Raw genomic sequence first — 72,089 nt, forward strand, 5'->3', positions numbered from 1 at the left:
GTCCGCAAGCGACGAAAAACCCCTGGTTCAGATTTTGAACCTAACTACCTTAACCAGTACTTTCTCTGTGGAGACAGGCTATGGGGATCAGAATAGATGGTTGCAGTGGGTAATCTATTCAGCAAAACAGGTTAACCGTTCACATTGCTACGCTTGCGGCTTGCCTCATTTAGCTACCGTCCCTTTCCCACTATCTAACATTTCTGACCCCACTGGGTTACCTTGCCTTCTCTACTTATTTACTAACCCCAAAACCCCCACTAATTACAATTGTGCTACTCTATCTTTTCTTTTTCCCCCCATCCGTCATATGACTACCCCCATGTTTCAGTCCCACAAAGGCAATTTCACATGTTTTAAATCAAATGGAACTGCTCGGGTAGGAGAATTACCTTCTTCCTTCTGCTCCCAAACCTTCCTTGTCAACTCCTCCTCTTTTAATTCCACTCTTTCAAAATTTTTGCTTTCCCAAACTACCCCTAGATCTGATATTTGGTGGATGTGCCGCAGGTCAAAACTATTTGATATCTTGCCTTCCGATTGGTCTGGCACTTGTGTCCCTGTACAGCTAGTTATGCCCTTCCGATTACTGTCCTTACCCTCTTCACACCCTCCGTATCACCCCTCTTATTCTCAGCTCTCCACTTTTTCCCGCCAAACCCGTTCTCTCCCAGACTCTTCTTCCAGTTTCTCCCTACACGGCCCAGGAGTATATATTGATTCCATAGGAGTCCCCAGAGGAGTCCCAGATAAATTTAAAGCAAGGGATCAGGGAGCTTCTGGGTTCGAGTCCATAATACCTCAGATCACCATTAATAAAAATGTTGATTGGATCAATTATCTGTATTATAACCAACAACGATTCCTTAATTTCACAAAAGATGCCGTTGAAGGAATTCATGCGCAGTTGGATCGTACTCTAATGACCTGGCAGAACAGGTAAGCCTTAGATATGCTTTTAGCAGAGAAAGGTGGTGTCTGTGCAATGTTTGGAGACACTTGCTGCACCTACATTCCCAATAATACTGCTCTTGATGGCTCCATAACTCGTGCATTAGCCGGTCTTACTGCCCGTTCTAATGAACTTGCCACTAATTCTGGCATCTCTAACCCTTGGGATCAGTGGTTTACATCCACCTTCGGGTCCTGGGGCCAATGGCTAAAGTCAGTGTTTTAAGGTTACTACACAAAAAACCACAAGTGTGGACTCATCGAGCCCCAAACTAAGGAAACTAACAGATGTATTCCACCTTTAGATTTCTGGTAATGCTGATTCAGGCTAATATTTTGAAATACTTGTGTAACTAAAGTCATAAGACAAAAGCCCTATAAAAATTTGGGACACCGACCCCTCGGGGCACACGAAGGGCAGGTGTCCTAGGACTGTGCTTCTCTGTCATTTTACCTTTGCCTGGTGTGTATCAATAAAAGATTTTTACTAACTTTAATTATATCTCTCTGTCTTCAGTCACAAGAAACGACACTATGGAAAAAGTGTCCACAGTCTGTAACCACCACTGTAAATGTATGGTATTTGTAAAGGTTGGTGTTTTTTTAACTCAGTTTTATTCTATCAGTCGTGTTCACGCTCGCCCCAATCTTAAACTGCTGTTTTCAAATAAAGACGAGCTATAACATAGGTGAACTCAACACGCTATTGTTTAGATCTGGATGGTGTATGTGCCCAAAAAGATGTCTAACTGCATTCTCGTACCATTGCTCGCGTACTAAAGTGTCAGCAGGCATTTTTCGTGGCATTACACGTGTAATTTGTGAGCATGCCCTTGTCGATCAAACTGAGGAAGCTCTGCAGTCTACTTGTGACTTTACGCTGTAGGAAGACAAGTAAATAAATCAAGATAAGTAACATTCAATCTGGCTTTTATATAAGTCACATATTAATGCTTCTTATAAAGATCATCACAAAACATAATAACAAACAGGAGTTTGCACAATACGTTGGCGAGCTCTGTAAGCCGTGCTGTTTCTTTTAAGGACAGGTGATTGGCATGATGACGCCGGACTTTGCCCTGTATCCAAACGGTGCCATCTTTTGCCTTTATGCCTGGTGCAGCTGCGTTGTTCTTATATGTGAGTGGACGTTTCTTACGGGGAGGGCTTCTGTTCTCTTTCTCCGATCTGAGTTCACCTCTGTTATAGTGCATCTTTATTTGAAAACAGCAGTGTCAGATCGGGGTGAGCGTGAATGCGACTGAGAGCATAAAACTGAATTAAAAAAATGCTAACCTTTACAAGTACCATACATTTACAGCGATGGTTACAGACTCAAATCAAATGTATGTTTTTATTGTATAATTGTAACAATAAGAACAACTCACTACTCAAAATGTTTATTTTGGGACACGCTACCTTCTGAATAGGAGTCAGCAGCTCTAATCGCTGTACTACCCAAGAAGTTGGGATAATAAGCAACACTTACCGGATTTATTTTTCTTCATTTATAGTTTTGGGGGTGATAAAGCACATTTGCTCTGCTATACAGTCTCCCCTCAGCATATCACGGTTCACCTATTGCGGCTTCACTGTATCACAGGTTTTTTAAATATATAAAAAAGGGCCCTAGAAATTTCGCATCACAGATTTTTCTGTATATTGTATATTCTGCAATTGGCTGATGGATGGGAAGTGACCAACCAGAGCACTGTGTTCTGTATCCTGGGCACTGATTGGATACAGAACAGTGACCGTAGCATCAGTCTGTTTGCTCTCCCGCGCTGAGGCCATGCACTCAGCATCTCACTTTGTCCACTTCACATCGACATCTGATCGCTGCGCGTAGTGTTGCTCTGCGGTGTTGTGCTTTTGTGAAATTTCCGTAAAAGACTGAATTTATTTCAAGCCCTACGATGCCACCCAAACGTTCTGCGCCTTCTAAGGCTTCTGGCAGTGAACCCAAGTGCCAGAGGAAGATGCTTACCATCAAAGAAAAGGTGGAACGTCTCGACATGTTAAAGGACGGTAAAAGCTACGTGGCCGTAGGCCACCATTACGTGATCAACGAATTTTCGTTTTGATATATCAAGAAAGATGAGAAGAATATTAGGTCTATGGCAACAATGACTTTTAACAAGACTGCAAAGAGGGTGGTCACTTCCCGCAATAAGGTCATTGTGAGGATGGAGTCTGCATTGGCCCTGTGGATCAATGACTACAGGAAGAAGAATATCTTGCTGGATACCAACACCATCCGGACGAAGGCCAAGAAACTTTATGATAGTTTTGCAGAAAGCAGGGACGTTCACGACAGTGACGAGGATGAAGACGAGGACGACGACGCAGAAGCAGGGCCGTCGAGTGCTTCTCCCACCAGACCGACCCCATTTAGTGCCGGCAAGGGCTGGTTTGACAAATTTCAGAAAAGCTATGGACTCAAGAGCGTTTTTCTGCATGGAGAAGCTGCCTCTGTGGATAAAGCTGGAGCCGAGGAGTACGTGCACATATTCAGAGCCATCATCGAGGAAGGGGGCTATAAGCCTGAACAACTTTTCAGCATGGATGAGATGGGCTTATTTTGGAAACGGATGCTGTCTCGCACTTTTATTATGAAGGACGAACCCAAAGCCCCTGGTTTTAAGGTCCAAAAAGATAAACTAACATTGATTATTATGTATTATTATTGATTGATTATGTGTAGTAATGCTGCAGGGTTTATGATAAAGCCAGGGCTTATTTATAAGTCAAAAAACCCAAGGACCCTAAAAAACAAGAATAAGAATGTGTTGCCTATGTACTGGATGCACAACTCCAAGGCCTGGATCGCAAAACTCCTCACGACTGATTAGTTCCACCAGTGCTTTATTCCGGAGGTTAAGCTTTATGTGGCAGAGAAAGGCCTCGAATTCAAAGTGCTTCTGATCATGGACAATGCTGGAGGCCATGCTGTATGGTATGATGGCGCCCAGATAGATCATGGATCAAGGCGTTATTCACGCTTTTAAGGCGGTCTACACCTGAAACGCCCTGCAAAACCTCATTGAAGCTATAGATTTGGATGAAGACTTCTTGCTAAAGGCGTACTGGCGTGACTACACAATTGCATCGTGTCTCCTAAATATTCAAAAGGCCATAAAATAGATCAAGAGTGAAACTTTAAATGTCAGCTGGAAAAATTTGTGGCCAGAAGTGGTCCACGATTACAAGGGGTTCTCTCCTGACGAAGTCCACTTGTAACCGTTGACGGACGAAGACCTGACGGAGATGACGAAGTCAGCAAGCGAAGAATAGGATGTGGAACTAGAGGAACTACTGGGTGAAGAAGAGGAAGAGTTTGGCCTAACACTCGATTGTCTTGCAACCATGGTCAGAATGGCCAAAGAACTTCAGCAAGTGGCTGAAGAATGGGACCCCCAGATGCTTCGTTCGTTGCAGTTTGTAAATACAATCGAGAGTGGCATGCCAGTTTATAAAAAACCTTCTCGCTTAGAAAAAAAAGTAGCGCCAGCAACTCCCCATAACTATGTTCATCACTCGGACGAAGAGATCAGTTACGCAGTTACTTTAGCAAAAACAGGAGTTATGGACGAGGGCGAAGATACTGCATCACCTGATGAAGCGCCTGATGAGGTGGTGCCTTCAGAAGAGCTGTAATGCTGTTCTTGGCTGTGTAGTACATTCATTTCATCGTCATCACCTTCATTGTCATCAGTGCTGCACAGATAATTCATCATCTTCATTATTCAAGTTGTAGTATACTTCACTGGTCAGTACCCATATAGAATTTTATATGTTGTTAAAATTACGTAGGTTTAAGAGTGCAGAAAGTGTTAAGAGCATAGGAAGTGTTAAAAGAGTGTGGGAAATGTTAATAAGAGAGTGGGAAAGGTTTATAAGAGCATGGGAAGGGTTTATAAAGCCTTAAAATATATATAAACTAGCAGACCTTGTGTGCTTCGCTGCAGTCGCTGTAGTTGGAATAATTATGTATCTACATGCCACTTATAGAGCTTCTTTATATACAACATTTTTGGTTTGTCCTATTGGAGCCAAAATATATACATTTTCTCTATGACTAATTTTTGAGCATGCTACATAAAAAATAGAAACGGGAAAAACGGCAACACCGCCGGGAACAACGGTAAATGAGATAAAGTAAAAGTCTACCAAACACTAAATGAGATAAAGTAAAAAAGGGCAACAGCGCTGGGAACAACAGTAAAAAACAGCAGTAAATGAGATAAAGTAAAAGTCTACTAAACACTAAAGTACAAAAACGAAGTAGAAAGTAACAGTAAACCGCAACACCGCCGGGAACACCAGCACACTGCGTCTACTAAACAGTAAGAAACACTAAGTAGAAACACTAAAGGAAAAAATACTATTCAGTAGGTACTGCATCTAGTAAACAGTAAATCAGTAAAGGAGAGAGGACTAAACACTAAGGAAAAAGAACGGCAAGACCGTGTGAGCTGCGGAGCAAGTGGATGAAATGAGGTGAATGGGAGGGGAGATGATCACGTGACTCCCCCACCCGCCTTAACTCTCAATCCCTCCACAAACACACAAACACAGTCTCTCAGATCCCAACTCTCCTTTATATGTATAGATAATTAAATAAATATAATAAATATATTTAAAATAAATATAATCCACTTCGTGGATTTTCACCTATCGCGGGGGGCTCTGGAACGTAACCCCCGCAACAGGTGAGGGATGACTGTACTTGTGTGTTTTATGAAAGTGCTTATTTGATATTTGGACTTCAGTCTTCACACATTATACACTTCACGTCTACATTTTGTCGTTAGTACTAAAACATGGAAAAAGTTTGTCCTTTAGGTATGTGTTCAACATTTCCTGTCATCCTACACTTACACAGATCTTTGTGGACATGGAACACACGTGAAATGCATGTGTTCAGAATAACGATATATTTTTTTAGCCTAGGTACCTGACTCGCTGATAAACAAGGCATCAGTAGGGAAAGGTTTTTACAGTTTCTACGGTGGTGTGGGGGATGGTATACCAGGCTGCTTGCTGCTTGGGATTATCGACACATTTACAAGACAAAAAGACGCTGAATGGAGACGTGCGAGTGGATTTAAGGTGGGCCGGATTTACGAGTTTTCTCATAAGCTCTGGTAATTCTAGTGTTAATGTTGACCCCCAAGTACTTGTAAAAGTGTAACTGCATTCACTCCCTGAACAGTGACAGGACATAGAGGTTCTTTGGTGCGGCAAAAGTCAATAACCAGCTCCTTCATTTTGCGATGTTAAGTTGCAGACAATTCTCTTTGCACCAAGAAACAAAGTTCTCCACCAGAATCCTCTCCTCTGTTTCATCCCCCTTATCAATACACCCCATAAATCCACAATCATCTGAGAATTTTTGCAAGTGCCAATGCCTGGTGTTATATTCATAGTCTGAGGTGTACAGAGTGAAGAGTAAAGCAGGTAGGCCTGTTCCTTGTGCTGCTCCAGTGTTGCTCACACAGTCCTTGAGTTAAACAAACTGTGGTCTGCCTGACAGATAGTCCATTACCAGGACGCCATAGACTTACCCACCTTTATATCTCTAGGTTTACCCCTAGTTACAGAGATGGCTGGATGGTATTGAAGGCGGTGGAGAAATCAAAAACACCTAATCCTCACAGTACTGGCAGCTTTGTCCAGCTTTGTGGAGCAGATAGATAACTGCATCCTTAACCCCAGCCTTTGTCTGATAGGTAAACTGCAGTTGGTCCAGGTGGTCTATCATAAGATGACTCATATATTCCAGAATCAGTCTCTCAATCGTCTTCATGATATAAGACAAAAGAGCCACTGGTCTGTAGTCATTAGGTGGAACAGGCAATGCAGAATGTTTTCCATAGAAATTGGCTTTTCTGAAGCCTTTGGGATGGATGGAACAGGTGACAGAGGACACCACAAAGTTGGTCAGCACAAGCCTAGCTTTACTCCCACGCTGGCATGTCACCTTCTCAGTCTGTGGACAAACAGCTCTTGCAGTAAAGTCTAACCCTAACCCTAACCCTAATTGCAGTGCAAGTAGCTGATTATGGGAGTATTTAATGCACCCCATTTTTATTTTTTCTGTGTCTATTACTGAGAAAATTAAAAAAAAAAACTGGACTGGTCTGACAACACAACGGCACTGTGTATGGAGGGCCAGAGTAGACTCTATTTCCAAAGGAGACTCTGGTCTTTTGATGGGTGTAGCAAGCTGCTGGAAATGTTTTATTAGTCCAAAGTAGCCAGTATGGGGTACTACTCTGTGGTCTCCTGGAAAAGCAACTTGAGTTCAGGGGATGCAACTCACCAAAGCCTGCTCCATCACAGGACTGACTCTGGACATTCAGAAGGCTGTTGTGGAAAAGTAGATTAAAACTGGAAGCCATTATCCAATCATGAACAATTCTTCATACCCCATACAGGGGGCACTTTTTTGGAGTACATTTAGCCGCAGACTCCTCCACTGTGTAAAAAAGAAGCACCTCTAGGGATCTTTTCTGCCTACTTCCATTTAACACTTCCTCCTGATGTCCCTTTCTTCACTCTATTCAGTAGCCATAGGAAGATAATACAGACTTCAATTAACTACAAGTATTTTTGTCATAATATTTACTGTACTATCTTTTCTGAAATCTAAGTAATCAATGTAGACCTCAACATTAACGTTTGAAGTGCACCATGCAATGCATACGTCTCTGTTATATGCTGCTTCATATGGGATTTGTAAAAGCAGTGTTAATGTCTGTGATTCACCATCTGTTGGAATGACAAATGCAATGCATTTTGTTACTACACGTTTGTTGGAAAGACAGTGACATAACAACTGGACAGGCACACAAACAGACAAACAGGTATTTATCTTTTTATTATTGCAAATTATATGTTTTTATTTTGTTGTATTATGTTTTATCTTTATATATCTGTTGATATCTGTATACAGTAATCCCTCCTTGATCGCGGGGGTTGTGTTCCAGACCCCCCCGCGATAGGTGAAAATCCACGAAGTAGAAACCATATGTTTGTATGGTTATTTTTATATATTTTAAGCCCTTATAAACTCTCCCACACTGTTAACATTATTAGAGCCCTCTAGACATGAAATAACACCCTTTAGTCAAAAGTTTAAACTGTGCTCCATGACAAGACTGAGATGGCAGTTCTTTCTCACAATTAAAAGAATGCAAACATATCTTCTCTTCAAAGGAGCGGCGTCAGGAGCATAGAATGTCAGAGAGAGGGAGCGCTCACTAAGAAAAGCAAACAATCAAAAAATCAATACGTGTTTTTAAGTATACAGAAGCACCGTGATAAAGCAACATTTTGTAGAGGAGTGTCCGTATCTTCTAGGCAAACAGCCTCTGTGTAAACAGCCCCTCTGCTCACACCCCCTCCGTCAGGCGCAGAGAATGTCAGAGAGGGTGAGAGAGAGAGAAAAGCAAACATTCAAGCACCGCGCGGGAAGCATATCCTATATCATTGAGGAGTTTTAGTTAATATGTAATACGTGCTCTGATTGTGTAGCTTCTCAGCCATCCGTCAATAGCGTCCCTTGTATGAAATCAACTGGGCAAACAAACTGAGGAAGCGTGTACCATAAATTAAAAGACCCATTGTCCACAGAAAGCCGAGAAACAGCGAAAAATCCGTGATATATATTTAGATGTGCTTACATTTAAAATCCGCGATAGAGTGAAGCCGTGAAAGTCGAAGCGCGATATAGCGAGGGATCACTGTATTTTTATGTGCTTGCTGTGGTATGCATTTAAATTTTCCTCTTGGGGATTAATAAAGTACATCATGTCTAATCTAATCTAATAACAGTTTACGGACAAATCAATTTGGTGTACCTAATTCTCTGTATGAAATGTCCTGACACTCTATGTGGGAGAAACTGGACAAACACTCCGCCAGAGAATGAATTTCCACAGGTTCCACATTAAACGTGGCAACAGAGATGTTCCTGTAGCAGCTCATTTCAACAGCCATGGACACTCTAAGAGGGATTTTAAAGTCACAGTGCTTATGGGCAACTTCAGAACACAGCAAGAGAGAAAAGAATGCACAGCAAATGTTACAGTGTTAAATCAACTATGAGGGAGTAAAATTCAACACTATGCCGGTGTTTATTTTGTCCCAATCTTTACAGAGTCAATTTAACACTTTCAAAAGTGTAAGTTATTCAACTCTGAAAGAGAGTCAAGTACAACTCAATAAAGAGTTGAATGTATCTACATTCAAAACTAACACTGGTGTACAGAGTTACATTTGATCATAATAGAGAGTAAAATTAACTCATTCCTTTCTTACACTGTTGTAGAGTAGTAATGGCTCTTTGTGAAATCAACCACCAATAACTGTTGTTTAATACACTGCTAGCATTAAATGCCAACACTAACCATAGTTGTTTTATGGAGTATAAAATATTTTACAGCCATACAAGTGGCACAATTCAGTAAATAAGACAATTGATTTTTAAATATTTTATTAAAAATGCTTGCAGTATTACATGATAAGGCACAGTGGAGTTGATCAAATAAGGTGACAGTATGGCACAATATACATGTTTCCATCTGAATGATAAGAAAACTGTTTGTCAAAAGGCCTGTAGTGAAACAGTTTTTTAACATTGAGAACAGAAAATAGACTTGCTCTTTCCTCAACACAAAAAGCACTAAAATGATCATCAAAAGACACAGTGACCACTTCAGAAAGTAAAATATATGCCTGGGCATTTTATAATGACAGTGACTATTTTCTTAAACAACGGCATTTCAGACTCATTTCCACAGCATACAAACATGTCAACATGATACTCAGTACCAAACATTTTCACCCAATTTGTTGTACAAATATCACAGCAAGGAGTCAAATGAAGTTCTTCTATTATCATCTCACACCCTTCCAGATTACGTACCATGTCAGTTTTAATCGGCCCATGCTGAAATCTCTCAAATTTTACATTTTCCCAATGAAAGGCCATATGTGATTGATGTGTGTTGGCTAGATTTTTGGTGATATTTTTAAAGTTTTTACTTGATCTTTTAAAAACGCTGTGTTTTGCCTCAAATCTCATACACCACATGTGTAAGACAGGTCCTGTTTTTCTAATACAACGGGGATAATAAACTGAAAAGTGGTGTTTGGGTAGCAACCTTTTATGAGCAAAAATTGTTTTAAAAAGTCTATGATGATCTGAAATTAAGTGCTTAAGATAATATGTCATGCCTTCTGTTACTCGAGGAGAAAAAACAATATTCACTATTTGTACCAAAAGTAAAATCAAGTGCCATAAAGGATTGGTCCTTTCAAAAACATCCCCAAAAATAAGTGGGGTGTTACGCAACAGGCACCAAGCTTGACTTGCATTTAATCCAAGATCTTTGCTGTCATCCAATTTTTAGACACTTGGACTATTTTTTCTTTCAAGGTATCCATAATTGAAACACTGAATTCGTTCACAAAAATCAGTCAGAGAAATTACCTTCTCATTCACCAAATGTTGATAAACAAGTTTCAACTCGTACTGTGCCACACCTTCCAAAATGTCATGCATTATATCAACAGCAAAATGTTCACAAGTATTATAAAACTTCCCTAAAAGTGGAAGAACAACAACAACATTTATTTATATAGCACATTTTCATACAAACAGTAGCTCAAAGTGCTTTACATATTAAAGAATAGAAAAATGAAAGACACAATAAGAAAACAAAATAAATCAACATTAATTAACATCGAATAAGAGTAAGGTTCAATGGCCAGGGGGGACAGAAAAAACAAAAAAACTCCAGACGGCTGGAGAAAAAATAAAATCTGTAGGGTTTCCAGACCATTAGACTGCCCAGTCCCCTCTGGACATTCTACCTAACATAAATGAAACAGTCCTCTTTGGATTTAGGGTTCTCACGGAAGGGCTTGATGATGATGATGGTCACATAGACTTCTGCCTTTTAATCCGTCCATCATTGTTGGAGCATCATGAAGCTTTGAGTAGGTGGTGGTGGCACAGGCCACCACCACAAAGAAACCGGAAAAGAAACAGAAAAGAGAGTAGGGGTCAGTACCGATTTTAGAGCCACCATGAATAGTTATTTTGAGGAAATTGAACATATAGAGTATCAGGATTAAGATACATTTGAACTTTCTTCCTGAGCACTGCAGTGCACCAAATGTACTTCTTTAGTGCGAAAAAGAACATCAGGGTGGTCTTCAGTAAAGATCCACTGAAAGGCATCTTTTTCAGCCAAACAAAAACGCCAACAGTAGGTTGCACTGAACGATTCTATAAAACCAAATAAACTATGCAGAGCCAGGTTGTCTCCTGTGATTTGAACAACAGTTCCTTTCAATGGAGTATCAGACGAAGGAGTAAGGACTCCATGGGTTTCTAAAGTTTTCAAATCCTCCACAAAAGGCTTAAGAATTGCATCGAAGCCATATTTCTTCACATCATCAGAGTGAAAAAGTAAAACAAGGTGAATATTCATTAAAACTGAATTCAATTTTGGAGGAAGATTTCGCAAAATGAAATACATACAACCAAGTTCGTGGATTCCCTTTTTAGAACCCAAAGGGTTTGCTGTCTCAAAGTCATCATAATAAAGTTGAAGCTGCAATGAGTTTTTCTCATATCTAAAGAGACTATTGTTTTGGACATATTCCCCATCACAAATGTCATTATAAAGACCTTCAGTGTGGTGTTTTGGCTGTTGGAAGGCATCAAGTATTTCTTTGTTTCTAAACAATGATTGAATTGTTTTTAAAACAGGGACATAAACAAACTTTTCTGGTACAGGAATTTGGCAGTATATCCCCGATGTTCTATCCCGTCTCACATCAAATCTGACACCAAGAACATATTCTATTGGCTCGACAATTTCCCACTTGCTCTTATAATATTTATGACGCTTTGTTTCTGTGTTAAAATTTGTAAAAGGGTTTTCTATTGAACTTAAGCAGCCTTCAACTTTCTCCCAATGTACAGGTGGAATATTTTTAAGAACAGCCTCCTTTGTTCTAGTTTGTATTTCACTGACCAAATTCTCCATTGAAAGAACAACAGACTGTACTGTGCTATGAGCAACTCCCGAAGATTGTAAATGTGCAACTAGAGCACCACACACATCATTTAAATCTATTTCAGTCACAGGAGCCTGGGTTTTTGGTTCTGCACTTCCAGAAGGGCCTTCATCTCCTTCAGCAAAGGTCACATCTGTTTCACACATAGAAAGAACACTACAATTATATCCATGTGACTCAGAAATTTTTTTACCCTTTGGTACAAGTGTACTACTTTGGCAATTAAAAGGAACACTAGTGCCATGAACTTGAACTAAATGTTTTTTTTAAATCCAGAAAAAGTTCCAAACACAGATGAGCATCCAGTCTCAGCACAATGTAAACGTAAAGTCTTTCCTGGGTAAAGGCCATGGTGAAATTTCAAATGGCGGCAAATAAATGAAGTGTTCTCATGAAGAGATTTGCAAACGAAACACGTAAACATTTCTGGTAATTAGTCCATGTCAGTCCTTACATTTACTTATTTGCATTCAGAAATCTAGCTCTAAGTTCCTTCACTCTTGGTCTTTCCTTAGATGCACCCATATATCGATGTTGTACACTGCAGTTTGGATAAACACATAAAAACTGTCAAGTTCCTGGCTGTATGATGTGCTGAAAACAAAATGTACCTTGAACAGCTCATCAAATGCTGCTACAGATGTTTGTGCCTTACATGGTATTGCCTTATTGTCCACAATAATGTAGAAATTCTGGATCCTCTTTTTGTGTTCTCCAATGCAGAGCAAAAAAGGTTGAGATGTTTCAACATTTGACAGGAAAGTCTGGATACTTGTACCAACCTGTAAAAAAAAAAATCAATTTCAAAATAAACGTTGAGTCTTAAAAGCGGTTCATACCAATTTCTATATGTAAGAATTTCACAGGCTTGGGCATGGATCACTAACACCAAACAGCAACACATCACAGTTTACTTTCTCCTTGTATTAAACATTAAAAGGCAAACCTGCTGTGGTTCACAAATGGGTAAGTTGTTGCCGTCCAGCATTCTAAATGAGTAAAAGCAAACATTTACCCTTGTTCAATGTGTAATTTAAAGAAAAAATCACTAGACAGACCGGATATGTTAAACATACCTTCAGAAACTGCAGCAAGTAGTCCTCTGCCTGAAGAGCGCTGATTTTAGCCGTCTTCTTATGACGTCTTGATGTAGGAGGAAGAAGATGCAGCAGAAGACACAAGGAGGCAAGGTCACGGTCCCAAACTAAACATTTCAGAAGATGAAGCTATCTAAAGGCTCAGCAAAATTCAACTAAAGACCAATTCTATTCAACATCAGTGTACACTTACCGGCATCACTTTCTCCTTGTGCAGACTTGATTAGATCGTCCACATGTGCATTTAGAACCAGACCTTTACTATCTTCAATTACTCGTGGCCTGAAGAATGTTGGCCACTTAGCAAGAAATTTCCCAGCTGTCTCTTCTCCAAACAGCATGACAAAGTCTTGTTCAATCTGAAATTAGATAATAAACAAGTGCATCAACACAAAGTCCTCCTTCTTGTCAACTTCCTACAAATTTTAGACCTGATCTTATACTTAAACAAGACCTTAGGAAACTTTGGAATATATTTAGTAAAGAAAAAAGTGTATATAAAAAACGAACACTTACAAGGCCAACTGTATCAAGAAACCTAGGGAAGGTAACTAGGATGTCTGTGGACTTATCAGTATCATGAACTAGAGTTTGTCGGTATTCAAAAGTGGCCTTCATTTTCTCCCTCACAACAATCTCATCTGATGAATGGTTTAGGATAGATATTGCCTCACAACACTCATCACCAGTGAGTTGCAGTCCAGAAGTAACAGGTCTCCGCTCAACCTGTGGACCACCACTTGATTCTGGAGCTTGTTTGCCACTTTTTGAGTTTATGGTTGTGTTGCGTTGAGCAGTTTTCAAACGCCAAGCAAGATAGCCACCCACACTTGCTGGATCATAGAAATGTTCCTGCAAAAATAAATGACATATTGTATATATCATGATATAGCTTCATAGATTATAGTGCAAACTATAAATGACAGTTTAAGGTATTTGCACCAATGATATTCTGATCATATGTGCTGTCACAAGCATACTTCACTAACCACTATGTTTCCAGTATACCAGGTTGTAAAACTTACATATCCATTTTTTGAGAAAGGATCCTCTAGATATGGAAACAAAGCCACAATTCCTTGAGCATATTTGATGCACACTCTGAGGGTACTCGTCTAAAAAATAAGTAAATAAATAAATGAAACACATGAATGACATGAAAAGAGACAAGCACCATTTCCACTGTTAAGCTTTTGACACATACCCATGTACCTCAACCATGTCAGCAACAAGAATATTCACTAGCTGTCTCCTGGTGCTATCTGACAAGCTCTAAGTTTTCTCATATTCATGAAAAATCTTGTCACCACCTGGTTTACAATTCAGGGTAGCATAAACCATCTGTGTAACATACAGAACATCAGAATAAGGTCAACTAATTAGCTATATGCTATGTAATTCAACAATATTTTAATTTCAAAACAATATCCAAAAAATAACTGTTGTAACAAGGTTACCAAATTACTAACTATGGATTATACAAAAGTCAATATCAGTTAATTAGATTAGTTTGCATATCTTGAAAGATTTTCAACACCTCAATGAACTCTTACACTTTTTGCTTCTTCCTTATCATCACATCTCATTTTCTTGCTTGGGAAATCTTCCACACTCTGACAAGTACTTTCAGTAAGGATCACAGTTGAAGCAGAGGAGAATGATGCCTCTGAGCAACATAAATCTGAAGAATCTGAAAAAATTAGGAAGACAACAATAGGAACACATGTAAGGGCAATATCATTAAAGGCAGCATTTTATCTTATGGACTTACAATTGAAAGATCCTTTTCATTCAATTAAATGAAAAATTCAAGTAAATAAAAAATTAATGAAAAATGCCAAAACAGTTTGATGCAGATGACTAATTACCATCCTTCAAACAAGCTCTCAACAAAATCTCATCTCCTTTCTGCAGAAAATCACCAAAAATATCCTCTTCAACTTCTGTCCCTGATGAATCCTTGTAAACTATTTCAACATCAGGTGGCAAGCCAAATTTATCTATGACTGTAAAAAGAATGACATAGTAAAGATTGATGACAAAACTTAAATCTGTTAAAAGAAAGCATATAGTTGGTGTTTCATTTCTGTAAATATAAAAAATATTTTTGATGCACTTGTCATCAAGAACCATCTTAGCCACAGTTCCTTAAATATCTGGTTCCTTGTGACATATCTGAAAGCTGCACGTTAGCCTATTGATTTTCATTGTCCCAAAACTTTATTTTAAAAAAGAGAAATGTTGTTATTAATAACTATTAGATATTAGAATATTTAAAGACCCCATATTACATAATGTCTGAAAGTTTTTTTTACATTACATTTTTTTCACATTTAATTTTACTGTATCAAAGAACAAAAAGGAGGATGAACCTGCTTGATTGAACTGCTGATAATCGTAAGTCCCGTCAGTCTCAGTCACCTTCACATACTTCTGGCTTTCTTGGTATTGCACTTTCAAAAGCATTTCTGCTGAAACCAATATTAGTTTTGTTTATTACAATAAAATACCTCACTAGGACTTAATCTAAGACAAATATATCAAAAATAAATAGATAAAAACCTTACCGCCAATTTGCTGCAGTACCACCATACAAACGCAGCAATAACCAACACCACCAAGATCAGCAGAACGAGTCCTAGAATCTTCCAGTCACACTACATTCTAAAACACATAAGATTTGTAAGCGTTTATATAAAAATTAATAATCGTGTTACATTATGAGACAACCTTTCATATAAATAGAGAACACATCTGAGTTTCAAAACATTCAACAACATATGAGAAACGATTGTGAACCGATTTCATGTTGCAGCCTTGTACTAAAATTCTGGCAACCAACGCGATTGAACAAACACACAACAAAAATATATTAAACAGTAGCTGGTTTGATCGGTGTCTGGCAATTGATACCTTGTTAACTATACTGGATTTTTCAGTCGCTGATCAACAATCGCTATGTGTGAACACTATGAACACATGCCAACTCTGACCAGAGGGCCAGTTGCCGACGAGCTACAGATAATTATAGCGCAAGACAAGAGTGGAAGACTGGGGACCTCACAGAGACAAATAATCAAGAATTAAATTGATAATGACGGGGGGAATGGCTGTGTAGCGATGGACTCGGCAAACTGAGTTTTTACTAGAACTCTGGAGTTCACAAGTGCTCAGTACCACAACCACCTGGAGTTACCTAGGTTTTCATTACAAAGTAAATTTTACATTTCTTTCCCCCATATTCGTTTCTTTTTCTTTTCGAATGTTTTTTGGAACTAATCATAGCGCAAACGAGTTGTTGCGCTTTTTTTGTTTAAGGTACATTTCATACTTTCGTTCTCCTTCATAAAATGTCGGAGACAGAGGCGACCCAGCAAGACTTCAGTTAAGTTTTCTGATGCGTCTCACTCGCTATTTATAAATAGAAATAGTAGCATATCGTCCATTCCCACGTGTGCTACGAACACTAATTATTAAGTACATTTTATGGGCGATGAATACATACGTCCCTAATGGTTAGATAACTTACATGTGTTTCGCTTTCAAGCCACCAAACTGTAAGACGCTAAAAAAGAAAAATCGTATTCATTTAAAACATGTAAAATCAATGTTATTTAATATTCTGTTGCATTGCTACAGCTCTTTTAAAAGCCAAATCATTAAAATAATTCGTGAAGCTAATTCGTTCAACTAACAAACAATAGCTTGCTAAATAAGTGTACTGTTTGGGAAAATTACAAAACCTTAGGCCTACATTGTCTCTTGTACTCGCCATGTGTTCTCAAAATTAAGTTTAAAATGGCGCCGGTGCAAGTTTTTTCTGTCCTTAACGAACCGACAAAAATGGGGGCGTTTCTAATTTAGCTCTTGTGTAGAGTTTATATCTTAACACTACAAAAATGCACCAGGTCTTTCATGAACCTGACACTGACAGTGTAAAATCAAGTATACTTAGTATTGATTAAACACTAAATATCAACACTTTCATCTAACTCTGAAAAATTAACACTGCTGATTTTGCTGTGTGGGAAGTCAAACTCATGCTAAAATTTAATACATTACCACATGGTTTTAATAAAGACAATAGTTTTATGACGAGATATGAGGATTGTGTGCATCTCTCAGATTGACACAGACAACCTGTCTGTAGACCCACATTGTATGTATTAAAAAACCCATCATAAAGTTCAAAAGACTTTGTTAGACAATTATCTTATCAACAGATCTTGACCATACATTGTTCTCCTCTCTTTCTTAATGAATTTTAGCCTAGAGAGGTCTATTAATTTTTTACATTTAAGATTTCTCACTTAAAGATTTACCAATGTTGTTTCTTGTCCTAGTGTGTATATAAACACAGGGACCTCCAAATTCAGTATTACATCTTGCTTGAAGAAGGGGCCTGAGTTGCCTCAAAAGCTTAAATATTGTAATCTTTGTAGTTAGCCAATACAAGGGGTAATTTTGCTTCACTTGTCACTACTGACAAATCAAAGAAAATCTGGTGACAGTCAGTTATTTTGTGTGCCACTGCAAATATATAATTTTAGAACCTTGCAATTCCTTGCCAAGTAGCTGTCAGTAAAAACTTAATTTAGCCTACAAAGTACAATATATAATGTGTAGTTCAAAAACAGCATATCATTTTGTGGTTTTTAATAGCATACAGTATGTAAATGAACTCCAGGTGCCTCTTAATAATTACACTGTGTTTTGTGTTACTATCTGATAACCCCAGAGAATAAAACATTGGAACTTCTTTGCAGCCATTAAACTTCTTGCTATTTCTTAATGATTGTAATCACCTCGCTGGTGCAGCAGTTCCCAGAAGACACAGCCCTAAAATATATAACTACACCAGCAGTGGACTTGCATCTATGTTGGATTAGTTGTTGGTGAGCAACTGGTAAGTACATGCTCTTTAGTTTTATTGGGTCAGTTCAATATCAATGTTTTCGGTTTCATGGTATACTTGTGATTAGGTAATTCATTAGTCATTGGATGTTATCTACAGTATATTTAAAAAAACTGGGTATTACAATTTCATGTTAAAATTGTAAAGCATTTGTAATTTAAGTATAAAGGAACTTAATGAGCAAAGTGTTAACTATAATGGTAACTGTAAGCAAAAGAAAATATTCATCAACAAATTAGACATTTCATGAGTTAAACTATTGATGAAAGACAGTGAATCAAATCAAAGATAAAAAGCAAAAAACATTTTAATGATTAGCGTTCTAGAGCTGATATAGCAATTCTTATCAATCCTTCACCACTTTATAATTTCCTCTGCTTTTGCTTACAAGAAATACTTTATTATAAAGGGTTATCAAAAATCTTTAGGACTTAAAAATATGACACTTCTTCAAATACAACACTAAAATCAGTAAGATTTTTACAAAATGTGTGAAAGAGCTCAAAATGTTAAATCACCCCCTTAACACATGTTTGAAAATTTATAAGGAGTGATATTGTCCCACTGCTAACCTATTTGTTCTGTGACATGACGTTTAGATAAGAAGAGGAGCAGACACTGAATTAAAAGATGAATTTCATTTATTAAGAATGGTGTTTGGTTTCTATGACTCCTGCTGTCCCTGGTATACAAATATTTAAAAAAAAATATTTGTAAGATGTTATTTTTTGCCTCGCAGTTAGGAGACCTGGATTCATATCCCGGGTCCTCTGTGCGTGGAGTTTGCATGTTCTCCCCATGTCTGTGTGGGTTTCCTACAGGTACTCCGGTTTCATCCCACAGTCCAAAGACAGGCAGGTTAGGTGCATTGGCGATTCTAAATTGCCCCTAGTGTGTTTTTGGTGTGTGTGTGTGCCCTGTGGTGGGCTGGTGCCCTGCCCAGGGTTTATCTCCTGCCTTGCGCCCCGTGCTGGCTGGGATTGGCTCCAGCAGACCCCCGTGACCCTGTAGTTAGGATATACAGTAATCCCTCCTCGATCACGGGGGTTGCATTCCAGACCCCCTCCCGTGATAGGTGAAAATCCGCAAAGTAGAAACCATATGTTTGTATGGTTAATTTTTATATATTTTAAGCCCTTATAAACTCTCCCACACTGTTTATAAATATCCCCCGCACAGTTATACAGCATAATATCTTTGTATTCTCTTAGTTATTAGGTAAGATTCATTGAAATTATGTATGTAAACATACAGTTTACATACAGTAAAACCTTAATATTATTTTAAAGATATCGAGTGTCTCCGATATCATATATGTTACAGCCATTACAATAGACAGGCCACCAGCAATAAATACGTACAATGCAAGAAAAATAGTATACAGTAAATGTTTGTACAGTGACACTAAACGTACATACATGTACTAAGCACTGTAAGTAGAAAATTAATTATGATTACTCACCAACAATGACACAATGACTTGTTCGATAACAATGAGTTTAATTTTACTGCACAACAAAGGAGAGCGTTACAGCCCTTCTAAAGGAGCCTCTCCAGGCAACTGTATATCACCGCCGTTGTTCTTCTTCCAGCAGACTTCAATCCAAATCCCTAAAGCAGATTCCATCCAGACTACTACCTTATTACATCCACTTACAACTCATTTTGCACCCTGGTTAAAAGGACACTGCAGGTGTAGATCTTATATTTCTTTCCTACTTTTTAAATAAAAAGAATCATAGCCTCATTGATAGCGTCCTACAGCGGTGTAGCTTTTCCCTTCCTTCACCATATCCAAAACGTTTACCTTTTCGGCAATCATTAACATCTTCCATTGGCGCTTGTGCACGGCCCCTGAAGCAGTAGCAGCAGCAGATCATTTGAGCCATAATGAAGGGCTTGACTATGCACAAAGATAAACACAAAAGAGCACAAAAGTTAACTCTCTACACAGCGAAACACGTTGATGCTGAATGAGCGAGACAAGACTTCCTGGTTAACGCCGCGGAATCTAATTCAGGGCTCCGTCGCTGAGCCATTCAGCACACAGGAACTTAACTGTGTGCTCTGATTGGTTAGCTTCTCAGCCATCTGTCAATAGCGTCCCTTGTTTGAAATCAACTGGACAAACCAACTGAGGAAGCATGTACAGGAAGTAAAATGACCCATTGATCGCAGAACCCGCGAAGCAGCGAAAAATCAGCGTTATTTATTTAGATATGCTTACATATAAAATCTGCGATAGAGTGAAGCTGCGAAAGTCGAAGCGCGATATAGCGAGGGATTACTGTAGTGGGTTGGATGATGGATCGATGTTATTTTTTTCTGTCTTTCACTATAAGTAACTGTAATTAAAGTCAACAATACAGTAACTAAGGTAATCAAATATAGAACAATTTACAATATAATGTTGCTAATCACTCAAGTAAAGTACTCAGGTATTTAAAAACATCACAAGTGATTTCAGTAGTTTATGGTTTATTTATTAAATCACTAAAAAAAGAGTTTAATAAAATGTTTAATTTATACGTTTTCCTTTCTAGCGTATTAGGTATACTAAATCGCCTCTAATCTGTTGATTTTGACTTTTCAGAGATAAATTCATTACAGAAGGGTGGCACGGTGGCGCAGTGGTAGCGCTGCTGCCTCGCAGTTAGGAGACCCGGGTTCGCTTCCTGGGTCCTCCCTGCGTGGAGTTTGCATGTTCTCCCCGTGTCTACGTGGGTTTCCTCCGGGCACTCCGGTTTCCTCCCACAATCCAAAGACATGCGAGTTAGGTGGATTGGCGATTCTACATTGGCCCTAGTGTGTGCTTGGTGTGTGGGTGTGTTTGTGTGTGTCCTGCGGTGGGTTGGCACCCTGCCCAGGATTGGTTCCTGCCTTGTGCCCTGTGTTGGCTGGGATTGGCTCCAGCAGACCCCCGTGACCCTGTGTTCGGATTCAGCGGGTTAGAAAATGGATGGATGGATGGAATTCATTAAAGATAGTTTCCAAACATAAACACAATTTCAGGTGGAATACTTCACCATTTTTATATTTACTTTACAGAAATTAAGCATCAGCTACCTTTTCCTTCCATTGGTTGCCCTTTTCAGCCCATGTTTCAGATACTGTACAGAGGCCTATCGTATCTGACTGTTGGCACTTTTACATTGTTGCTCTATTTCATATTTTCATTGATCCATCTCAGTCTATGAATGTTTATATCTGCTGTGATGTCTGGTTCTACATAAAGATTTGGTAATTCTTTATTTGCTGTTATTCTCCACACTCCATTCTCATATATTGCTCCATAAATTTACCTCAGTGCCATATAATGAACTGCCGCCCTGCCCACGGTTTGTTCCTGCCTTGCACCCTATTCTTGCTGAGGACTAAGTGGGTTAGAAAATGACTGACGACTGACCTTTTAGTCCCATACTCGGCACATTTTCTCATTCATTTGTGCTAAGCACGAGGCTTCTGAATCTTATATTATATTGATAGCTTAGTAAAGTTTAACTTTCAAAGATTTCAAAGCTACCCTTGATTTTATTATTCAATGCACTGTTAAAGCACCACTTGTTGGAGATGAGTAAATCTACTCTCAGGCTAACAATTTTATCTATAAATCGGTCTGAATTATTAGAGCACTTATTGAAAAAATTCCCTGTTTACAGGAAAAATCACAATGTTCAAACCAAGTACTGTAGTGACAGAACATAGCAGGCTTCAGGCTTATCACTTCATTGTCCTCTGTTAATACCGGGTTTAGAATTTGTATTGAGTCTCTGTGTGATTTGTCCTCAGACAAACCACAATTTAAGAATCACCTTATAGATATCTACTGGATGATATTTTTAAGGTTGAGTTAGTGCATTTTTAAATATTCTCCAGTAAACAACAATGACAAATATATATAAATAAAATTATATTGAAATAACTATTTACTCTAAAATATATTTATTCACTATTAGAATAAAAATATATAGTATATTTAAAAATATAATGCAATGTTTTTTGCAAAATATGCTTTACAGTATATTATTCTTAATATTTTAAAATGTACTGAGGAATATGTTTTTATATTTTGGAAAAAATATTGCAATTTACAAAAATGGCAATAATTCAGATTTTTTTTTTTAATATATTCTAGTATACTACAAGATACCATAATATATTTCTTTAAAATATATTGTATATTGCTTAAAATATTTATTCATATTGTTAACAATACATTTTATGAAAATATGTTTTACATATATTTCATACTAGCTGTTCCCCACGGCTACGCCCACATAGTAGTGAAACACGACAGTGAGGAGGGCCCTGCCTGGCTCCCCACTCCTGACATCACACTTCCCCCTCCTCTCGGCCTGCAGCCTCTCTCTCAGATTAGCATGAATATATCACTCCTGCAAGCGAACTATGATTCTTAGCACAATGTGAGAAGTCACAAAATCAACGTTCAAGCAAATTATTGAAAAACACCCAATCTAAATCCATTAAGTAGTTCTCTTGTTCGCTAGCTAAGTGGTGGTAAGGTACACCCTGAGGCAGATGCATGAGTGAGGAGGTCAGGCAATTTTGGGGAACCTGAATCAAGGGTATCACAGAACGTAATTTAACCACAACTGAAGGAACAAAACCTGTACCTAATACACCAATTGCCCCCTCCAGTCTTCATTACAATATAGATATATCAGTAGATTGCATGATTGGAACCTTTTGGTCAATGTGTCCACATTTGGTCTCCTGTCCAGCCTTCGGTTTTTCCCTTTGGTTACTCCAGTATCTGCCAACCCTAATCATTACAATGATGGCATCATTGTAAATTCTAAACAGGTTTTTCGCTAACAGATGAACAGCCTTTTTGTGTTTTTGTTTATAAGGCTAACTTGAAATTGGGAAAGTTAACACAAATTTGGGTTGAGCATTGATTTGCATGTTTCATTTATTGATATATAACATAGGTCAAATGTTTTATTATTCCTTATTTATCAGATTGACGTGACTGAAATCCCCAAAAATAAATTGTGTCATATTGAGGGTAAGAGTGACTTCACATTTTGTACCACATTATTTACTACTCTTAACAGTTGTGTTTGTATTAAAATCAATTAAGAGTAACAATTACTTGTGGAAATAAACAAGGCATACAAAGTGATCTAACAGAAATCAACTCAAAGTTTGCAGAGCTCACACTTTGTCAATGATCGTTATTGTTCACTCTTACGAAAATGAAATACATGTAAAATATATTTTTTTAATACATTACTGTTGTAGCTGTGTTAGCCCAAAGCTTCCTAAATTCTGCAGCTTCTTCATAGAATGATTCATGTTGTAACGCATGTTCAAATAATTCCACAGTCCAAATATCTTTGCTTTGAAAATTTTAGTAAAGTTCAAAGCAAAAACATTTCTCTCAAAAATAAAGAGAAAAACTGATTTTAAAAATAATAGGAAAGTTCTTAAATAAAAGAGTTCTAGATCTTGTTTCTGGGCAGCATGGTGACCCAGTAATGGCGCAGCTGCCTCGCAGTAAGGAGACCCGGCTTCACATCCTAGATTGTCCTCCCTTTGTGGAGTTTGCATGTTATCCCCATGTCTGTGGATGGTTTCCTTCGGGTGCTCCACTGTCCAAAGACATGCAGGTTAGGTGAACTGGCGATGCTAACTTGTCCCTAGTGTGCGTCTGGTGTATGGATGCATGTGTGTGTACATTTTGCTATGGATTGGCACTCTGTCCAGGGTTTGCATCTGCCTTGCTAGCTGGGATAGGGTGCAGCCACACTCCATGGAACCATATTGTGAAAGCTGGCCCTGGCACAGACAGACGGACAGCATATTTTCACCCACACAGCGTTTATTTACAATACTACTATTTACAGTTTTTGCTCACGTGCACCCCCAGTGCCTTCTTGCACCGATTTCCCCAATGTCCAGGCCCACAGTCTCTGCCTTCCTGGCCGCCTCCCGTCCTCTCCCCCCAGCTCTGTCCGCTTCCTCCCGACATCCACCAATGACTGGAGGGAGGCGGCCCCTTTTATGGGAACCCGGATGGGCTCCAGCTGCTTCCCGCACTTAACCGTGGCCACACCCCTGTGTGGCGGAAGTGCCGGCTGCGCACTCGGAAGCCATCCGTGTCTCCCCGGTCATCTTCCCCGGCACTTCCTGGTGTGGCGGAAGTGCCGGGCTCCCGGGATAAACAGGCACTGGGGCGCCGCCTGGCGGTGGCCACGGGTCCCTACAGGGCTGGGCTTCAAAGCCATGCCCTCAACCCTTGGCCCCCAACAGAACCAGGACGGACGCCCCCTCGCGGTCTGGAGGAGGCACAAGCCCTCCTCACGTCCTCCTGGGCATCCCGGCCGGGGACCACAATATTTAGTATTAAGTGGGTTAGAAAATGACATTTTGTTTAATTTTTCTATATGTACAGTATATTCATATAGTCATACATTCAAACAATCATACGTTGATGAAACGGTCATAAAACTATATGCCATTTTTCTGTTAGTAAGCCAATCTAGACTTTATACTAACTGCTTAACACTAGAATCCCTGAAGCCAATGAAAAAATTTGTAATCCCGGCCCAGCTTAAATTTCTTCACATTCTGCACTTTGCTAAATCGGACTGTATGTCTTCTCTTCCTGCTTTTGACAGAAATGTAGTTTCGGCGATCAGCGTTACAATGGATGGATTCTTTGCTCTTTTTATGGCTCTTTGAGGTGGCTCACTATCTTAAAAGGACTGCTTGTCTTTTGCTGCACTAGATGGAAACAGCCATGTGACTTTGCAGGCTTGCTCTTTATATCGGCACCCCTGCCACTGGTGATGTAATTCCAGCTCATACTTGGGTCACTCATCCCTAGCAGATGTAACTTTCAGGTATAATCTTAAAAATATATTTCTGAACTACATGTACATTACATTATATTGAAAGGTTTGTCCACATATTATTTTTGTATATTGAAGTATATTTAAATTTTATAAGGGCACTAACATATGGACATTCCCAGCAGAGTTCCAAAATTATCAATCATATTCCTGATGTCATCGATGATCTCAGAGAACCACCTCTCTGTAGAAGCTTTGATATACTTTCTATAATCCTGTTAAAAATGAGCAATAACTTGTAGTTCACACAATTTGAGGCGTAAGGAGTGCATCAGTGGCAAGAATTCCAGTAGGGGGTACAGTGTGGTGGATATTCAGTCTTTGACAAACATCTTGGCCACTCCCCTGTTTACATGCATTAGCTTAGGTGGTTAAATAAAAATGTAAAGCTCTAACAGCAATCTGGTTTGTGATTTCCACTTTTTAAGAATAATTTAAGAATGATCTGAATTATCTGTATAAAATAAAAAAGTTTATTCTCACACATCTCCGAATTTCTTCCCAAAGACATGCAGCAACTTCAACATATGCCTCTAAGCTGGTCTAGTATTAGTTTGCATGTCCCGTAATGGTTTTGTGTCCTGTTCAGAGTTGGTTCCTACTTTCTGCAATATGTGGCATGGGCTGGGGTTCTAGGTACATGTGATGTTTAATCTGAATTAAGGGAGAGAAATTTTAAAGTTTTATTTTTGTAGAAATAAGCAATAATGTTCCTTAAAGCCTCATTCAAACTCCCATGTTTAACTTTCTTCTTTTCCGCGTCTGTGTAACGCATGTAATAAGTACCACACCAGTAAAATTACAGTAGTTTTATTTCTGCCTCTTGATTACATCACTAAGGGGGAGTAAAGTGTGTTTTGTTTTTAAATATGATATGATGCACATTTCCTACACCAAACCACACCATTGTGCACATTTCTGTGCTTTCTTCACAGCAAAATTTCAAAACATTTAAAGTCGTCTAACCCAAGCTTTACCAACACCATGCCATTACCTAGTAAACTCCTTTGCACATGTCTAGTGATTTGTTCTATTGTTATTATTATTATTATTATTATTATTATTATTTTATTTAAATACTAAACAATGCATGAAAATGCTTCTAAAACAGGACCTAAATGCCTTACTTCTTTTTGTGAATGGCACAAGTCTCACTGAAAGTGAATTTATTTCATGCAAATCGTTTTCCCTCATCACTAATTTTGATATTTTCCCGAATTGAGAAATATGGAAATATAACACTTTAGCTCCTTAATGTTTCTCAAAAAAATTTTTTTCTACAGCTGAATTACTCAGGTGCTGCTTCTTTTTTCCTTTCTCTTCTCAGGTTTTACCTCCAACTAACCATGTCCGTATTCAATCAAACCAGTTCTTCTGTCAAAGAATTCCTCATTATTGGATTCCTTGGCCTCAGAGATCAAGAAAGTAGAAAATCCTTGTTTGGAGCCTTCCTTACAGTCTACCTTTTCATTCTTGTTGGGAACATTCTCTTAATTATGATTTTTATTTCTGAAAGAACACTCCACTCCCCTATGTACATATTAGATGATAGATAGATAGATAGATAGATAGATAGATAGATAGATAGATAGATAGATAGATAGATAGATAGATAGATAGATAGATAGATAGATACTTTATTAATCCCAAGGGGAAATTCACATAATCCAGCAGCAGTATACTGATACAAAGAAACAATATTAAATTAAATAGTAATAAAAATGAAAAAAATAAAAAATAAAATTAATGTTAGCATTTACTCCCCCGGGTGGAATTGAAGAGTCGCATAGTGTGGGGGAGGAACGATCTCCTCAGTCTGTCAGTGGAGCAGGACAGTGACAAAAGTCTGTCACTGAAGCTACTCCTCTGCCTGGAGATGACACTGTTCAGTGGATGCAGTGGATTATTCATGATTGACAGGAGTTTGCTTAGTGCCCGTCGCTCTGCCACAGATGTTAAACTGTCCAACTTTACTCCTACAATAGAGCCTGCCTTCTTAACAAGTTTGTCCAGGCGTGAGGCGTCTTTCATCTTTATGCTGCCACCCCAGCACACCACGGCATAGAAGAGGGCACTCGCCACAACCGTCTGGTAGAACATCTGCAGCATCTTACTGCAGATGTTGAAGGATGCCAACCTTCTCAGAAAGTATAGTCTGCTCTGACCTTTCTTACATAGAGCATCAGTATTGGCAGTCCAGTCCAATTTGTCATCCAGCTGCACTCCCAGATATTTATAGGTCTGCACCCTCTGCACACAGTCACCTCTGATGATCACAGGGTCCATGAGGGGCCTGGGCCTCCTAAAATCCACCACCAGCTCCTTGGTCTTGCTGGTGTTAAGGTGTAAGTGGTTTGAGTCGCACCATTTAACAAAGTCTTTGATTAACTTTCTGTACTCCTCCTCCTGCCCACACCTGATGCAGCCCACAATAGCAGTGTCATCAGCGAACTTTTGCACGTGGCAGGACTCTGAGTCATATTGGAAGTCTGATGTATATAGATTGAACAGGACCGAGAAAGTACAGTCCCCTGTGGCGCCCCTGTATTGCTGAACACAATGTCAGACCTGCAGTTCCCAAGACGCACATATTGAGGTCTGTCTGTAAGATAGTCCACAATCCATGCCACCAGGTGTGAGTCTACTCCCATCTCAGTCAGCTTATCCCTAAGGAGCAGAGGTTGGATGGTGTTGAAGGCGCTAGAGAAGTCCAAAACATAATTCTTACAGCACCACTGCCTCTGTCCAGGTGGGAGAGGGATCGTGTAGCATATAGATGATGGCATCCTCCGCTCCCACCTTCTCCTGGTATGCGAACTGCAGAGGGTCGAGGGCGTGGGACCTGTGGCCTCAGGTGGTGAAGCAGCAGCCGCTCCATGGTCTTCATCAGATGTGACGTCAGAGCAACAGGCCGGAAGTCATTCAGCTCACTAGGACGTGATACCTTTGGGACAGGGTGATACAAGATGTTTTCCAAAGCCTTGGGACTCTCCCTGTTCCAGGCTCAGGTTGAAGATGCGCTGTAGAGGACTCCCCAGTTCCAACGCACAGGCCTTCAGCAGTCGTGGCGATACACCATCTGGACCAGCTGCTTTGCTGGCACAAAGTCTTTTCAGCTCTCTGCTCACATGGGCTGCTGTAATTGTGGGTGGGGATGTCTCACCTATGCTGGTATCAGCAGAAGGATGGTTGGAGGATGCAGTACTCGAGGTGAGAGTGGGTTACTGTGATCAAACCTATTAAAGAAGTTGTTCATTTGGTTTGCTCTCTCCACGTCTGTCTCGATGGCGGCACCCCCTCGAGCTGCAGCCAGTGATAATCTTCATCCCATCCCACACTTCCTTCATGCTGTTGTTCTGCAACTTCTGCTCCAGCTTTCTCCTGTACTGCTCTTTCGCCAGCCCGAGCTGGACTCGGAGTTCCTTCTGCACGTGCTTGAGCTCATGCTTATCACCACTTTTAAAAGCCCTTTTCTTCTGGTTCAAAAGGCCCTTGATGTCACTTGTAACCCATGGCTTGTTGTTAGCATAGCAGCATACTGTTCTTACTGGAACTACAATGTCCATACAGAAGTTGATGTAATCAGTTGTGCATTCAACAGCCTCTTCAATGTTCTCACTATGTGACCCAAGCAATATATCCCAGTCTGTAGTTCCAAAGCAGTCTCTCAGAGCCTGCTCTGCCTCAGGGGACCACTTCCTGAATGAGTGTGTAGTTGTAGGTAGCGCCCTCACTCTTGGTTTGTATTGAGGCTGAAGCAGAACCAGGTTATGATCTGCTTTCCCAAGTGCAGGCAGCGGGGTGGTGCTGTTATGCGTCTTTAACGTTTGCATACAGTAGGTGGATAGTCCTGTTTCCCCGAGTGTTACAATACACATACTGGGAGAAGGCAGGTAATGTTTTGTCCAGCGTTACATGGTGAAAGTCTCCAGCGATTAGCACAAGTGCCTCAGGGTGGTGCGTTTGTAACTTAGCAACTGCGGAATAGATGATGTCACTCGCCATCTCTGCGTTCGCTTGAGGGGGGATGAAAACAATAACAACAATCACGTGTCCAAACTCTCTGGGCAAGTAATAGGGCGCAGACTTACGGCCAACAGTTCGATGTCCCTGCAGCAAGTGGAGATTTTAACGTTTACATGTCCTGAGTTGCACCACTTTGTATTGACATAGAGAGCGAGTCCTCCTCCTTTCTTCTTTCCGCAGGTACTTGTGTCTCTGTCCGCTCTAACTGTGCTAAACCAGGATAGCTCCACGTTAACATCTGGGATGGTAGTCGTTAGCCACGTTTCACTAAAACAGAGCAAGCTGCATTCTCTGTAGGTTCTGACATTTTTCACCAGCACAGCCAGTTCGTCGATCTTATTTGGTAGTGAGTTCACATTTCCCAGGATCACAGAAGGCACCGATGGTTTATAACGCCATTTTCTCTCAAGTTGATTTAATCTTATCTTTTATCTTTGCGCCGGCTCGGCTGCCCCGATATCGTCTTCTTACCTCGTCAGGTAAATAAGGAACCACACCGGCATAAGCATTTCTTCTCAGTGCTTTAAGCTGACTACTTGAATAGGCGATTCTCGGGGTGTAAAAATCCATGTCAAGTAGTAAAATAGTAAAAAGTGTCCAGGGAGCAATTCCACATAAAAGAAAGTGGTAGAAGTGATGAGTGAAATAGAGAAAAATAGAGATAAAAAGGTAAAAAGACAAAGTCATATACGGAGCTGCTGAAAAGGCTGCCACTCCGACGCGGCGCCGGAAATAAATATGTTAGTATATTAGTCTGTGGTCTGGCTGTTCTCGAAATTGCGATTACTACTAACACTGTGCCCAGTATGCTGGTCCTATTCACAATGGAGTACAGAGTTGTGTCTGTTGCTGCTTGTTTTACTCAGACAACATTCTGGTTGGGTTTCTTCTCTACCGAATGCTTTCTCCTTACCCTTATGGCCTATGATCACTATATAGCCATATGCAATTCACTTCATTATCCTAATTTAATATACAACAGTCTCATCGTGAAACTAATTGCATACTGTTGGGTGGTTGGCTTTCTTTGTGCAATCATTCCTGTGGCTTTTCTTCTCAGGCTGTCATTCTGTGGTCCCAATAAAATAATTCACTGCTATTGTGACTTTGGTTCTTAGCGATTCTTGGCCTGTGGGGACATTCAGGTTACTAACAATGTGTCTTTAAGTATTGGTTTGAGTGTGCTGTTCATTTCTTTGGCATTTATTCTTTTCACATACATGCAGATAATATTTTCAGTTTTGAGGATTGCTAACACTAATGGACGAGTGAAGGCCTTCTACACTTGTGACACACACATGCTGGTCATTTCTGTCTTTTTCTTGATAGTTGTTGGCGTGTTTGTCTCAGTCAGAACTCCTGGTACCTCTTTCGACATCTGTATAATGATGCTAATAATACAGAATGTCTTTCCGGCTTTAGCGAATCCAGTAATTTACTGTCTGAGGACAAAGCAAATTAGAGGAAGTTTAATTAAAACATTTAAAAAATTAACTCTTGTAAAAGGTCATGAATAGATTAAAATTTCACAGAAACAGGCATCAGTAACCCACCTTTTTTACAATAATTTAATGGCAATATTACACCCTTGTCTATCTGTCTTTTATAATTCGAATAATTGTTTTTTATTTTTTTTTTGTTTTCGTAGGTTTTGCAACTGAGTGCTTCCTGTTATGGCAATGCACATGTAAAGTAAAGCAGCAAATTGTTACATCCATTCAAACACACGGTCAAAATGACAAAACGAAAATAATAACCACAAAAATATTAACAACAGACTTTACTTATAATTCAAAAATAATGAAAGATACCAGAAAAAAAGAAAGGTTTTCTGAGACTAATGAATTCAGGCAGGGTAAAGACCTTTATCGTCTGGGTTGAGTTAAGTCTTGTGTTACGATATTGGTGCGAGTTTCAATTTATATTGGCTTTTGTGTCATGTAGAATTTAATTTTCTGAACTTTTTTTTATTTAAAACTTGTTTATTATACTTACATTTTTGGCATTGTTTTTCAACACTGTTTGTTTATACAGGATAGCTCCATTTTGTGGTTACTGTGTTCCTGGTTAAGCAAAAAACAGGCTGTGATTTGGCGTGATGAATGTGTCTTTGTCTTCCCGGTTACAAATGTTTGCCTCATTTCTGCTTCACATAAATTATTTTTGCATTACTCCTTTTGAATGAACAGTCTGGAGGTAATATGTAGGTGGAAGTGACTAGTAAAGGGCTTTACTTTGATTTCTGTGCTATCAAACTGTCTGCACTATGTGTCTCTTTGTAGAGATAACCAAATTGTTTGTGCTTTTAATTGTATTTGTCTGTATGAGACACTGGAGACCACATCCCATTACTTTAAGTTCTCTTTTTGATCCATTTCTCTGTTCACGAGACTGTTGAACATACAGTAACAAGCCACTTTCTTCCTAATTGTCGTTCCACCTGAGTTGCTTGTTTTCCTTTACAAAGTGTACAACCACAATGCCTTGTGTGTCTGAACAGCTGCCCAATTTCCATTTCCGCCAGCTATGACTGCTGTTCCTGTCCATTTGTGTAGCCTCTGAACATATCCCAACAGTATTTGGTCATATCTCATTCTGGGGAAGCAGATCATTGACTCCCATCCATTGGCAATTTCTATACTTCTCTTTAGTACTAGGGTGTTGTACCGTGTTAGCCATTATGGGTGTGTTGGCTAACTAAAAAGATTACAATATGCAAGCTTCTGAGGCAACTCAGGTACAATACAATACAGTTTAATTTTGTATAGCCCAAAATCACACAAGAAGTACTGCAATGGGCTTTAACAGGCCATTCCTCTTGACAGACCCCCAGCCTTGACTCTCTAAGAAGAGAAGGAAAAACTCCCAAAAAAACCCTTGTAGAGATAAAATGGAAGAAACCCTGGGAAAGGCAATTGAAAGAGAGACCCCTTTCTGGGTAGGTTGGGTGTGCAGTGGGTGTCAAAAAGAAGGGGGTCAATACAATACAATACAATACAATACAATACAATACAATACAATACACAGAACAGAACAAATCCTCAATACAGTATAAAAATAAAAATTTTATAGAGAACCACCTCTTTCAACCTTCGCAAACATACGCAGTTTTTAATATCTGGAAAAAAATTGGAATTAACTTGCTTAGAGATCTTTATATAGACAACGTCTTTGCATCCTATGAACAATTACATTCCAAATTTAACATTCCAGCTACACATTTCTTTCACTATCTTCAAATTAGGAACTTTGTTAAACAGAACCTTCCAGATTTTCTTCATCTTGCACCCTCATCCACGCCGGAAAAAATATTGCTCAATTTTAAGGAATTAGACTCCATCTCTACAATTTATAAAATCATTTTACAATCCCTTCCTTTCAAAGATCCAAGAGGACACTTGGAAAAAGATCTCTCAATTAATATATCAGAAAAGGAGTGGAAAGTCGCAATGCAGAGAATTCACTCGAGCTCCATATGCGCAAAGCATACAATTATACAACTCAAAATTATATATCGAGCACATCTGTCTCGACTAAAACTCTTCAAAATGTTTCCAGGGCATGATCCAACCTGCGAACGTTGCAATCAAGTCCCAGCCTCACTAGGTCACATGTTCTGGGCCTGCACCAAATTAACATCATTCTGGACAAAAATTTTTAATTACCTCTCAGACAGCCTTGGACTCACAATCCCTCCTAACCCATTAACAGCTGTGTTTGGTGTTCTTCCAGAGAGGCTTAAAGTGGAGAAGGACAAACAAATTGTGATTGCATTCACTACACTTTTGGCACGCAGACTTATTCTGATAAACTGGAAGAACCCAAACTCTCCTCTTTTAAGTCAGTGGGAAACCGATGTGTTATACTATTTGAAATTGGAAAAAATTAAATACTCAATTAGAGGATCCGTACAGACTTTTTTCAAAACATGGCAGGATCTAATCAGTAATATTTTAAAATAAGTTTATAAAGCACAGAGAATTTATTAATTTAGGTATGTTTACAAGCCTTAAATTTTACACAGTTTGGCTTGCTCTCTCTGTCAGGGGTGGGGATCGATCTGTTCTTAACACAATTCTTTTTTTTGTAAAAACTTGATAGCTATGTATGGATTGTAATAAAATTAATAAAATAATAAAAAAAAAAAAATTTTACAAGTATGGAGCAGAATTTAACAGCAGATTATATCACATAATATGATTTGGATTTGTTTAGAGTCCTGGATACCTCAGCCATCAAGCTGCCTCCCCTTATTGTCCATTCCACAGTTGAAACAGCGCTGGGCCAGCCAATCCAATGAAAGGACCCCTCTAACCCACAAATCCTGTGATCCTCCATCAAGGATGACTTTACCTTAGGCAGACAAAACAACTTGGCAGGTGGGCCATGGTACCAAGTACCACATTTGAGTTTCGAGAAGAGAAACAGAATAGGTGAGGGTTAGTAACAAATTATAATTATAATGTTACTTATGTTTAAGTGCTAATAATGACTAACAACAGAGATGCAGTCTGTACAGTTAATCAGCAGCTCTAGTCAGGGTGTGCTAAACTGAAGTAGTGAGTCTTCAGCCGGGATTTAAAAGCTCAATCTCTTATAGTAGCAGACAGACCAGTCCACAGTTTAGGGGCCCTGTAACTAAAAGCTCGACCTCCCACTGTTATTAATTCTTGGAGTCATAAGAAGACCGGCATCTTGACATCTTAATGTGTGCTCTGGTTTGTAAGTCATGATAAGTTCAGAAAAGTAAGCCGGACTGTGGCCATTTAATGCTTTATATGTTAAAAGGAGGATTTTGAAATCTGCCCTAAACTTAACTGGGAGCCAGTGTAAGGATTTAAGAACTGGAGTTATGTGTTCGTATTTTCTTGTTCTTGTAATAATTCTTGCTGCAGTATTTTGGATTAACTAGAGGCTGTGTAAAGAACAATTTGAACATCCAGTGAACACTGCATTGTCGTAGTCAATCCTACTAGAAATAAATCCATAAATTAATTTCTCAGAATCCTGTTTATTTAGAAAGTACCTTCATTTTCCAACATTTTTAAGAGGGAAGAAACATGATTTGGACAACTTTGTAATATGCACTTTAAATGACATGCTAGAGTCAAAGAGAACTCCTAAATTGTGGGCTGATTCAGTAAAATTTATGACGATTCCAACTGAGTTAAATGATGACAAAATATTGATGTGATCAGCGTCATTTCCTCCAACAATTAACATCTCTGTTTTATCGGTGTTTAAAGACAAGTAGATCTCATCCATCCACTCCTTTAATTCACTAACACAACTAATTAAAGATAACATCGGAGAAACTTCATTTCTAAATGAAAGGTATAACTGAATGTCATCTGCGTACGAGTGAAAATTAACATTATGTTTCCTAATGAGAGATCCCAGTAGAAGCATGTAAAGTGAAAACAGTAAAGGTCCGAGTACTGAGCCCTGCGGGACACCATATCTCACTTATGTGTATAATGATGGAGTCCTGTCAGCACATTTCTGTACATATTGGAATCGATTGATAAATAAGAACTAAACCAATCAAGCACATGGAACCAACAGGTCTCTTGTTCAGGCAGTTTACATCTTGCTTACTTTATTCATTAGCTTTGCTAACTGACTTAAAGAGCCCAGGTTTGGGGACAGTCCTTCCAGGGCAGAATGTAAATGGAAAGGAAAATGACCCGATCAATTCATTGACACAACCACTGAAAACATCTTGATTGAGGGAAACAAAGCTCAATAATAGAATTATGTATTATTAACACTATATGTGCATCCTTTAAAACACTGATAAAAGTGGGCCTTGAAAGCTGGAAGTAGTACATGGAAGCATTTTCATAAATTGTACTGTATTTGCAATAAAATAAATAATTTACATTTGTCTGCACTGTTGTTGCCTTCATGTTTTTCCTTTTTTCTAATTTATTGGTTATTTTGGATTTTCTTTCTTGACACAACAATCTAGTCTTTAGCAATCGAAAGACATTTAGAACAATTTTCAGCTTTATTAGCATCTAACTAGAACACTTGTGATGATCAAGAAAGGTGAACAGAGGAGAACTAGGAACGATTTTTTGAGTGATGCTACTGAGTTGCTGGTTTATTTTTTTAGGTGGCTCCAATTCTCCACTTTCACACTAAACATGAAAATAATCAGAAACAAATGAAGAATTAAAACCAGAATGTTGTTTACATGGTACAGCTTTAAGTTATAAAGGCAGAGCTCATTTTATGGAGTAATCACATTAAAACAAAGAACTCAACGAGAAAGGGTGTATAAATATTCAAAACAGACAGATAATAAATAAGACATCAGCCACTGTGAGACAAAACAGGTGCCTTTAAACAATTTCGTTATATCTGTAGGAAAAACCGAGAGAGTAGCAAAGACACATAAACAGACTGTACCGGCATAGATGAAGGCTAAACAGACTACACAGATAAGATGGGGAGGACATGAACCAGAGAAAAGCCTCATTAAAGGACCTGAAATTGTGTATGTTATAAAGCTCTATGAGAGCAAAAACGAAACTTGATGATTCAGTATTTGGGCTCTTCATGACCAAAATAAATTTAACAAGTTAAACTTTGTGTAGCAAATAAGAACCTTCTATATAACTAATAAGTCTGGTCTTGAAACTCGAAAAATCGATCATAAAATCAGAACCCCACTTATGCTTCAGAATAGTTTGGGTATTACCTTGTGGTCTGGTCACGCAGGCACACTACATAGAAAAAAAAAGGCCATGTGCTCCGTGGTTATTCTCTCAGGTGGGCGTTAGCAATCTCTTGGACCAATAGCGTGAGTTTTCCACATTCAACTTATACAACCGATATTATAAAATACTAGACATTATACAGTAAAATCAAGCCCCGACTTATCCGCGGGAGAACTTTTACGTATATACGGTACTCAGGAGATAATAATTAAAGATCCAGGTAAAGAACAGTAATTGTACTGCTGCAGATGGCTAGGCTGTGACACTCAATGCTATTGATTTTGTTTATGAGGTAGAGGAACAGGCCTGTCTCCTTTTCTCTTTACTCTGTACACCTTAGACTATAAATACAAGACAGGGCATGTCATTCTCAGATGATTCTGCACTTATGGGGTATGTCGATAAGGGAGCGGGGTGGTAAGATAGAATAATTAGATAGGTGGAGAACTTTGTTCCTTGGTGCCAAGGAACTGCTTGTTGACTTTCACCTCTATGTCAAATCACTATTTGGGAAATGGATGTCCACTCCAACAACTACTTAGGGGTCCTCATTAATTACAGGCTGGAATGGTCTTAGAACATAGAGGGACTATATAAGACTGTATATAAGAAAGGGCAGAGCAGGCTCTTTTTTCTTAATAGACTGCTTTTTTTAATGTGAGTAGTGACATGCTTCACATCTTCTGCAACTCTGTAATGGCCAGTGGGATTTCCTATGCTGTGGTGTGCTGGGCTGGTAACAACACTTCAAGAGAGGCCCACAGAATAAACAAACTAATTAAAAAGTATCTATCTATCTATCTATCTATCTATCTATCTATCTATCTATCTATCTATCTATCTATCTATCTAAAAGGGCAGGTCAGTTATAGGACACACTCTGGATCCCCTGGAGGTCGTAGCTAAGGAAAGGATTAAAACAAAACTAAGTGTCATTATGAACAAGGCTGCATATCCACTTTCTGATATACCAACACTGAGGTAAAGAATCATTCAGCAGAAGTGTGTGAAGAAATGCGACTATGGCTCCTTAATACCAAGAGAAATTCATTTACAGTGCTTTCTTTCTCTTTTATTTTTCTTCCATTTTGTCATTCTGGTATGTGTTAAGACTATAGTGTCTATCTATCTATCTATCTATCTATCTATCTATCTATCTATCTATCTATCTATCTATCTATCTATCTATGTATCTATCTATCTATCTATCTGTATTATATCGTGCCTTTCATATCTATCTGTCTGTCGCTTCAGTTGAAAACACAGACATACACATAGGTGTGTGTAGAAGAAGTAAAAAGGATACTGATGAGTCCTGACTAGTGATGAGTGAACCCTATCAAAAACATTGAAATGTATGGTAATTTTGGCAAACTCAGAAAAATATGTTTTAGTCAGTGGGGAAGGAGAAACTTAACTAGTTTTGATGAAATAATAATAGTTATAATGGCTTTTAAGTGTCCCTCAGAGCTAGGGAAGTGTCTACAAATTATTCAAAACACATTATTGTGGTCAAAAATGTGGCCAGAACTATAAGACAGCAGCGCTATCCATAGCACCACCTTGCACCCTCAGATAAAATGACATCACTTATCGAGCTGTGTTGTCACCTTCTAGAGCTAGCTCAGTTGCAGAGAAAGCACACATTCACTCTAGGAGAAATTAGAAAAATGCTGGGTCAGTCTCAAATTTCACATTAATAAAAAACTTTATAAGTGATTTACTGTGTGAAGCGATTGACATAACCTGTCTATGATATGTACAGCATGTGTCATGCAGCCATGCTCCACTGCAGGTGGACACCTCTCTGCACCAGGAGTTCTCAAAATGTGCACCATGTGGTCCTGAGCTTTTAGAAGTGGCATTGTGAGAAGGAAAAAAATAAAACAATGTCAGCTGGGGTTGTGTTTCTAAATATTATTATGTCATTAATAATTATTTCATCAGTGTGAATGTTACACTTCTGTCGTTTGATGAATTTTCCTTATTTGCTCCACTGCAAATACCCATGTTGTTGCAACTATCACAATCCATTCACCATTTAAAACATTGAACTCATCCATGTTGTAAACAACTTTTGGACAGAAGTCAGTGTTTTCCAGTAAAATAAGTTAAATCACCATAAGAAAGTCTGTGGTGAGAACAGCAGCAGTTATAACATTGATGGATATTGTGGCAGACGCCCCTTCGACAAATGTTCTGGGGAAGCAACCGTGGGCTGCTCAATACCTCCCCCAGGACGCTTGGGGGCAGCCAGGGAGATGGAGTTCTCCACAGCCCTGTTGAGATCCAGGGTTCCCGCCAGAGGGTGCTGCATAGATCCCTGAGCCTGGCTGGACAAGTCTTCAGCCCCACTTGGAAGTGCAACCGGAAACAGACGAGCAAGCACCTGGAGCACTTCCGAGTGGGCTATAAAAGGGGCCAGCAACCACAACTCACTGGCCAGAGTCGGGAGGAGGAGGACAAAGGAGTGGTGATGGTGCCAAAAAGGAGTGTTCTGTTTGTGCTTGTGCGTTTTGGACTGTGTTGTGCCTGTGGGGTTCACGTGGAAGACGTGCCCCACAAGTGAAGAAAATAAAGACTTGGTTGTGTTTTAACACGGCCCTTCGTGTGAGTCTGTGCTGGGTCGGGCGCAATATAGCGCCTTTTTACAATTTGTAGGAAGAAGGAGCAAAACTTTTCAAAAGCACAAAAAACATTTTGAAGTGTAAATGAGGACTGTTATATTTCTATGCTAAAACAGCCTGTTATGTTGTAATAAAATGTTTCTTGTCTGTTTTTGTATTTACATGAGACCTATCCAAATATTTTGATAATTATTTTAAAAGGAAAGTGTTAAAAACTTGCAGCATTGTATGTCCAGAATTCTAGGAATGCTGCCTTGTGGGGTGTTGCTTGTCTGCACGTATTTGTATTCATAAGAGCTAAGAACTAATTTAAATCAATTACAGAAGTATAGCTGCGTTTTCCCAAAATTACTAAAGTTCTGCAGCTTCAACTCAAAAAAATGGGATTCAACAAAAGCCTGACGCGCAGAAATGACTCCACAGACAAAATATCTTGGTTTTTGAAAGTTTAGTTAAGTTTTGAAGTAAAACAGTTCACACAAAAAAAGAATATTAAAATAACAAAAAAGGAAAAATTAATGGCAAGAAAAGTTCAGTTCTAAGCTTATTCTTGTTACATCTCAAATCGTTACTTCTTACTTAACATATCTGAACCATTTCAAAACGGTCAGAAAACTGTATGCTTATCCCATTTCTAAGCTTAAATGGGTCTTTCAAGTCCCTCTTTACTGGGACCTGTTCCAAACAAACTGAGCTTATTATCACACTGTTATTCAGTTATAGTAAGAAGGTTCTATCTCTTGTTAACTATAGGGGGAAAAGACTATACCATAAGTTATGACTATGAAAAGAATTTATATTCTATTCAAATTAAGCAAACATTAATATGAGTTTAACTCAAAACTTTAACTTTCTAAGATTGGCTCTTACATTTCCGGCCCCTAATTGGCTATGCAGGAGCGGAGACAATTACTATACTTTACTTCAATATGAGCCAATAAATTTTTAATGATTCTTTTCAAATCATTAGCAATAACACTGCAAACAAACATTTTAAAAAATTTCATATTTCAAACATTGGCTGTTTCTTGAAGTAGGCACAGTTTATTCACGGGTCTGTCCAGTGTGCTGGTTTTGGTCTGCACACAAACTCTTCTGACTGCACCTTTGGCATCTGGCATTGTCTTGATGACTCGACCCATTACCCAGGAATTGCGAGGTGTAGCTTTATCTACAATTAGAACAACGTCCCCTGGTTCAAAATTTCTTCTTGGTGCAAGCCATTTTGACGTTTTGAAGTATTGGCAAATACTCTTTTGTCCATCTTTTCCAAAACAAATCAGCCATGTATTGAATTTGTTTCCAGCGTCTTCTTGGGTATGGTTCATTTTCTGAAATGAGTTTAGGTGGTATTTCAGGTTTTGTCTTCAATAATAACAAGTGATTGGGTGTGAGTGGTTCCAAATCATTTGGGTCATCTGATGTCTTAGTAAGGGGTCTGTTATTGAGTATTGATTCTACCCTACACATCATTGTAGGAAGGTTTTCGTCATCGAGTGTTTGTTGGTTTAGTGTTGAATTTAAGATCTTTCTTATGCTTCTGATTTGTCTTTCCCACACTCCACCTTGGTGAGAGGCTGATGGTGGATTAAAATCCATTTGATTTGTTCTTGCATCATAGCGTCACTGATTTTTTTGTGTTCCAATTTTTTAATAGCTTCTCGTAGCTCTCTTTCTGCTCCAACAAAATTTGTTCCATTGTCTGAGCGCATGATTTTAACTTGTCCTCTTCTATCCGTAAATCGGAGTATGGCTTGGATACAAGAATCAGTGTCTAAGCTATGTGCAATCTCTATGTGCGCTCTCTGGTTGTTAGACATGTGAAAATTACTCCGTACCTCTTGACTAAACTTCTTCCTCTTTTGACTAGGAAGGGGCCAAAATAATCAACTCCAACATTAGTGAACGGTGGTTGGTTTGATGCTAGGCGATCTTCTGGCAAATCTGCCATTTTTTGCTCACCTGCTTTCGCATTGTATCTTCTGCATGTTGTGCACTTTGAAATTATTTTTCTGATAGCTGAATTTGCTTGAGGTATCCAGTATTTCTGGCGTAATTGTGCGAGTACATAGTTGCGCCCACAATGTCCGATACGTTTATGAATGTGCTGTAATATGAGAGAAGCAACATGTGAATGCTTGTGTAAATTGCAGGATGTTTAGCTTCTTCGGGCATTGCAGCTTTGCAGAGTCTTCCTCCAACTCTTAGTATTCCATCTTGTATGATCGGGTCGAGTTTATAGATTTGACTGTTCCTTTTAACACAAGTCTTTTCTTTAGAGCTTTTAATTCTTCGGGAAATTCTTGCTGTTGACTTAGACGGATAAGCTCTGTTTCAGCTTTAACTAAGTCATCTAGAGAAATTGGACTTGGTTTTAAAGTCCGTTTATACTTTTTCATGTGCTTTGTGATGAGTGATTTTTGTTCTTTTGGATTACCTTTAGTCTGACTGGCTTCTAGTTGAAATGTTTTTCTTTCATTTCTTAAGTGCAACAGTATGTCTTTAAACTTGAGAAACCAAGCCACTGCTTTCTTCAAGCGATGCCAATCTGAAAAGTAAGTGATTAGTTTGTTGATGGGTTCAGTTGTCTCTTCTATTTTTGTCATGTTAACTGCACAAATTTTAACTTCTGGATCATCTTCAAAAAGTGAATCGTTCAGTTGATCTGGTCTTTTTGGCCACTCACGTTCTGACTTCAATAAGAAACTTGGACCATGTGACCATGTGGTGTTCTTGAGAAAGTTTTCTATGCTTAGCCCTCTAGAAGCTTGATCAGCTGGATTAAGGACAGATGTGACATACCTCCACTGTGAAGGTTGTGAATGATCTCTGATCACGGAGATTCTGTTGGCAACAAAGGTCTTGAATCGAGTGCTTTCATTTGAGATGTATTTTAGCACCGTAGTGCTGTCAGTCCAAAATGTAGATTCTCGTAAGGGCATTTGAAGCTCACCTTTAAGCATTTTGTCCATTTTTACTGCCATGACGGCTGCTGTCAGCTCCATTCTTGGAATTGTGACCTGTTTCAATGGTGCAACTCTTGACTTGCCCATCAGGAATGAACAATGCCTTTTGCCCTCTTCATTTGTTAAAACAAGGTAAGTGACAGTGCCATATCCATCTTCACTAGCATCTGCAAAATGGTGCATTTGTGCTGTCTTTATGGTTCCAAACCCAGTAGGTTTGAAGCATCTGTTCACTTTATAGTCTGTAAGTAACTTCAAATCATCCATCCATTTTTTCCATTTCTGAATGTGTTTGACTTCTACTTCTTCATCCCACCCAAATTTCTTTTTGCATAAGTCTCTTAGAATAAGCTTTGCTGGCAGTAAAGCAGGTGCTAGAAAACCAAGTGGATCATAAACTGAGCTAACAACAGACAGGATACCACGCCTTGTAGCGGGCTTGTTTTGCAACTTAATCTGAAATTTGAAACTGTCAGTTTCTGTGCACCACTGGATGCCCAGGGCACGCTCTGTGGGAAGGAGACTGTGGCTCAAATCTAAGTCCTTTTGTTCATGAGCTCTGTCTTCTTCAGGTATGGACAATAAAACTGCTCTGTTGTTACTCACCCACTTAGTCAAATGGAATCCCCCTTTGAGGCATAGAGCTTGGAGGTCCTTTGCCAGCTTTATTGCTTGTTCTTCTGTTGTCACTGACCTTAAACAGTCATCCACATAGAAGTTGTTGAGAACGGTGTTAACAGCTTCCTCAGGAAATGTATCTCTGGCATCTTCGGCTGTTCTACGTAAAGCATAAGAAGCACAACTGGGTGAAGAAGTAGCACCAAAAAGATGTACTGTCATTTTGAATTCTTCTAGGTCTTTACTTAGATTACCTTCAGGCCACCATAGAAAACGTAAAAGATCTGTGTCTTTGTCTGGTATCTTAACTTGGTAGAACATTGACTTAATGTCTGCCATTAAGGCTACTGGCTCCTTTCTGAATCTTGTAAGGACGCCAATGAGTGTGTTAGTTAGGTCAGGGCCTTTTAGTAATTGTTCATTAAGTGAAATCCCCTGGTAGGTGGCTGTGCAGTCAAAGACTACTCGAATCTTATTTTTCTTTGGATGATACACACCGTGATGTGGGATGTACCACACTCTGCCTTCATTGCAATTCAGGCTTTCTTTGGGTACTTTAACAGCATAACCATTGTCTATAATGTCTTTCATGAAGGCTTTATAGTCTTCGTGGAAACCTGAATTTTTGCTCAATTTTCTTTTGAGTCCAATAGCACGCTGTTCAGCAATACAGCGGTTATTCGGCATTTTAAGTGTTTCATCCTTCAAAGGCAAATTTAAACAATAGTGGCCACCTACCAGTCTTGCAGATTCTGAAGCTATGCATATGAACTTAATGTCCTCCTGTGACATTTCCTCCTTTTCTTCACAGTTGCGCTCTGGAAAATCTGTGTTATACTGTTGCAGCAGCATATCTTCAATTTCTGTTATTGATACACGATTGATTGAATGTTTAGACATCTTACCACTTTGTTTTGCGAGGTCGTCTATCTCTTTGTATGGTCCACCAACTACCCATCCAAGTGCAGTCTTCATGGCGTGAGGTCCACCTCCTTGGCTAGGTATGATTCGTGACTGCTCAAAGATTTCTGGATAGTTGATTCCTATTAAAAGATCAACTTCAGAGTCAATATGAGACAGACGTACCTCTTTAAGATATGCCCACTTATCGATATCTTCTTGTAGTGGAATACTTTCTCTGTTCACTGGAATGGAGACCTGTGTGAAGACCTTTGGCAAATCAATATATTCAACATCATTGAGACCACAGACTTGTAAATCTGATAAAACAGAACATTGGGTTAGCATTTTTGAATCATCATCGTAATTACTCATAGTTTTGAGGAATACTTGCGTCCTTCTCCCTTGAAGGCTCAGTTGTCTCTGGAGCCTTTCAGTACAAATTGTTACTGTACTGCCGAGGTCTATAAAGGCATATGTTTCTACATACCTTTCACTTTTCTTGGATTTCACCTTAACAGGAACTACTTGCAGTGCACATTCTTCTCCGGCCCCTGTAAAGGTACAAGTTCCAGTCTCGGTTTCTGTTTCGGTAGATGTTGCCACACTAGCCTTAGCTTTAAATACTGCTCCACTGTCCCCTTTAATGTGCAGGATATCTGGGTGCTGTAAGGAACATGTCTGACATTTCATTCTCTCTTTACAATTCTTACTTAGATGACCCTGTTTGAGACAGCGAAAACATAAACCTTTAGATTTTAAAAAGTCAATTCTTTCTTTATGTGGCAGTTCTTTGATTTTTCCACATTCGAGGATATGCTGGCTACTGCAAAGGCACAAGGTTTGTTAAACGCACATATATCGTTAACATTTGTTGAGACAGAGACTTCTTGAATCTCCTTTTCAGCAGCATCAGACACATTTGTAGTAAAAATGTTTCCTGATTTTTGTCCGTACTTAAGAGGAGATCTAATTTTGTCGATCTTTTCTTTTTTCTCTATGTCGCCATAAACGGGATGCATACATTTCTTAGCCTGTTTATGTAAAAAGACAGTTAAATCGTGAATGTCGATCTCTCTTTCTTCTTCATCTTCAATTTCATAAGCTGCGTCCCTCCACTTATCTCGTATAGAATATGGGAGCTTCATGAGAATAGTACGGATATTTTCATTGCTATTGAATGCTGCTCGGTTTCTTGTTTTGGTCATGGAATCCATACAGTTATCAAGAAAGGTTGCATAATCTCTCAAGGCTTCCCCGTCATTTTGTTTTATTTGAGGCCACTTCAAAGCTTTGTTTACATATGTATCTATTATGAACGCTTGGTTGCCATAGTAACTTTCTAGCTGTTTTCTAGCCTTTTCATATCCTTCATCTGGTGGCAATCGCACATCCTTCAATCATTTCTTGAGCTGGTCCTCTTGTATATTGAATCAAATAATCTAATTTATCTTGTGGGTCTACTAATATGTCACCTACAGCGTGATCAAAGGTTCTGATAAATTTTGCATAAGTCAGTGGGTCGCCTGAAAATAAAGGGACCTGTCTGTGTGGTACTTCGCCACGCGGCGCCGGAGGTACTATTGGTGTTTGAGCAGGTGTTGTTTTTTGTTCAGTTAACGCTCTAGCCATTTCGGCGAACGCTTTCTGAAATTCAGCTTGATTCTGTGCTAATATGTCTATTATATCATTTTAGAACTCTGCGTTCCTGTGGCTGCGCTAGTCGAAGGTTGTTCGATCGTTCCTGTTTTTACTATAAACTCAAGCTCATGAAGTTTTTGTAGGATTCCATCGAGTTCGGTCCGCTCAAGTGTGACTGTCGAAGAGGATGCTGATGCTACTGCACCTTTCTGTAATAAAGAATCACATTTAATATCAAGGGCGCTTTAACTGAGGAGAAGCCTTTCGTGCCTTTGACTTTGAGTGATCTCGTTCTTGAAATTGTATTTCTTCGAATTGATTAACTAGCTGTTCATTTGCATCTTTCAGCCATGCCGTTGTAGCTTTAGCAAATTCATTCCATTTCTTAGAGCTTTCCGCAAATGTCTTTTCTGTTTCTTAATCGCTCCTTCTTTATTTAAAATAGCTATTAGCTTTTCGTTTAACTCCTCAATCTCTCTGTGCGTTGCACAAAAATCGTGAAATCTTTCTGCTACAATTAAGCGGTTTCCTGGAATGTCTTTAAGACTTTCTATTTCAGTTATGAACACGGAAAGCTTATTTTTCCTCTGACTTATGTGATCTTTAAGATCCCTAATTATATTTTCTGACTTCGAGTCTGTACTCAGATCACTGCCGATCTCACTTGAGCTCTGTTTAGACATTGCCATGACAACAGTTCAAACAAATGACAGGACGTTTCCTGACAGCAATTCCGTCACAAAAGGGACGTTCCAACAAGGCAGATTACTTTCTTGAAACAAGGCTCCAATGACTCAGGCAAGGCACATCCAATCATCCAAAATGTCTTTTTCCAAGACGTCCATTAATAATATCACAGTCTCTCAAATCTTTTTAAGGTACGGCGACCTTGCTTTCATTTATGATCATGCGAAGATAGTAGATAATATCACAGTACCTTCTGAATGATTCAGTTCTTTTCCTTCGTTGACGAGTTCTGTAGCAGAAGTATCTTCTGTCCTCGAATGGTAAATTCCAGCTCAGGCCTTAGATAGCGAGTTTTCTGACGAAGTATAGCTGCGTTTTCCCAAAATTACTAAAGTTCTGCAGCTTCAACTCAAAAAAATGGGATTCAACAAAAGCCTGACGCGCAGAAATGACTCCACAGACAAAATATCTTGGTTTTTGAAAGTTTAGTTAAGTTTTGAAGTAAAACAGTTCACACAAAAAAGGAATATTAAAATAACAAAAAAGGAAAAGTTAATGTCAAGAAAAGTTCAGTTCTAAGCTTATTCTTGTTACATCTCAAATCGTTACTTCTTACTTAACATATCTGAACCATTTCAAAACGGTCAGAAAACTGTATGCTTATCCCATTTCTAAGCTTAAATGGGTCTTTCAAGTCCCTTTTTACTGAGACCTGTTCTAAACAAAAAGAGCTTATTATTACACTGTTATTCAGTTATAGTAAGAAGGTTCTATCTCTTGTTAACTATAGGGGGAAAAGACTACACCATAAGTTATGACTATGAAAAGAATTTATATTCTATTCAAATTAAGCAAACATTAATATGAGTTTAGCTCAAAACTTTTAGCTTTCTAAGATTGGCTCTTACAATAAGTAAAACTGTTATCGTAAAGCATATATGCAGCACATATAGCTATGGGTCTATGATAAAAAAATCTGTGTGTTTTAAAAGGAGCTTATGTTTTAAGAGGAGGCAGCCCTAAAGTATTTCTTTGATAAAATAGGATATTATACTAATTTTCACTTCGGCCTTTCAGGGTGAGATATTCAGGCCAAGGCAATATTAAGTTATTAGTGCTCAAAACAGAATCACTAACATGTTGCCTATGACCCAAATAATAAAAGACAGGTTCGGGTATTACTTGAATTAGTGTGACTTTACAATGTGTCTATTGATGCATTCAGAACAATACTAGAAGCTTTGCTGAGTTAGATCGAGGAAAAATAATACATAATGAACATAATGTTCCTTAGCTGGAACCTTTTGGGCAACAAAAAGAGGCATACAGCTGTGCAGAGGAAAGCCCTTCCAGTGAAGTGGACTATGACGCAAATGAAGTAGTTGGAACAGTAGTAGTATGTTTCAGAATATGGGATAATGGAAATACATCCATCCATCCATCCATTGTCTAACCCGCTGAATCCGAATACAGGGTCACGAGGGTCTGCTGGAGCCAATCCCAGCCAACACAGGGCACAAGGCAGGAACCAATCCTGGGCAGGGTGCCAACCCACCGCAGGACACACACAAACACACCCACACACCAAGCACACACTAGGGTCAATTTAGATTTAATTTTTAAGTACTAACTTTGGTCTTCAAACCTTTAAATAGCTTTGTGGTATTGTGGTTTTACTTTGTCCACACTAACCCAATAGGTTAGGACCTTCATGTCTGCTACTTGTGCCTTGATCTCTAAAACTCTAGGGCAGTGATGGTGAACCTTTTAGAGACCGAGTGCCCAGACTGCAACCCAAAACCCACTTATTTATCGCAAAGTGCCAACACTGCAATTTAACCTGAATACTGAGGTTTTAGTTTAGAAAAAACAACTCTAACATTAACATCTTTTGTGTTAAAAGAAAAGCACAATAACAGAGCTTTCAATGATACAAACAGCTTTATATTGAAAGGCAAAAGTATGGATTTGGCGTGTTTTTGAACAATTATTGTGATGTTTGCTGTTGTATGCATACTGATAATTTGCCTAACCTTGGCTCATACTTTGTAAGTTTGAGAACAACACATGCAGCACTAACAGGTCATCTGGTAGTCTGTTTCTGGTGTCGGATTTTATGTAATTCAAAGCTGAAAACAGCTGCTCACAAGCATAACATGATTCAAACAAATTAAGGAGAGCAATCCCAAGTGCTTTCATTGACTTAAAATTATTTGGCAGAGAATTCCACACTTCAAGGATTTCATTTTCTGAACTAACTGTGCTGTCCTTTGTCGTCCCTTCTATCTTCTCAAGTGTTTCACGCAGGTCTTCCCCATTAACCTCCATTCCCTTTCTCTCTTTTTTTCCCCTTTCCATCCGCCTCACGCTTTTATTATATATTACGGGGACGTGGATCAGGTGTGGCGATTAGCAGTTCCCAGCATCAATTACAGATGCAGACGACTCCTCGCCTGTGCACTTAAGAGACGACCACCCGCATCATGAAGCTCCCAAGAACTGCTCCGACCACACTATCACGCCCCCCCTCTAAGCCGCGAGTGCTGCGATTATCTATTAAAACTGGCCTTTTCAGCTTTGAGCTGTGGACCCGCTATACCACATCCCCTCCAACCTAGCTCCTTTCCAACCCCAACATGAGAATCACCTTAGCCACAGACTCAACAGGCTGCTGTCCGCACCGCACCCTCACGCCGCATGTAAGCCACCCGCACAGACAGGGGAGGGAGGAAGCGCTCCCATTTGGCTGCTGGGCAGAGGGTCGGGTGATGTGAGAAATATCCTCAGGAGTGCGTGGAGAGGGGGAGGGGAGAAGCCTGACCCTGCGTCCCTCTGGCTTTTTAGTAGCGAACTCTGTGCTCGGGCGACAGGACGCTTGCCCATAGAGAGGGCTCCGAGTGCCCCCTGTGGCATGCGTGCCATAGGTTCGCCATCACTGCTCTAGGGTGAATGTGCTTTCTCAGCTGCTACTCCGTGATTGTAGAACACTCTACCATTCATGTTCCTTCTACTACTATCTTTAAATCCAGATTTTAAACACACATTTTCTGATGAGTTTTTTAATTTATCACAATGTATGTATAATTATATATATATAATTTATGTATAAACTGTATAACTATAATGATCTTATGGATTTGATCTTCTGCTTTATGTTTTAAAATGTTTGTGCTGATGAATATACTGTATGGTTTATGATTTCTTATGGCCTTTAACAGAAGCTCTCTCTTTTTTATAATTATTAGTTAAATATTTAGTTTACTAAAATTATTAACTTCCTGTTTGTGGCACATTAGTATATGTGAGGGGGGAAACTTTTCAAGATGGGTGGTGACCATGGTGGCCATTTGGAAGTCGGCCATTTTGGATCCAACTTTTGTTTTTTCAATAGGAAGAGGGTCATGTGACACATCAAACTTATTGGGAATTTCACAAGAAAAACAATGGTGTGCTTGGTTCCCAATAAGTTAACATCACATATACTAATGTGCCACAAACAGGAAGTTAATATCACCAACCATTCCCATTTTATTAAGGTGTATCCATATAAATGGCCCACCCTGTATTATGTGGTATACTGTGCATTGGTAACATTTATCAGCAAGAAATAAAGGAAAGACAATAAAATGAATTGCAGATCAAATATGCAATGTTTGAGGGCCATATGTGCCTTTTTATTTTGCATTTTTATTTTTGTGCTGCATATATGGGCTTAAACACACGATTATATATTATATCTCTTACTCCATTGAAAAAAAAATGTACACAAGATGTCAACACTGAATGATGATGGTGCCTTATTTGTAGGTATATAAGCAATGGCATTGTTAGACTCCCAACTTGTTCTTCGACTAGCATTTGAAGTGCAAAGAGTAGGAGTAGGAGCAGGAAGTGAGTATTCATCAGGTTTTTGTAAATTTTTCAATTTTTATTTAACAAAAGCAATGGTATCTGTCGAAGATAGATAATAGAATAATTACAAAATTTTGCATGTCTCTTGCTCTATTTGTCTCTTTAGCTCATTTTTTCTGTATCCTCATATGTGTAAACCTCTCTTCTCTGGCACTCTCTCTCTCATGTGCATTCCCGCAAAGGCTCCTTCTCAGACTCTGTCATTATTTTTGGGAGTTTTGCCTCCATTTTGAATCATGAAGAAGTTTAGGAGATCTTTTGTAAGAGCAGATCATCATCCCTGTAGTATGTTAGCCTCAGTCAATTAACCATTCATTCAGAATATTGCATTCTCATCATGCTTAAGTGAAATATCATTCCATTTTTCTTGCTTAAATAAAAGTGGTATCTTCTTTATTTGAATGAGATCACATAGATGGCAGAAATGGTCTGTTGCATCATCTTGGGGATTTCTCAAACTGTTGTCCAGAGTATTTTCATTGATAGATGGTATCTTTACATGTCTCTTGCTAGTCTAACTAGGGTTCACTTTAAGGAACAAGTGGAGTTGCTGTACTAACTTCTACAGCTTTTCAATGTTTTACCAGGAGTGCAGTCCACCATCACCAACTGTATTTTTTGCTCCTCTAATATGTCCTCTGACTGTAGCCATTTTACAACCCAGCCGCACACATCAAATAGCTGGGTCCACACAAGTTCGCCATAAAATGCGAGTCCTGAATTACAATAGCTATTACATATTGCCCTAAGATTTTCCCTCTTGAGGACCTTATAGTCTGATACCAATGTTTCTTCTAAACTGTAACAGACTTCTAATGCTTGACTGGACAAAAAACAAGGTAACTACATGTACACACTCTTCTCTTTGGCTATTTGGTATGGTCTAGCAGCTAGACTCTAGCTTTTCTTTCAAAGATCAGGAACTACTCCTCCTTATCATCTCTTGGTAACAATTTCTGGAAGGTGGATGTTGGCCTCACCTCCTGGAAACGCATCTTGACTGCCACATTTGTCACTGCTGACTCGACCAGGTAACTACCTAAATGCCTCTGTAGTGTCGGGTTGGTCTATTACAGTTAACCAATTTGTTGTATCCTGTCAACTATGTCAATTATGTGGTGAACAGGAGGTTGTTTAAAACAGTTAAGGTAACAAGGTGTGCTAGGAATACCACCAGCATTACTTTTTGTAAAAGCTTTGTTACGAATGCTGCAAGCATTTCTGGTCAACTAAGAATGCATTAAGATCCAGCTCAAAGTTTTTGGAAAGGTACTGAGGTTTGTTCGGTGTCATGGATCTTCCTCTCAGTTGGCAAATCCAGGGCTGCAAAAGAAGCAGACAGATCACGAGGCTCCTCTGGTCATTTCATGTCCCCTCTCGCATGATTCCATTAGCACAGCCCAAATATCTTTGCTGTCTTTTAAAATAAACTGAGAAAAATATATTACTATTTAAGTGGCTTTCGCAATACAAAGTAAAGAAGTAAACATGCAATGCTATTTTTCTTTCATGTATTGAATAATACAAATAGACATTTAGGATAGATGGATGAGCATAAAGTATTTAATGAAATGCCTGCCACATGTGTATCATTTTAAAAAGAGTCTGTGTAACTTGTTCTTCTTCCATTGTTCTATTTGCTTGGATTTGTATTTATGTGAGGAAACATCTCACTTTACCTCTGAATATGATTCAACTAAATTGTTTAAAAGGCCAGAATTACTCAAGTTATATTGCTTTTTTTTGTTCTTCTTTCCTTAGGTGTGCTCACAACTAGGCAATGTCTGGATTGAACCAAAGCATTTTTTCTGTCAAAGAAATCTACATTATTGGATTCCTTCATCTCAGAGATCAAGAAAGTAGAAAAACCTTGTTTGGAGTCTTCCTAACTGTGTATCTCTTTATCCTTTTAGGGAATATTCTCCTAGTCCTCGCTTTTCTTTCTGACAGAACACTCCACACCCCTATGTACATATTAGTCTGTGGTCTGGCTGTTCTCGACATCGCCATCACTACTAACACTGTGCCCAGTATGTTGGTTCTATTCACACTGGAGTACAGAGTTGTACCATTTACCGCTTGTTTAACCCAGACGACGTTCTGGTAGGCTCTCTTCTCTACTGAATGTTTCCTCCTTGCCTTAATGGCTTATGATCGTTATATAGCCATATGCTATCCACTTCTCTATACAAATTTAATGTACAATAGTCTCATCATGAAATTGACACTGTGCTGTTGGGCAATTGGCTTTCTTTGTGCAATCGTTACTGTGTCTGTTCTTCTCAGGGCGCCATTCTGTGGCCCCAATAAAATTACCCACTGCTTTTGTGACTTTGCTTCTTTAGTATTGCTGGTGTGTGGAGACATTCAGATTATTAGCTATGTTGCTTTTTCTATCGGTTTAAGTGTGCTCTTTATTTGTTTGGCATTTATCATTTTTTCGTACATGCAGATAATATTGACACTTGTCAAGATTGTCAACAGAGAGGGGCAAATGAAGGCCTTCTACACTTGTGGCACACACATGCTAGTCATTTCAGTCTTTTTTCTGACAGCCTTTGGTGAATTTGTTTCAGCTAGAATTCCTGGTACGTCTGTGGACACTCGTATAATGATGCTCATAGTACAGAATGTCTTCCCAGCTTTAACTAATCCAATAATTTACTCTCTGAGGACTATGGAAATTAGAAGGAGCTTTATTAAAACATTTATAAAACTCAACTGTTATAAAATCCTATGAATAGAGCTACGTTTCACTGATACTTTCAGTCATCATTATTATCATCATTTATCATCTTTTCAATAATAGAAAAACAATTTTAAACACTTGTATTTGGGGTGCTGGGTGTGCATTCATGACATTTTTGTACTTTTGCCCTCCTTACCTAATTGTTTTCATTGAACTCATGTAGTTGACTTGGCTCTGATTCTTCCATATATGGCATCATGTGCACCATTTTCATACAGCAGACAAAAGACTCTTGTTTTTGTCTTGTTTAGACAAAGCAAAAGGGGATGGTGCTACTTTTGTAAGAGTTTTGAAGAAGAAAAAGAACAAAGAAAATACTGTATTGTTTTTTGCAAAAGACTTTTTTTTTCATCCAAATTAAAGTGTAAATTTGGTGTTTTGCAGGGCAAAGTTCACAGTCGAAGTATCTCAATTTGCCACATTAAATTATGTTCTAATTTTTTTACCTTATTCTTATACTTTATACTTAAGATAAAGACACTAGGGTCAAACATGAAAACAAAAAAAAAATCCACTAAACTTATCCTTTCAGTAAATTCTGGAGGAGACAGATAGATAGAAGGAAGTAATGCTGGGCTTTCCTTTTGGCTTTCATCCAGTTGAACTTATTATGTTTCTATTTTCCCACGCAGCTGCAACCAGATTTTTATACTGACATCCCTGTATTGCAAGTGTCCTATTGAATTTGACTTTCTGCTTTACAGTTCTCTTAAGCGTCTACTTGGCAACTTTAATTTTTCTTGACTGTTCCTTTATCTTTTACATTTTTTTCAAACTGCATTTCCAGGGTTCCGAAAAACCAAGGAATCCACTGATTATATCTATTTTTTATTTAGACTGTTTTTAAAAATTAAAATGAATTACGTTAATTTTAATTATGTTCTCCCAGAGCCCTGTATTGTTTTCTTATGGGTACTGTCATTTTTTGTTGGTGGTTGCTATGCACTTACCAAGCAAGATGCACAGGAGCATGCAGCACATCATCAACGTGACTGTATAAAGGTCAGCATTCCCCTAATCGTCTGAGATTTCAGATTCCTCTTCAAAAAATTTTGTGCTCATTCTTAGTAGTATATTACAGCTCTTCTGTTCTTTGACTTCACTTAATGACTGCTTGGTTTGGCTCTGATTACAGTCTCCTTTTGGCTACGAAATCCAGCACTCATGCCTTAAAGCTTTGTTTTTTTTATTTCATGGTTTCAACCTTTGACTTATTATTTTAACTTTGCAACTTCTCTCGATTCCCTTTTCATTTAAAACTGCTATTACCCAGTGAAGGCAGTGCATTCCTGAAGGTGGGTTTTTGTTTTCTTTGTCTGTGTGAGACACTGTTGAGTTCCACTGACCAATATTGTGTTTTATCTTTAAGTTTGATTCTCTGTTTGCCTGCACAAACGTTCATTTTCTTTCTAATTTTTATCCTATCAAAGTTCCCTGTTTTCTGCTTCCAAGCGAGGAGATGCCATGACTGAGCAGCTGGAGATGTATCTCCTAGGCAGCTGCCGTCTAATCTGAGCAGCTGATTTGTTCATCCCACCAGTAGTCCCCACTTCTTATTCTTTAGTTGTAGATGGTCATTGCTAAGACCAATGTAAGCCATCACTGCTTTGTACCTGAATTTTTGTGTTGCATTTCTTAGTTTATGTTCTATTTTTCCCCACTATTTAATGAACATTCTCTACTTGACAAGAATTGAACTTGCTGCAGATATTGAGTTCTGTTTGCTTCCATAACAACCTTTGACTTAGAAAAATTTTGGAGGGTAATGGATCCTGCTTTGTTTTGACATTGATTTTGTTGCCACATGCAAAAGAGAATCAGCCATCTGACTGACAATCATAATTATTCCTATTTCATTTTTATTCATCTGTTTTAATATTTTAGAAACAAAAAAATTGCATTGAAAGAAATTAAAAAACAACTCGCTTTGTTTGCTAAACTTCGGTGTGTTGCTTCACTGTGTATGCCTCTGTGATTCTTACAGCTAACTTGATGCCTTTCACCAGCAAACTTAAGTGATCAAGTAGGAGCATAGGACCTCAGAAGTATCTCCATACACATGGGTGTCGACCCATTGGCCACTCTATAGGCAAGCATCAAGGATTTGAATATTATGCGTGCCACTACAATGAGCTAATGTTGTGATCTGAAGAGAAGAGTGACATGTGTCCACCTCAGCTGGTTGAATGCCAAGGCATTTCGAATCATCTCAAGTGGCTTGGCAACACATGCTAGTAATTCTGTCAGCAGAGAGTGTCACTTGTCCAGATGTGACAAGACCAAAGCCAGGTCCAGGAGATGTGCTGCATATTCTATCAGATACAGTCTGATCTTGTGGATATTGTATATAATGAATCCGTAAGACCAAGAGAAAATAGAAACATGGCCAATGAAGAACAGCTGGCAATCGATCACCACACCAAGGTTGCATACCAGCTTGGCAGGTATCAGTTATAGTGAGCTGAGCTGAACAGAGATGGGATGCTGTAAAGACAGATAAGTTAGGATAACAAGAATGTCCACCTTTGTCATATTGAGCTGGCAAAATTGTTACATCCCAGTCATTGGAAATTCTTATTTTCCCAGTCAGGAGCTTAATGATACAAGTTGTGCAGTTGAAGTGTGATCCTCAGGTGCTGCAGGTGCAGCCACCTGAGGGAAATAAAAGAGACTTTCAGGCCTCAACCCCTTGCTGTAGCGTGGCATTTTGGTCTCATTTTCATACAGTTCCTTTAGTTATTAAAATATGAAAAATAAAAAAATACATTATACTGTAGTTTGGATTTTATGTACATGAGTCTATAAGGTTAAGTTCTTTTCTTTGTGCTTCTGGTAAGGAATTTTGGAGTGTAAGGTGAAAGGCATTCTGAGATAGAGGATGGAGTGAGATTATTTAAGGCTTTGTAAACCATACTCAGTATATTAAAGTCAAATTTAGATCATCCTAAGATTTTACCAATGTTTCTAATGGTTTTATTCTTGTTTTCCATCTTCATAATAGTTTCATTGACTTTCATTGGCACAACGCTTGTCCTCATATTGAACAATAGCAACTACAGACTTCAAAGGGTAGAAGCAAGCCTTGATATCTTCTGAAGCAATGAAACACACCTAAGGAATCACAAACACCATGTGATGCAAATTGTCCCAAACATTGTCCCATGTAGAAAAAGTGTTGTTATTTCTTACAAGGTGTGTCCCAAATGTATGGAAATCCCCTTAAATGAAAGTCTACAAAGTGTACTTTAATCATGCCTGAATTGTTTGATTTGTAATTTTAAACTGAAGAGCAGAATGATAAATCACGAAAAAATATGACTTTGTCCCAAACATCATTGAGGGCACTCTAGTTTATTTGTTTAAGTATTGACTGGTGGTTTTTATTTGAGAAATGGGTATTTTCAAACTGTGTGGCCTCCTATCATGCTCAAATCTTAGCAGGTACAGCTTGTCTCCTGCCTGAGTTATGTTGTCAGTGGTCAGGATATCAAGGAGCAGTTGAAGACTGCAGTGTATTTTGTTTATGGGCCTGAAGTTGGTATTGCTGATTTTCTTCTGATAATGTTTAACTCTTAACTTGATCAGTTGGTGATCTGTAGCTCAAATTTACTAGAATTCCTGAAACCACCTTTCAGGCCACCTTTAATTCCTTTGTACCTCCTCATCAGTGTCTTTTGTTTTGCAAATGTGTCAATCAGTACTGGCAGCAGGCAGCCTGCTATCCCATCCCCCACTGAGACAGGTGAAATCGGACACAAAATTGTCACACAGCTGAAGTCTGTTTTTCTTGGTGTGAGGTGTTTGGAATTGTCCAAGTATCAAAAAACACTTTCACAAGAGGTATAACAAAACAAGTGTGCTTTTATTCAAAAATATAATCAAAGAAAAAGAAATTGGGTTAGGGTTTAAAATAGAAATATTTGCTTAGCTGATTCTGTGTATTCCAAATAATGATATATTATTTACCCCAGGGGCAGCACAGTGGCGCAGTGCCTCACAGTTCGGAGACCCGGGTTTGCTTTCCAGGTCCTCCCTACGTGGAGTTTGTATGTTCTCCCCATGTCTGCGTGGGTTTCCTCCGGGTGTTCCGGTTTCCTCCCTCAGTCCAAAGACATGTAGGTTTGGTGCAGTGGCGATTCGAAATTGTCCCTAGTGTGTGCTTGTTGTGTGTGTGTGTGTGCGTGACCTGTGGTGGGCTGGCACCCTCCACGGGGTTTGTTTCCTGGCTTGCACACTGTGTTTGCTGGGATTGGCTCCAGCAGACCCCCGTGATCCTGTAGTTAGGATATAGAGGGTTGGATAATGGATGGATAATGGATGGATGGATGGATTTATCCTATACAATTCCAGACACCTAACACCCAGATAAACAGACTTCAGCTGTGTGACTTTTGTGTCCAACTTCAGCTGCCTTGGTGGTGGATGGGATAGCAATCTGCCTGCTGCCAGTGCTGATTGACACATTTGCAAAACAAAGGTGCTGATGTGGAGGTGCGAGGGAATTTAAGGTGGCCTGGCATTCTGGTGTTAACCTTTAAACTTGAGGGGTGGTTTTATGATTTTTCGCTCCCTTGAAGGACATTTTTGTGTATTAGGTATATGGAAAGTGTTATTTTGAACTTTAAACATCAGCTTCTCATATTGCACTTGTTATGAAATGCTCTTTTATTAAATTGTTCCCGCTTTTTTAAGCCTTTATTTTCACATTATTTAATTTTTATCCGAGATTAGATTTGTACTTGTTGGTATGCGCTTTAATTCATTTTTCACCTAAAAATAAAAGACCGCTGAGTTTCATTTTTTTGACCATGAAACTGTTTAATGTTTAGGTTTTGGTGAAAGATAGGATTGATTTTTGGATTCAGAATTTAGCTTTGTTTATTAACTTTTGTAGCTGCTAGTAAGTAAGGCAGGATCAAGTACGCGTCAAACACATGCTGAAAGAAAATTCAACGCAAACAGTCCACACAAGAATAAAGTAAAAAGGTTCTTACACATGTAGAATAAAAGGCAAAAATATTGGAAAAAATGTCTCTTCTCTAAACTTAGCTTTTCTTGTCAAACTTTAGTAGTTTCTATACTTAAAGATGCTTTACTTCGCCTTCATTACGATCTAAACGTAAGTCACTGCACATACAATAGAGCTTGTGGAGTTATATACTATTGGGCATGTTAAGGTACAGTTTAAAACTGTGTGCCCTCCATGCCTTACTCACAGCAAGACTAACTGAGACTAAGCTATAGTCAGAGAGACAAGAAATAGTTAGAGTATGCCAATTCAATTCAACTTGTGGGGGTTATAACAATCTCCCATAGACTATGCACTAATGTATAGGTAAACATTTAATATACTGTATATACGCATGTACCACACACACATTTTTTCTCGAAAATTAGCGTTAGAAAATCAGGTGCACGTCATACACGAGGAAATGTAATTCTGTAATCTTCTGCTTGGGCAAGCTCGCTCTCTCACTCGCTTGCTTTGCGCACTCGCGCTTTCTCTCTCGCTTGCACACTCTCACTCTCTCTCTCACTCGTGCACTCGCGCTCTCTCTCGCTCGCGCACTCACACTCTCTCTCGCGCTTTCGCACTTTCTTGCTTGTGCTTTCTCTCTATCTCTAAATGCTTCCTATACAATCACAACGAGCGTCATACATGGGGTAAAATGATTTTTGCGATTTTCTTTGTAAAAATTAGGATGCGTGTCTTACACAAGGGCGTGTGGTACACGAGTAAATATGATAACTTAAATAACTAACAAATGGCTCTTACACCTTTGACTCTTATCCTGGTATCTTTGTAAGAAATGATTTGTTTCTTACATCAAATATAACAGGGCCTGTGCAGAACAAAAACTGCTTGTGTGTTTGGGGTCAGGCGTGTTAATTTCTGGTTTGGTTTAAGGTTTTTTGAGGTTGTGTTTTGTCTGGCTACTTTATAAGTTATTGTCTCTGTATACTGTATTTTTGTTTTAGCTGTGAATGTTTGTTACTTATTCCTTCATCACCACAAAGAAATGAAAAAGAGTTAATTGAGTTTATATGCAAATCACCTTACAATGTCTTCTTGAGAGCTCACTGTGCATGTGCTAGGATACATATTCTGCAGTGACGTGAATCAAGCAGGGCATTTCAGATTATCAACAGTATGTTACACACACTTTCTGCTAATTTTGATGGAAGGAAAGTGTCGCAAACATCATTACATTTTTCTTTGTACTCATTTAAATTAGAGCATTGTGTTTGTATGATTTCCTGCCAATAACCTGTAGCTTTTGTTTCCTATCATGATTTAGTCTTAGCATTTTGAAGCCTAATACATGGCACCAAAAAAATCTGAAACCGGCATTTCAACAGGTTGAAAATTTTTTTTTTCCACTCACTCACAATTACAAATTACAGATTAATGCAAGAAGATCACTTCATATTGTGCCAGGCTCAGGAATTTCATTTGCCACCTAATCACATATGTTATAGACATCCTGTATATAATATGGCGTCAATAATTTCATGGTTAGGGAATTTTATTTTCAAAAGTTTTTTACTGCTTTCTCTTTGTATGATGGTACTTTTTCCTTATTTTAATTATTGGGTGTCTTTTGTATGAGGATTTTTTCCCCTGTAGCAGGCATCAGTATAATTTTTTTAAGACATACATATTATGTTATTGTAGTTTTTCTGTTTTTTATTGAAATTTTTATAAAACAGTCTGAAAATGCTAGTAGAGATGGAAACCTTCTAACATGAAAACAAATCTTTTCAAATGTATCTGCGTGAGTGTGTTTTTGTAACCCAAACTAAAATGGATTGTGCAAAATGATAAAAGAGACTACATTACAAGCTGTATCATTGAAACGATGACAAGCAAGGTGACTTCATGCAAAGTCACAATTCACAGACTGGTTGTGTCAAAAATTATGTACACTTTTATATGTCTGAAATGCTTCCCTTTTGCAGGATGGAAATGATGGTAAAGCAAAGTTGCCCTAACCCTTTGAAATAATTAAGGGTTTCCTACTTCACTTTCATCCTTATCAGTTTAGATTATTTGCATCCCTACATTATTCTTATTTGCACAGTATTTTTCCTATTGTAAATCAGGAAGCTGTTTAAGTACCCTACCCATCTTGTCCAAAGTCATCATGCATTATAGCACATGCAGATCCATAGCTGATATCCAAATGTGTTGCAACAATGGACAAGGTAATCTGTTGGTCTTCTCTGATCATGTCAATGTGGGCTTGTGTGCGTGATTCTGAGATTTATCAGCTACACTTGGTCTTCCGACTTTAAACCTTTTACCCGTTCACATGCTCCTTTCAATTAAGTGATGACCCAACATCCTTTGGTGAAATTGCAGCAGGTTTCATTCTCTTTTCCCAATAAAGTCTGACTATGGTTCGATGTTCAACAAAGGTGCAATCCTGTCCATGTTCATCTGACCTCAGCTTTAACTAGACTAATGGCAGAGCACTCTGTTATGCATGTTTAAACTGCCCATTAGCCATCGTGAGTGTGCTGTGTTGAGTCAGCTTCTATCTGTTGTGGTTACACCGTAATTTTCAAATTGGGGTTACCTTTTGATTTACTCTTGAACATGCATGCAAGCACAATCCAAAGAAAGTGTGTTTATTGCTAGTGAAAGAGATGCAGGGTTGAATTGGATCCTTCAAAAATCATTATCTTGAAGTGGAAAATAATTAATCGGTGTATTATTGCAAAATATAAAAACGCAATGCACAAATTATTACAATGAACAAAAAGTGGCCAGAGCACAAATAATTGATTTAATGTTACCTGACTGTGAAAATATAAACACTTTCTTTGTTTTTTCTCTTAACCTGCTGCCTATTTTGTACCCCATTTTATTATAACCCAGCTCATGAAAAAGCAGTCTTCTTCTACATAACAAGATATTATTTTATTTATGCATAAGGTATCATACATAATACATCTTATTGTGATGGACAGACCTCTCTGCACACAAATGAATTAAGCATAAGTGCTTAATTTTTTTCATATCTCTCTACTCCATCTTGTAGACAGAGATAAAGAAATTACAATACAAACTAAGAAATGAAAATCTGAAGTTGCACGAAGTCATCCAATTCAAATTCTTCTCACAAAGAATTAAAATGGCACTGACAAGTTAAATCAGCCAGGCTTAAGTCACCCAATTATGAGCTTACATAAAATGCCAATCCTGCAAAGTCGCATGCTTTTCCAACTAGTGTTGCAAAAGACATGAAGCAGTCCTTTTAAAAATAGAGTGCCACCTCAAAGAGCTATGTAAAGAGGAGAGAATCCCACTTCTGACACCATTGTGGCGCTTAGTGCTGACGCTTCACTTGTGTCCGAAGTGGGAAAAGAATACGTACAGTATGACTTAGAAAATGTCAGACTACCTGCTTGGCTCTTCAGAGGACTAGCTGGAGAGTATCGAGGCTCAGATCTGTAATCTGTTTACAGTAGCAGTGCTGAGGTGAAGAAAGCTGAGAAACTGCCACATCTGCAACACTACCACTTCTCCATCTGCTTAGGTCCATTAGCCTGGGTACACATTATTATCCATCCATCCATTATCCAAACCGCTATATCCTAACTACAGGGTCACGGGGGTCTGCTGGAGCTAATCCCTGCCAACACAGGGTTCATGGCAGGAAACAAACCCCGGGCAGGGTGCCAGCCCACTGCAGGCACAGTATTATATTATTGAAAATATTTATCATATTACTTTAAACAGTTGAAGACAAAGGCTATACATACTTCTTCTTCTTTTCTTTGAAATTGTTTATTCTTTTTCAACCACAATCCTGTTTGATTACCATATTTCTAACAAGCACCTTAACCAAAAAACAACTCCTTAACTAAACTTTCCTTCTTCTCTCCACAGGTTTGATCATAAATGAACAATGTCTGGATTGAATAAAACCAGTTCTTCTGTCAAAGAGTTCCTCATTACTGGATTCTTAGGTTTCAGAGAGCAACTAGTCAGAAGATATTTGTTCGGAGCCTTCCTCACAATCTACCATTTCACACTAGTTGGGAACATCCTGTTAATCATCCATCCATCCATTATCCAACCCTCTATATCCTAACTACAGGTTCACAGGGGTCTGCTGGAGCTAATCCCAGCCAACACAGGGCGCAAGGCAGGAAACAAACCCTGGGCAGGGTGCCAGCCCACCACAGGGCACACACACACACACACACACCCACAAACTTGGGACAATTTAGAATTGCCAATGCACCCAACCTGCATGTCTTTGGACTGTGGGAGGAAACAAGAGGACCCGTGGGAAACACGGGGGGACCTTGAACTTGAGTGAGAGAATAAAATTGAAAAAAAAAAACCCACTAACTTTAACAAAATTTACAGACGCAAATCAAATGTATGTATTTATTATATGATATTAACAATAAGAGCAGCTCACTACTGAAAATGGCAAATTTGGGAAGCAGCTGATATCGAAACCGCGACCTCTTGATTGGAAGGCAGCAGTTCTTAGCATTGCACCACACAAGCTGTCATATCAACCGCCTACCGTAACCTGTTTTCTTTTTCTTCAGTTAAATTCTTGAATAAAAGTGCACGTGTTTTGTTATACTTGTACCTTTTGTGAAAGTGTTTATTTCATATTTGTATTTCAGGCTTCACACATTATACATTTCATGTCTACATTTTTTCAATTATTACTAAAACATGAAAAACATTTCTGTGTTAACTACATTTTACATAGATTGTTGTTGACACGGAACACACGTGAAATGTATGTATTCCAAATGATGATGTACTTTTTTACCCCATAAAGCTCCAACACTTCACTTGAAGATAAACACTGAGCACTGAGAAAATTCTTTGCGGAATGAACTGCGGCGGTGGGTAGGGGGATGGGATACCAGACTGCTTGCTGTTAATCGACACATTTGCAGGACAAAAGACACTGACGGAGAGGTGAGAATAGATTTAAGGTGGGCCGGATTTACGAGCTTTCTCGTAGGCTCTGGTAATTCTAGTGTTAACCAGTACAATTCTCTGTGTCGCCAAAGAGAATTGTTACTTCTAGTCTCATTAATAGTTTTATTATACATAGGCAGCTCAGATGTTTCTTTCCTTTTGAATTCGGCAGCTTCAAATGTTATTTGTGTCATTAATAAAGATGATTCAGGCAGTCCCTGAGGTGGCCATTGCATTACATGTTCAGTGTTTCACAGATGAAGTGCTGTTGTTACTGCCTGTTAAGGTTTGCTGTGTTCATTTTCATTCTTTTCAATATCCTGATTGGTTAGCATTTCTGTCTTGAATGACATTGCTATTTAAGACCCATGGGTTACAGCAAAAGCCCACAAGAATAGAGTCCATCATGGACCACAAGCAAAAGCTCAGTTTAAAAAAGATTTGGGTCAGCAACGGACTGATATTAGACTAAGCTATTGTCAAGAAATTAAAATTGGCATGTGAAAAAATTACAGTTAAGATAAATAATTTAAAAATGTAATAATGAAGTGCACTCTGGGACAAGAGATTTAGTTACAATCACAAAAATAAGTCCCTCTTTTGAGTACTGCAGTTAAGAATGACATTTTAAGCCAAGTATATCATGCTCTGAAATAATTGACTCCTAGCAAGACTGGAACTTTTAATTAACAATCGAAAGTAAAAATAGAATTAGAAATGGGGAAATATTAACTGCATATGATTATCAGCATGATTTGACTCTGTTTTCATTTTTTATGTCCATTTCTTGGATTCAGAAAACATTAAGAAATCATTTTTGGAACAAATTTAGTGGTAAAATTTTTTTAATTTGATGCACTATTAATAATTTTTCATTTTAAACACATTCTCACTGTTGCTAGGTAGGAGGTCCAGATGTGACATCACCACCATGATGGGGTGAAGGTCAGCATCACACACTTCCAATTTGTCCACATTTGTGCATCTTTTTCAAAAAACACGGTGGGAAACTTATTATTTTCAAATATCATCTCCTGGTTTAGACCCCCTTTTGGTTTTGGTTTTGACTTTTGTCTCTCCTTTTGGTTTCCCCTATGTATTAGTTTTCTAGCTTTAGACACCCATGCTACATCTTTCTGGGCACTTAATTTTGTCTCACCTCTTTGGCTTTATTTAAAAACAAATATTGTACTTACTGACAATGACACTAGCTTGTTTTCATGACTTCCTTAATTGAAATCCTTCTTTTGGCTGCTTCTTTCTGTGCAGTCATCACATTTCTATGTGTTATGGGCTATAAAATTGAAAAAGAAAATGAGAGGTATTACACTACCCAATAATGTCCTATCCCTTTTAGTGCAAAACGTAGTCAGGAGATGGAATTTAAATCAAGTGGGAGAATCTGAGCAATTCTGGTAGAATGTAATAAATATACACACAATAAGATCTGACATCGGCACAGGCACCTTGAAAACAGAAAAGAAGGTCTGATATTATTATATTCTTTATAACCCATACTTCAACTGCATTACAGAATCTAAAATGAAAAGCAACACATTAATGTATTATAATAGATAACATCTCAGTTTAATCTTTTCACTTTGTAATTTGTATTGTGCTTGAGTAAATAACATAAAATTGTTAATCCTGAATTGTGGTTGAGATTCTTGCATTTTTTTGGCCCCTGTGATTAAGGTGTAGAGATGGTGCTTTATTAAGGCAAAACAGTTTTATTTTTGTTTGGGGGAAAAAGCTTTCTAGTTTAACTGAAGGAAGAAGAAAGAGACTTTTGTTAATGAAATAAATATTTTGCTTGGCTGACAAACCAAAATTAACCAAAGAACACCATGAAAATCAGCCCACCAGGACAAAAGTACATTCAGTCACTGTGAGCATAACATCAGACTATATTAATTAAAAAAATTATCAGTCAAATGCTACTGACTATATTAGTCACATAAGCAACACTATAATTGAGAATAAAGAAGGTTGACAGTACATATACATGACATGGTTGAAGGAGAAGCAAAGAAGAGAGAGACGAAAACAAGAAATCACTCAGTATGGAGCTGGTGTTTCCTCAGTATTTGATCAGTACGACTTGTTCGGGTTGGTCTGCACCCAAGTCATACACAGTAAATGAACCTGATGCCTGTGAATTGAGACTGATTTTTCTTGGTGTGTTCTTCATGGCTGTTGCTAGTATACGCCCTATTCCTACCACTTGTTGCGTCACCATTAATGTTGGGTTCTTCAACCATCACATTGAGAGGCAGAGTCTTTTCAGACTGCAATTAAAACAGTTGGGGTATTTTCATCCATTTTACAAAGCTCAGGTAGTAACAGCCAGGTGTTACGTGGACACCGCCTTGGCCTGGTCCAGCCACCCGGGAGCTCAAAAATGAGGATCATTTGAGCCAGATAACCCTCAGGGAATCGCACCACACGACTGTAGTGCCATAACTGACACTCCCTCGCAATGCAGATAATGTGCCTCATTCTGTACTCCATGAGCTACCACTCATTCGACACAAAGTTAAATCAGCAGTACCCAAGGATTATACGAAGAGACACAGTACCAATGGAGTCCAGTCGTCGTCTCATGTTACTGGATAGCGTCCATGTCTTGCAACCATATAGCAAGACAGGAAGTACCAGGACTCTTAAGACTTGGACCTTCATCCTTTTGAATAGATATTGGGAGTGCCACATACCCCTTTCCAGCGACCTCATGACTCCCCATCCTCTCCCAATCTGCCTGGGAGACACACTGCTGATGGCTGTTCCTGAAAAGTCATTAAAGGCCAGGACACCAGCAAGCCCAGACACTCAGACTTCTCGCTCAGTCTCTCGAGAGCTCCGATCAGGAGCCTCCATTACTCAGTGAAGATCACAGCATCGTCTGCAAAGTCAAGCTCACTGAAACTTTTCTTCACCAACAGATGCTCCACAGTCACTGGACCCCATGACCCTTCCCAAGTAGGGGCAAAAACACACCCCTAACGAATCCCAGAATTAACTGGGGAAAACACAGAAGTTCTGCCTCCACTCTGCACAGAACTCAAAGTACCAGAGTACAGGCCTGTCATGATATCCAGTAACTGCGGCGGGGATCCTGCAAAGTCTAAGGATGTCTCACTGAGCAGATCAATCAGACAAGTTGAACACTTTACGAAAATCAACAAAGGCTTCAAACAAACTTTGATGATATTCGTGTTTGTGCTCGATCAGAACACAGAATGCAGTCAATAGTAGGCTTCTTAAGCATAAAACCAAAATCTGACAGACTGAAAGAAAACGTCTTTTTCTCCCAATTGGATCATTACAAATTGCTGATTAATCCAGAAAGATCTGTTGACTTTGTTCCAAACTGAGTAATTTTGTGTGTCACTGTAATGACATGAATTAGAGTTACAATTACTAGCTAAATAGCTGTCAGTTAAAACATAATTTTGCCTCAAAGGTACAGTAAATTATCCTATGTAGTTCTAAAACAACATGACATTTACTGGTGTTTAATAATATTTGTAAAAAAAGAGCTTTAAGCATCTTTTAATAAGCATTTTGGATTGCTGTTAGTGTCTAATAACCCCAGAGAATAAAACATTACAACTTGTTTGTAGCCTTTACATTTGTTGCACTTTCTTAATGACTGTAATGACCTCCCTGGTGCAGCAGCTCCTGGAAGACACAACCCTGACATATATGACTACACCTGCAGTGGGCTCGCATTTACGACTGATTAGTTGTTGGGGAATAACCGGTAAGTACGTGCTCTTTTAATTGCACTGGGTTAGTTCATCGATTAAAAAATATACCATTTTTACTTCCTTGGGTGTCTTTTTGAGTCCATGTCTTTGTTTAACAGAAACATGCTGACATCTTTAGCAATTGTACAATTTTTGATAGGTCTCAATATTTTAGGCTAACTGAAAACCCATTCAGATTGCACTTTAGGCATTCACGGCTAAATAATATAATGATTTTTTGACTAATTAAATAAAAATATTTTATTGAAGTTAATTATCCCATTTAAAGTTAGACTGATTAAACTGTAAGTGACAATATTTCAATATGGATTTTGAAAAGCCTTTAGACTGAAGGAGGATAAAGAGCGTGTGAAAACAGTCTTTTTTTAATTGAGGTTTTTAATGGTCATGTTTAGTTTTATTAGCATAGATGTGTATGTATGTAATGTGGCATTTGCTCAGCTAAATCAACTGATTATCAGGGTTGTGGACATTTCTGTTTTTATAGTTTTTACTGCTCTGTCTTTGTGTGATGCTACAAATTTCCTTATTTTTAATGCTTGGTGTAAAAATTATTTTTTGTATGAAAATTTATTCCTGTTACATATTTCAGTATGATGCATATTGTATGAATCTAAATAGTTTGTTGGTTATTTAAAACAAATTTGATAACTGAATACATTTCTATACTGACACACATAAAAACACACATTTTTCTTAATTTTCATCTTTTCTACTTTTAAAAGAAGCAAATTAGTTTTGATACAGATTAATATATGGTAGCTATAATATTAATAAATTTTATTTATATTGCGCTTTATATTGAACAATCTCAAAGTGCTACAAAATAAGAATAAATTAACAAACAAGATAATCTATAGAAATAATTTAACAAAATGCCTTTCTAAAAAGCTAAGTTTTTAGCTTTCATTTAAAAGCATCAGTCGACTGTGGGGCTCTCAGGCAATCAGGGAGAGAATTCCACAGCCTCGGCACCACCGAAGAGAAGGCCCTATCACCCATACTGCTAAGCTTAGTTCTGGGAACTTGAAGAATGTTAGTATGCACAGAGCGGAGGGTGCGTATGGAAGTATGAGGATAAGGAGCTCCTGTAAATACAGGGGAGCAGATCCATAGATGCACTGATGGGTAAGGAGGGAAACCTTGTACTCTGCTCTAAGTGGTACAGGGAGCCAGTGAAGGGTTTTCAATATTGGAGTGATGTGACTATGCTTTCGCACCCTCATCAGGATCCTGGCAGCACTGTTAGGAATGTACTAGAGTCTCTGGATACTCTTGCCAGGAATCCCAATGAGGAGCGCATTACAGTAATCCAGCCTGGACGAGAAATTAGAAATTAGGAATTGGACAAGTTATCTGTCACTAACAGTGAGAAATAGTAGTGCACATTACATATTTGTACTGTTTTCAATAATCTGGTGCATAGGCAGTAAGGTCAGTCATAGATAAGCAGCTTGCTCAGCAGGTGGCTGTTTAGCCTGGGGTTGGTAGAGTCCACTACTTGTAATCTCCAACATCCTCACCATGCATCTCTCAGAAGTGCCATCTCAGCAAAGACAGCAAATGACAATGAACGTAACTGGCAGCATGTGCAGGCACATAAAGCTGTGCCACAAGAGTGTCAGTGTTTGCTGTTTGTAATTATGTTTTGTTTGTAAGTATGAGTCCCAGTAGTGCCCTCTCAGGAAGTACAACATCTGAGAGTCTTGCTTAGCAATCGCTGAGCAGATATACACACGTCTTCTGAAGGATAACTTGTCATTTAGTGGTGGTCCCTCATGCCATCAGTGTGCCTTTTCTAACTCATATCAAAAACTTTAGAATGTTGAGGAATAAGGTTAATATACTGTAGTGTACATAGCCAAGATTAATTGTAGTTTCAATTATTTGTGTTTTGTGATTTAAAGTGCAGTGGTATTGCTTGTCTGTCATTTTATTAATAAGTCTGAATATTTTTTCTGAAAAATAAGTAACAAAGCATTATGCATTTTTGGAGATATGTCTGTTAAATGATGTATTCAGTTTAAGATCCATCTTCAGAACATTGGTAAGAGCAGAACTTGTTCGTATCCCAAGGACCACCTGTATATAAATATTGTGTTAATCCACTTTCCTACTATTTATTTAAAATAAACCTGATAAGAGAACCCGTACATCGATAGTCAATGTGCAATAGTAGGTGCAGATTACTTTTTATTCATGAAACAAAGCAGTTTTCAGAAACAAAGTGCAGTGCAGTCTTTTCTTGAATAAATACATAAATAATAATCCAATAAAAACAGTGTTTGATGGAGGTAAAAATCAATCAATAAATAAGTCAGCATCTGTCTTTTAAAAGAGGAGATGGCCTCTTACAGGTACAGTCAGCCATATTGTGTTTCTGCCACCATCCCATGGCGTTCAGTGAGGACCCCGTGAGCCCTGCTCCTTTCTCTCACCACCAAGCCTTCAGCTGGAGTCCACTCAGAGTGGTTGATCGCTCCTGCTCCTTATACACTCAGCAGGAATGACCTGGCACCTTGAGCCTCGTCTACTCGCTCCTTTTGAGGTCACTTCCGAACTCCTGCCTCCTCTTTGTAGAAGCCACGGCTGAGCCATGATCCTGTCCCTTCATCTTTTCTTTCATTTATCCTTCAGACTGTCTTTCTTTTCACACTTTTTTTCCTGTTTTCTCTTTCTTGATGCCTTTTCTCTTATCTCGTGGTCCTTTATCTACAAACCTCAGAGCACTAACAAGGAATTCGACTGAACTGTGTGACTGTGCATTTAAACACAGTTCCAGCCAATCTTCCCGTCAACACCTCAGGGCCACTCAATCACGCTGCTGCATGCACATCAGCCTGCCTGGAGCTCGAGCAAACTGACTTTATCTAAAACCCGCACACTGCCATGGACCCCTAAATGCATTTTACCACATATTCGTTACACAAACCAATATGAAACTGCAAGTCTACTTTAACTGAAAGTCATTTGGATGTGGCAGGAAAACATGAATACCTGAAGAAAGACATGCAAACTGTACACTGACAACCACCAGTCCAGAAACATGAACCCAGAAAACTTTATGCATGATGCTACATTGATTAGGGAAGAACAAAAGACTGTTTCACAAAACTGACACAAAAGTTCATTTTTCATTGACTTTTCAGTTGCGAATCTCGTCAAATAGCATATTGCAAGAGTAGTAAAGGTATTTTTTTCTGTGGAATACAATGGCTATTGCTCCCTAAAGTCTTATTAACATGTTTTTTTTTTGGAGGCTGCATAATGCAGGAAATGAACGCTAAACCAGTAATATCAAATCTATATCTCTTGTTCACATTGAGAAGCGCAATGCATTTTTTAAAAAGCACATGTTTATTATATGTGGGGAAGCCTTTTTCTCTTGCTCCCCACAGTAGCACAGTATAATGCGCAAACACAATAACTAAATAGTCCTTTCTTTTCTTTTTTCTTCTTCCTTTATCTTCTATCACTCTTTCTCTCTCTCATCCTCCTCTCATGATCCAACAAGCTTTGTTCACCTCCTCCCGACTCTAGCTCCTGGAGTAGTGGCAGCTGGGTCCTTTAAAGCCATACCCGGGTACACTCTAGGTGACCCATTCACATGTTCCAGAAGTTCTCCCAAGTGTGGCTGAATGCCTGATGTAATAGGGTTCTGCAGTGTCTACAACTTTCCCTGGCGCACCCCACAGATCCCAACAGGGCTGCAGTGAACTCCAACTCCCTGTGTCCCCCGTGTGTTTCCGTGATACCACAACCATCTTGGAAGATTACTGTCTAGCAGCCTGAGGGAGGTACTGTCTTCCTGTGTTTGTTCTCTGTCCGGGTCCTTTCGGTTCACAGTAGTCTTGGCTGGGCAAGTGGGCAAGGGCCCTGGTCGTCCACCACAATCTTCTTATATAATATGCTACCATAGCTGTCCGTTTGTCTGTCCAGGATTTTAAGTCACTTGTAGCTTGAAAACCGCTTGAACTATTGACCTGAAATTTGGTACACATGTACTACGTGACGTCTACTGTCCGCTTTCAGGGGTGATGATTGACGTGCAAGGTTATTCCTCTTTTTACTTTTATTTTATTTTATTGTAGAATCAACTCTCAGCAGCGGGGAGCAGCATTCTCATCCCTACCACCTTCGCAGTCACTTCCTCTACCTCTTCATATCTTAAATCATTCTTGAGGCAGATTGAAGACTTAAGTGCCAGCTTAAGTGAAAAATTAAGGAAAACGTGGTAAGTAATTGCAACACAAACACTGACTTAATCAGTTTTAACAAGAAAAGATTCCTACGAAAGAAGAGAAGAAGCGTGCCGCTAGGGTGGAGAAAAGAAGAGCTGCTCAGGAAGCAACAAGTGCATCAAACTCTGAGCAAATGATTGCTAAATGTACAGAGAAAGAGGAGGAAAACTAGGAATGCTCAAGTCAAGTATATTCACTGTGTTACTGGTGCCAAATAGTCAGTGTAGCCATAAATCACTTTATTTTGCTTTTGTAAAGTATCTGTTAATATATAAAATCTTTTTTTTCTAATCTGAAAACATGAAAAAACAAAACTATTTGTCTTAAGATAGAAGATGTTATGTAAGGATACCAAAGAATGAGAAGAAAGGGGTTTCACATTATCATATTAAAGATCTGCAGAAGCTGCTGTATGCCTTTTATTTATTTTGCATATATATTTTTATTTTAATTATATTATTATTATATTATTTTATTATATTATCTATACTAATAAAAGGCAAAGCCCTCACTGACTGACTCACTAACGCATCACTAATTCTCCAACTTCCCGTGTAGGTAGAATGCTGAAATTTGGCAGACTCATTCCTTAACAGGTTACTTACAAAAGTTAAGCAGGTTTCATTTTCGAAATTCTATGCGTAACGGTCATAATTGAATCCTACTTACGTACATATATATACGTCCATAGCCTGCAGCTCGGTCTCCGTGTGAAGCAGCGTTACGTCCCCCATCACCACGCCTCCAACGTAGTTGGCTGCCTGCCCATATAAGGCTGTCCTTTGCTGCGGTCTCTTCATTCCCTTCCTTGGTTCGCCACGGTATTCACGTCACCCAGTTGATAACTGCAGCCTTTTTATTTAACCCACGGCTTCTCCACTGTTTTATTGTTCATTTATTACATTTATAGTTATTGTGTAGGTATTTTAGACTTAGTTTACTGTTCAGGTACTCATTTCCTTTATCATTCCAACAGTACCCCCATTAACATGTCTATCGAGGTGATCACCATCGTTCAAAGAACTATCACTTACCGAGTGGTTTCCATGCCTGGAGATGGTCCCTGCCTTTGCCATTCTCTGTGTTACATATTGCATGGACATATCAGGCTCACTCTTGATATCCGGAGGAACATTGTGTCTTATGTATTGAATGACTAGGACAGGTTCAAGGTGTGGACTGAAGACGGTACAGGAGATAATTATACTACAATGGAGCACTAGAAGAGTGAATTGCTTTAGCCCTTCACCTATGGTTCTGCTTGTGAGTTGATGGCTGCCGCCGAATTGTTCAGTTGTCGCTTTCAAGTGTACCGAAATGGCCAAATATTTTACACCTTTGGACAACTGCCAATGCCTCTTAACACTAGAATTACCAGAGCCTACGAAAAAACTCGTAATTCCGTCCCACCTTAAACTGCTTCTTAAATCCCTTCACACCTCTCCGCCAGCCCTTTGTCTTCTAAATGTGCTGATAAAGAGAAGCCGGCTATTCCATCCCCCCACCAATTTAGAACGTGCACGAACTTCTCTCAGCTCATGCCTTGATTGAGTATCTGGGAGTGAAGTGGAGTTTTAGAGTGAAATAATAGATCGTTGTTTGGAACACACGCATTTCATGTCTGTTCCGTTTCTACAGTAATCTGTGTCAACACATTGTTAAAACAGAAACTTTTTTATATTCTAGTAGTAGATGACAAAATGTAGGCATAAACTATATAATGTATGAAGCCTGAAGTCCAAATAGCAAAGAAACATTTTCACAAGAATAACACAATTGCACTTTTATTCAAACATATAACTGCAGAAAGAAAAAGCCGCCTTAACATGCGACATTGACACCAGTTTACTTTAACTGACTCTGTGGTTCAATAGATACAGCCCCGCTTGAATCAAGGGTCACGGGTTCGATCCTGCCCCTCCCTTTTGAGAAGTAAACTGTTCTTAGTCTTACTGTTTTAGAATAAAAACATACATTTGATTTCAGTCTGTAACAGCCGGTGCAATTTATGATCTTTGTAAAGGTTAGCTTTTTTTTTTTTTATTCACTTTTCACTCTCTCAGTCGCGTTCAGAATCAATCCATACAACCCCATCTGACACGGCTGTTTTCACTAAAGACGCTATAGCTCTGCAGTGTACCACGATGCATACTAACGCCCCGGTTCTGACACACAAGCGCTGGCGAAGCTGCCTTCTTCGTATCTCACCGTCACTTGCTTTTCTTTTTATTCAGTTTTATTGAGTGTTCCTGCCAGTCCCGCATGTTGCTGTATGCTTTTTCTTTTGCACCCAGGACATGCAGAAGAAAGAATGGTAAAGACCAACTT

Source organism: Polypterus senegalus, chromosome 2 (assembly GCF_016835505.1).
Source record: "Polypterus senegalus isolate Bchr_013 chromosome 2, ASM1683550v1, whole genome shotgun sequence".
NCBI lineage: Eukaryota > Metazoa > Chordata > Cladistia > Polypteriformes > Polypteridae > Polypterus > Polypterus senegalus.